This window comes from Mustela lutreola, chromosome 6 (genome assembly GCF_030435805.1).
Source record: "Mustela lutreola isolate mMusLut2 chromosome 6, mMusLut2.pri, whole genome shotgun sequence".
NCBI lineage: Eukaryota > Metazoa > Chordata > Mammalia > Carnivora > Mustelidae > Mustela > Mustela lutreola.
In genome coordinates, this window is record NC_081295.1 from 50,785,659 (window position 1) to 50,857,747 (window position 72,089).

A 72,089-nucleotide genomic window follows, 5' to 3' on the forward strand; every position below is an offset into this window, starting at 1 on the left:
TAAACCTTCATACTACCAGATTTCAATTGATGATTGAAATAATCAATATATGGTTCAGTAGAGCATGGTGAGCTCACTAAACTGTTTCTAAGATGTATTACAAGTAAACTTTATGAAATTTAGAATTGCTGTTTATTTCCACATAATTTGTATAAAAATTAATTGAATAATAAACATAGTTTCTCAGTTAATGGAAATAAACACAAGAAAATCTAAATGTAGAATTATTGATATCCTTGTTAACTGAAAGTTGGTTAAATTATAACAGAAAATTGTGGAGTATTTTGGTGTTGTGTATACTTGTTATGTTTTTAAATTGGTTTGGAGACCAGCAAGAGTAAAAAATATATTTTTGTTTCTCTGGAAATTGGTTATGGAGGCTTGATAACTTGAAAACCTAATGGGCCTCATTCATGGAAATGATCCAATGCTACCCTTAGACAAAGACCTTATTTACTATTTATTGAACAGATAACTTAATCCCTTATAATTTATCTTCTAATACTATGTATTTAGTAGTTAATATATCAAGAACATATTTACTAATTAATACAGCAAATAAGGAATGAAAAAAGGCGAAATTTCTGTTTGTCTACTCTACAGTGTTTTGGCAAATGGCAATTTGGCAAAAGAAGGAAATCTGTGTGATGTCCCAGCTGAAGAATCTGGTCAAGTGTCAAGGGAAAATGAACTTTAAATGGATTAAAGACTTATATATGAGACATGAAACCATAAAACTTTTAGAAGAAAACATAGGGATGATCTTTAATAAATGAGGCAAACATATGCTGTGGGAGAAAGTGTCTTCAATAAATGGTGTTAGGAAAACTGGACAGTTAACATTCAAAAGAATGAAACTGGACCACTTTCTTACACCATACACAAAAATAAACTCAAAATGTTTTAAGGACCTAAATATGTGACCTCAAGCCATAAAAACCATAGAAGACAGCCCAGGCAGTTATTTCTCTGACATTGGCCATAGCAACATTTTTTCTAGATACATTTCCTTAGGCCAGGAAAACAAAAGCAAAAATAAGCTGTTGAGACTACATCGAAATAAAACTTCTGCACCACAAAGAAAATATAAAACAGAACTAAAAGACAAACTATGGAATGGGAGAAATTATTTTCAAGTGACATATCCAATAAAGAGTTAGTCTCCAAAATATATAAAGAACTTATACAACTCAACACCAAAACTCCTTAAATAATCAATTTAAAATGGGCAGAAGGTATGTGGTGTGTGTGTGTGTGTGTGTGTGTGTGTGTGTGTCTAATGGAATATTATTCAGCCATAAAATAGAATGAAATCTTGCCATTTGCAACAATGGGGATGGATCTAGAGAATATAAAACTACGTGAAATAAGTCAGTCGGAGAAACACAAATACCAAATTATTTCACTCATACATGGAATTTAAGAAGCAAAACAAATAAACAAAGAGGAGAAAAGAGAGACAAACCAAGAAATAGACTCTTAACTATAGAGAATAAACTGATGGTTACCAGAGGAGAGGTGTGTGGTGGGGGTAGGTGAAGTAGGTGAAGGGTACTAAGTATACTTATCATGCTGAGCATTGGGTAATATAAGGAATTGCTGATTCACTATATTGTACACCTGAAACTAATACAAAACTGTTAACCACACTGGAATAAAAATTAAAAAAACAACAACAAAACATTGGTAAGCTTTCTTGATACTGATCTTGATAATGATTTCTTGGATATGACACCAAAATCAAACAACAAAAGCAAAAATAGATGTAAGGACTCCATCAAGGTTAAAGCTGCAAAGCAAAGGAAACAACTAAAACCATGAAAAGGCAATTTATAAAATGAAAGAAAACAAATGAAACCTTATATCTGAGAGGGGATTAATTTCCAAAACATGTAAGAAACTATTACAACTCAATAGCAAAAACAAAAACAAAAACCACAGAACACACACACACACACACACACACACCAAAAACAAAACATCCCCCAAAACTCAAAACAAATAACTGGGGCACCTTGGTGACTTGGTTATTTAAGGATCTGCCTTTGGCTCAGGTCATGATCCTAGGGTTCTGGGATTGAGTCCCATGTCATGCTCCCTGTTCAATGGGAAGTCTGCTTCTCTCTCCCTCTAACCTTCCCCCTGCTTGTGCTCTCTCTCTCAAATAAATAAATAAATGAATAAAATCTTTAAAAAGTAAAAAATAGAAAAGAAGAAGAGGACTTGAAGATTATTTATTTATTTATTTGACAGAAATCACAAGTAGACAGAGAGGCAGGCACAGAGAGAGGGGGAGGCAGGCTCCCTGCCGAGCAGAGAACCCAATGCGGGGCTCGATCCAGGACCCTGAGATCATGACCTGAGCCGAAGGCAGAGGGTTTAACCCACTGAGCCACCCAGGTGCCCCAAGAAAAGGACTTGAATAGGTACTTCTCCAAAGAAGACATACAAATGTCCAACAAGATTATGAAAAGATGCTTGTCATTATTAAATGTCAGGAAAAAAGTATTGATGATGTTGTGGAGAAACTGGAACCCTTAAACAGGGTTCCAATGTAAAATAGAGCAGCCACTATGGAAAATAGTACCGTATGATCCACTTCAGGGTAAATCTCCACCTCTGGGTAAATCTCCAAAATAATTGAAATCAGGATCTTAGGTATCTACACACCATGTTTCTTACAGTATTATTCATAATAGCCAAGATAAAAAACCAACTCAAATGTCAATCAACAAGATGCATGAATAAAGAAAATGTTGTATATACATACACTGGAATTTATTCAGCCTTTAAAGAGAAGGAAGTCCTACCATTTACAATAACATTGATGAACCTAGAAGACATACTGCTAAGTGAATCGAATCAGTCACAGAAGGGCAAATACTGCATGGTTCCCCTTAAATGAGGCATCTGCAATGTTCGAACATATAGAAATAAACAATACAGAGGTAGTTACTACAGGATGGAGGGAGAGTATTGGGGAATTGTTCAATGGGTATAATGTTAAAGTTATACAAGATGGGTAAGGCCCAGAGATCGCTGTATAATAGAGTGCCCATAGTTAACACTAAGGTATTGTACACTTAAAATTTTAAAAGGATAGATATATTAAGTGTTTTTACCAAGAGAAAACAAAATGACCCAAGGAAACTTGGAGTTGATGGATATGTTTATTACTTTTATTATGATAATGGTAATATAAGTTCATACATATGCTCAAACCCAACAAGTTGTATACATTAATTATGTGCAATTTTTTGTTTGCCAAGTATACCTCAGTAAAGCTGGGGAATGTAAGTGTGAGGGGTCAAATAGTTGGAGAGAAATTGTTACTTGCCTTGGTATGTGGTTTGATATATTGCATTTTTTGAAAAGTTGTTATACTTCCTGTGTAAGTGCTCAAATTTTAGTTTCAATGGAGCTATATTGTTAAATGATATAACATTCATTTTTACACGTGACTACAGGTAAAAATTATTGGCGATTATTACAAGGTTGAAAAAAATATTCAAAAGTTATCTGGAACCTTTTAGAATTTCATTCTCCAGTTAAATAGAATATGCACTATCTTAAACTGTCCCTGAAGAGGAGAGTCTCTCTCTTCCAATAACTCATGGGATTAATGCAAAGTGCTTCTATCTAAACTTCTGCTATGTATTTTACAGGATTATAATATAGACTGTTGACAAATCAGAAGAGTGCCCCTTTTGTTAATTATATGCAGAGAAGAGTAAGACAAATTATTTAGGAAGAACCTGATCAAAGGAAGTTGTGAATTTAGATTTCAGTTGTATCCATTTGCTGAATACAACTAGAGGAGTAATTTTAACTGGTCATTAGTTTGGGTTGTTCAAGGTCTTCTCTTCAATGAAATGATAAATCTTTAAAATTAATTCTTTCTCTTCTTCACCCACCACCCTGTGCTCATAAAGTGCTTTTTAATAGAAGCTGAATAGGGATAGTTATAAATACTAATTACCATATTAAGTTGTTAAATTTTCACTTCATGTAGAGAGATTTTGTTATTATTGTTAAAGTGTGCTTAGTTATAATTAAAATTAAAATTAAAAATAATTTTCTCATCCTTTGATAAAGCCAGATAATTAAGTTAGAGCTCATTGACTACCTTGATAACTTTTTAAAAAATACTATTATAAAATAGTATTAACTTCTAAGAAAATAATTAGGTCTAAAAGTCTTGCAGAAAAAAAGAAGAGATCTTAGTATTTACAAACTAAAAATAGTATTTACTGTAATACAGTCATTAGAGCATATCAGAATTTGGGTTCTTTTCATTGTGTCAAATAATGATTTATCTTCATTTAAATTTGATGATTTTTTTTTAAAGATTTTATTTATTTATTTGACAGACAGAGATCACAAGTAGTCAGAGAGGCAGGCAGAGAGAGAGGAGGAAGAAGGCTCCCTGCTGAGCAGAGAGCCCAACGCGGGGCTCGATCCCAGAACCCTGGGATCATGACCTGAGCCGAAGGCAGAGGCTTTAACCCACTGAGCCACCCAGGCGTCCCAAAATTTGATGATTTGATGGTAAGTATGGGACACAGTTATTAAAGTCAAGTTTTTAGATGCAAGGCCATATTCATATCTCGTTGATGAAAATTTGCAATATGAAAATTGTTACCAGCTAAGTGAGAATTTTGCATATATTAATTTTGTGTTATACACATATGCTAGAAAAATGGAGGATATATCAGCTTAAATTTATACATCTTGCTTCTGAGAATTTATTGCTTGAATTATTAGCAAGATGAAGCTGATATCCGAAATTTATAAGCCAATGGTTTTGTAGCAGAATTACAGGATGCTAATTAGAATTTGCACTCTGGATTTTAGAGTTTCACTTTGAATTATGTGTTGTTAATACAAATTTTTCATCTCTATTAGATTATTAGCATCAGTAGCTTTATGTTAATAACATAAACATATAAATTGAACTGGTAGTGCATACATATGTTTAATGCTCTTGTGCATGCTCATATATTTTTAATTGAATCATTTTAGTTTTTTAAAAGTCATGTAAGGAAATGCTTGGTCAAGTATAGGGAACAGACTCAAAGACAGGAAGCAAACAGTGGGGATAAGAAGAATTAAAAAGTGTTTGCAGTAAGATACTTCAGGGATGGGAATGATGCTTTGTAATACATCATTGTAAAAAGATCCCAAAGAGAAAAGCACATAATAAGAAATTGAATTTACAAATACCAATTCTCTTAAGATGATTGGGCATATTTCATGCTGCATTTAGGATAAGCACTTGATGGACAACATTTTATGTCTGCAAGTTAAAATTCATATGTTCAGAGAAAAAGCCAACCCAAATTTATGAGGAATTCACTGATGCTTATCCTTAACACCTGTATTTCACAAAGCTGCCATTGCAAAGTATCACAAGCTGGTGGCCTAAAAGAAGAAATTAATTTTCTCCTAATTCTGAAAGCTTAGAAGTCCAAAATCAAGAAGCAGAGTTGGTTTCTTCTAAGGATTCGAGTGAGAATCCATTACATGCCTCTCTCTTAGCTTCCTGTGAGGGCTGGCAAACTTTGGCATTCTTTGACTTGTACGTGAATCACTGTAATCTCCACCTCTGTGTCTACAGGCATGTTCTATGTCTTCATGCAAACTGACTCAACGTGGCTGGAAAAAAAATTCATAAAATCCATGACTATAAAGAGGTTCTTAGTGCTGCCCAGCAATCCTACGCTTTTCCCTACTCAATTCACTTTTCCACTTTTATAGACAATTAGTTTATACTTTCCCTTTCATCAAATCCCCAACCCCACTTCTACCTTCCCACTGTTAGTTAATAGCTTTGTTATTTTACTGAGAAAACAAGATCAGGAAAGAAAAGAAATTCCACCTCCTATCACTAAAACATGCATTTACATACATCTCTCAATGCTCTCAGTGCTCTCAAACTCTGCCTTCAGTCTTTTCAAAATGAATGAGCTATGTTCCATCTAAGGCTCATCCCTTTTCGGTGCCCTGGTGCCCATCTGCTCCAACCTACATTGTCCCTACTGCTATCTCTTTTCTCTTCTCCTGCTTAGTTTCCCACCCTTCCAGATCATTCCCAGTGAAATATTTACAAATCATACTAACAGTCATTTAAAAATCCACGTATCCTCTTTGATCTCATGTCTTAACCCATGTGCTTATCTCATTTCTCAGATTCATTTAAATTGAAACCACTCTGCAGAGTTGTTCATACTCATTGCCTCTACTTCTTCTCCTATTTTCTTTTGAACTTACTCTACTCAGAATATGACCTCAACCATTTCATTGAAACTGCTCTTGTTGAGTTTATCAGTGGCCTCCAACCTTCCAAAAATGGTAATCCTTTCTCAGTACTTTATCCTGGATTATCTATTCAGCAGCATGTGACTCAATCACAACTCCCTACTTGAAACTCTTTCTTCACTGGATTCTAGGACATACATTCTCCTTGTTTGTCTCTTACCTCACTGACTACTTTGTCTCTTACCTCACTGACCACTTTCTTATCTTCCTGACCTCTTAATGTTACAGTATTTTAAACACCAATAATATGCTGATGACTCCAGTGTATTTATCTCTAACCTTGACTTCTTCCTTGAATGTCAGTCAGGCTCATGAAATGCCGATTTGTCATTTCTATGTGAACATTTAAAAATATCTCCTCAAGGGGCACCTGGGTGGCTCAGTGGGTTAGGCTCTGCCTTCAGCTCAGGTCATGATCTCAGGGTCCTGGGATCTAGCCCTGCATCGGGCTCTCTGCTCGGTGGGTAACCTGCTTCCTCCTTTCTCTCTGCCTCTCTGCCTACTTGTGGTCTCTTTCTGTCAAATAAATAAATAAAATCTTAAAAAAAAGTATCTCCTCAAACCTAAATTGAAAAATAATACTTCTGATTCCATTCCCTTTCTCTAAAATACATGTTAGCTCTTCCTATAGTCTATCAGTGTTGCCACATCACAACTTATATTTACTAGATGCCTTTGCCAGAAACCTTGGTATAATCTTTAACTCCCCTCTTTTTCTGGCATTCTTGCAAATGCTTTGTGCTCTACCTTCTATATATATATGAAATCTACTTTATTCCATGCCATCATTAACATTTGCCTGGATTGTTGCAGTAGTTCCCAATGATGTCCTTGTCACCATGCTTGCAAAGGGAGGGAATTTTTCAAAATCATGTCAGATAAAATTTTCCATCTCCTTCTTATTCACTATATTATTCATTATAGATTTATTAAAATCTGAAGTCCTTACTGTGATCTCAAAACTGTACATGATGTGGCCCACTAAAACCTTTCTTAACTCATTCCTACTGTGAAAAGATCAGTCATGTCTCATCTCAGGATCTATGGACTCTCTCTGTTTTCTGTCTGTAATATTGTGGATGTCTGTGTGGCTCATTTCCTCATATCCTTTGTAACTCTACTCTCCATGTTTCCTTACCAAGAATCATTCCTTTACCCTGGTTTAATTCTTTTTATAGGACTTATGAGTAACATATTCTCTATTTAGTTTTTTTGTTCTTGGGTTTCTTATTATGATCTTAGTCTGTTTTGTTCACTGGTGTGGCCCCCAAAGCCTGGAATAGTCCTGGGATATAACAAATGTTCAGTAAGCATATGTTGAATTAATGAAAATTGGTGCCTAGTTGGTCTTTATGACTAAGACACAGTACCTCTTAGAATGGTCTCAGGGACCTACATTATTAACAAGGCCTTCTAGTATGAGAGTTACTGCCCTGATTTTAAAAATTGTTATATGACCCAGCAATTACACTACTGCGTATTTACCCCAAAGATACAGACATAGTGAAATGAAGGGCCACATGCACCCTGTGTTCATAGCAGCAATGTCCACAATAGCCGAACTGTGGAAAGAGCCAAGATGCCCTTCAACAGATGAATGGATAAAGAAAATATGGTCCATACATACAATGGAGTATTATGCCTCCCTCAGAAAGGAGGAATATCCAACTTTTGCATCAGTATGGATGGGACTGGAGGAGATTATGCTAAGTGAAATAAGTTAAACAGAGAAAGTCAATTATCATAAGGTTTTACTTATTTGTGAACATAAGGAATAGCATGGAAGACGTTAGGAAAAGGAAGGTAAAAGTGTAGGGGAAGAAATCAGAGGGGGAGACGAACCATCAGAGACTATGAATTCTGGTAAACAAACTGAGGGTTTTAGAAGGGAGGAGGGTGGGGAGATGGGTGAGCCTTGTGATGGGTATTAAGGAGGGCATGGATTGCATGGAGCACTGGGTGTTATATGCAAACAATGAGTCATGGAACACTACATCAAAAACTAATGATATACTGTATGGGACTAAAATGACAATAAAAAAATAAAAATAGTTATAATATAGAACAGAATCAAAATGACATAATAGATCAGAACTTAAAAAAGAGGACTATTTGAAATATATTTGAATATTTGAAATATATGCCTCAGTGGAATGTGTATTGATTAGATGGTTGAGGTTAAATTGTAAGTGAATTCTTTTTTTTTTTTTTTTTTTAAAGATTTTATTTATCAGAGAGAGAGAGAGAGCAAGCACAGGCAGACAGAATGGCAGGCAGAGGCAGAGGGAGAAGCAGGCTCCCTGCGGAGCAAGGAGCCCGATGTGGGACTCGATCCCAAGACGCTGGGATCATGACCTGAGCCGAAGGCAGCTGCTTAACCAACTGAGCCACCCAGGCGTCCCTGTAAGTGAATTCTTAATTATTATCAGACTTATTAAAATTTTTAGTTTGTAGGAAATAGTTTCCATTCTTGTATTTCACTCAAAATGCCAAAGAAATTTGAGATGTATCTTGCTGAGTATTTACTGTCTTTAGACCAAGTAACTTGGTCTTCTATAAATTTTCTTTTACTGTAGGAAAAACACTGAGTAAAATCCACTGATTAAATATTTCAAAAGAAAATATCAAAATTTAATTTTAAAAATTTATTTGAAATGAATTCTAAGTATTATATATGTTAAAAAATCATTTCATCTGTATATTCTTGACCTTTTAAAAAATTTTATTTATTTATTTTAGAAAGAGAAGAGCAGAGGGTGGGGGCAGAGGGAGAGGGAGAGAGTCCTAAGCAGATTCCATGTTCAGTGTGGAGCCCAATACAGGGCTAGATTCCAGACCCTGAGATCACAACCTGACCCAAAACCACAAGTCAGATGCTTAACTGACTGTGCCACTCAGGTGCCCCCTGACATATCTTAAATTTTTTATGATTCTTGAGTATGATTTTCACAATGTGGTAACATTGCTACATTTAAATATCTCTATTAAATGTCTCTAAGAATTTAAAAAATTTATCCTTATTTTGCTCTATACATAACATATATAAAGACAACAGAATCATTGTCCTGAATTAAGAAAGGTGAAACAAATAACCTATATCTGGAGACCACTCTGAATCTAATGTTCTGTTCCAGCAAATAGTATGTTTTTCAGATTTTTCTTTCACTAATGGATCATCAGGCAGTCTTTTGAAAAATTAATTTGAGTTGTAGTATATAAACAATAGAGCTTCCTGTCAGTCATGAAGACACTCTTCAGAGAGAAATGAGGTATAGTTCTATCTTTTCCTAGCAGTAACAGATGGCAGATGCATTTTGGTTCATATTTTTCCAGACATAATTTCCAAAGCAAGAAGTCTTTATTAAGAATATGTGAATAATATAATTTTAAAATAACCTTGGCCTAGTATCTGAAAATAACATTAAAGTCATTACTCTTTTTGGAGCTGTGCTTTTTAGAAAGGTGATTTTAAAAAATAGACCAATGATTGTCATAATGGTAATTGGCAAGTCCAGGCAAGAGAGGACTAAGTCATGGAGGAAAGCTAGAGAAATCTCAAACATGGCTTTCCTTTCCATCCTTGATATTATCTGAATCATTGTTTTTTAAAAGAAATTTTATCATCATGTCTTTTCCTCTAATACATCCCTATATAGGTGATGGTAATTCATAGTATTTGAGAGGCAAAGCTTGGGAATCAGAGACCTAGGTTTAATCTCTGTTCTACCAATTAGCCCACTAGGTCAAGTGGCCTGCAGAAAGTGTCCCAACTTGTCACATGCAGTTAACACAAATAAAGGATAGAACAATAACAGCATATACTGGGGTAGTAATGTCATGACATAAGGTGGCTTCAGTGTTTCCTTTCTCCCAGGGAGACAAGTATTCAACAACAATACACAGACCAATTCCCTTTGTGAGAAGTACAGATACCAGTAAAGAGTCTCCTATACCCCATGTGAGCACAAAATGAGTTACACCAAAGCCAGCAGGAAAATTTTGGGCAATCAGTTGCCATAATCCCTGCCCTCCATTCAGTGGAGTGTTGTGAGACCACTCTCAGCTTCTGGCATCTCCCTGAAGACTGAAACACGTACCAAAAACTAAGAGTTTTCAGAGGGCTTCTTGAGGGACTAATTTTTATCTTGCCTAAATCTAAGTGCTGACAGGAAAGGGCAAATTGGGGGTCACTGAAAACAAAAGCAAATGTTTGTGCCAGCACATACATACTTGCAGTAGTCCTCCCCAACTCAGCATGGAACCGGTGGAGAAAACCCCCAACTCAGTGCTTCTTTCTGTGAAGAGAAAGAGTTAGATCATGTGTCCAATATTCCAGCTTTTTTGGGAGCTGAATGAAGGACTGATTTCTGCCTCACCTATCTTGAAATACTTTTGGAACCCGACATGACATAGATGCTTGGATGCCGCTGAGAACAAAAGGTAGGGCACTTTTGCACTACTCCAGAGAACTTCTGTGATAGACAAAAGATATACTTTGGTGGCCTCGTCCTCAGGGGAAAAGGAACAGTGATGCATGCATCAAACATTCTGGCTTTGTGAGAGCTTCCTAAGGGACTGGTTTTTGTCCTGTCTGATGTGGAGTACGGATGGGCTACAGATACTCTAGAAATCATTAGCTTACAGAGAAAAAAAGGAGAACAAGACCACTTGAGGCAGCTACAGAGAACCTGCAGTACCACAGACAGACACAGGTGGGAGCAAGAGATTATAAACTCCCCAAATAGAAAGAAAAGGAAAGGGAGGGGAAAGAAGGGGGAGGGGAAAGTGAAGGAAGGAAGGAAGGAAGTCACCAAATTCTGGGATTTGAACTCCCTTTTTTTTTCTTAACAGGCAGTTACAGCTACGAACAGCCCAAAGCTGTTGTTTCACTGTGTTCTACCTTACACATTTTCTCATGAGAAGTCTTGTGCAATTCTTAACTTATTAAAATATTTTTTTAAATTAAAAAAAATTTTTTTTCAAGTTTTTATTTAAATTCCAGCTAACCAACAGTGTAATATTAGTTTCAGGTATAGAATTTAGTGAGTCAACACTTACATACAAGAACCAGTGCTAATCCCCACAAGTGCCTCCTAAATCCCCATCACCTATTTAACCCATCTACCCACCCATCTTTCCCCTGGTAACAATCAGGGGAAATCTGTCTCTTGGTTTTTTCTCTCTCTCTTTTCCTCCGTATGTTCATGTGTTTCATATCTTAAATCCCGCATATGGTTAAAATCAAAGTGTATTTATCTTTCTCTAAGTTATTTCACTTAGTGTAATACTCTCTAGTTCCCTCCATGTTATTGCAAATGGCAAGATTTCATTTTTTTTTTTTTTTATGGAAAGCAAGCAATATTCCATTGTATATTGTATTGTGAAGTTGTATACCACATCTCTATCAATTCATCAGTGGATGGGTATTTGGGCTCTTTCCATAATTTGGCTATTATTGATAATGCTGCTATAAATATCAGGGCCACTTATCTGTCCAAATTAGTATTTTTGTATCCTTTGGGTAAATACTTAGTAGTGCAATTGCTGGATAATAGGGAGGTTATATTTTTTAACTTTTTGAGGAACCCCTGTACTGTTCTCCAGAGTGACTATAGCAGTTTGCATTCCCACCAGTGTAAAAGGTTTCCCCTTTCTCTGCATCCTCACCAACATCTGTTGTTTCCTGTGTTGTTAATTTTAGCCATTCTGACTGCTGTGAAGTGATACCCCATTGTGGTTTTGATTTGTATTTCCCTGGTGATCATTGCTGTTGATCATCTTTTCATGTGTCTTCTGGCCATCTGTATGTCTTCTTTGGAAAAATATCTATTCCCATTTTTTTTTCTGCCCATTTTAAAATTAGATTATTTGTTTTTTGAGTGTTGAGTTTGATAACTTCTTTATAGGTTTTGGATACTAACTCTTTATCAGATATGTCATTTGCAAATATATTTTCCCATTCTGTAGGTTGCATTTAGTTTTGTTGGTTGTTTCCTTCTCTGTTAAGAAGCTTTTTATCTTGGTAAAGTCCCAATAGTTCATTTTAGCTTCTGTTTCCCTTCCTACAATGATGTGTCTAGTAAAAAGTTGCTATGGCATAGGTCAAAGAGGCTGCTATCTGTATTCTCCTCTACGAGATCATTTGATGGTTTCCTGTCTCACATTTATGTCTTTCATCCATTTTGAGTCTATTTTTTTGTATGGTGTAAGAAACTAGTCCCATTTCATTCTCCTGCATGTGGCTGTCCAGATTTCCCAACATCATTTGTTGAAGAGACTGTTTTTTTTTTGTTGTTGTTGTTGTTGTTGTTTGTTTGTATCTTTGTTTTATTTTGTTCCCATTAGATATTTTTTCCTGCTTTGTTGAAGATTAGTTGACCATATAGTTGTGGGTCCAATTCTGGGTTCTCTATTCTGTTCCATTGATCTAAGTGTCTGTTTTTCTGCTGCTTCTGTACTGTTTTGATCACCAGATCAGAGATCAGATATTTTACCTCTTTAGTTAGGTTTATTCTTAGGTATCTTATTATTTTTGGTGCAGTTGTAAGTGGGATCAATTCCCTGATTTTTTTTTTTCTGCTGCTTCATTATTGGTGTATAGAAATGCAAAAGATTTCTGCATGTTTATTTTCTATCTTACAACTTTACTGAATTTGTGTATCAGTTCTAGCAATTTTTGGTAGAGTCTTTTGGGTTTTCTATTTAAAGTATCATGTCATCTGCAAATAGTGACAGATTGACTTATCCTTACTAAATTGTATATATTTTATTTCTTTGTGTTGTCTAATTGCTGTGGCTAGGACTTCCAGTACTACATTAAATAACATTGGTGAGAGTAGACATCCCTGTCTTGTTCCTGACCATTTCCATATTGAGGATGATATTAACTGTGGGGTTTTTGTATATGGCCTTTACTATGTTGAGGTATATTCCAGCTAACCCTAGTTTTTTGAGGGTTTTTATCATAAATGAATGTTGTACTTTGTCAAATACTTTTTTCTGAATCTATTGAAAATATCATATGGTTCTTATCAATTTCTTTACTGGTTGTGGGTCTGTTGAAGTTTTCTATTTATTTCTATTTCAGTTTTGGTAGTTTATATGTTTCTAGAGATTTACCCATTTCTTCCAGGTTGTATAATTTTTTGGCATATAGGATTTTATAATATTCTCTTATAATTATTTGTATTTCTGTGGTGTTATTATTTCTTCTCCCTCATTTGTGATTTTATTTGTCTGTGTCCTTTCTCTATTCTGTTTGATAAGTCTGGCTTGGGACTTATCAGTTTTATTAATCTTTTCAAAGAACCAGCTCCTGATTTCATTGATCTGTTCTATTGTTGTTGTCATTGTTGTTTTAGTTTCTATATAATTTATTTCTGCTCTAATCCTTATTATTTCTCTTCTTCTGCTGGCTTTAGGCATCATTTGTTGTTCTTTTTCTAGGTGTAAGCTTAGGTTGTTTATTTGGGATTTTCCTTGCTTCTTGAGGTAGGCCTATATATATATCCCATCTAGTCCAGTGTATCTTTCAAAGTCATTGTTTCCTTATTGATTTTATGTTTAGGTGATGTCTCCATTAGTGTAAGTGAGACTTTAAGGTCCCCTAATATTATTGTATTATCAATGAGTTCCTTTATATGTTATTAATATATATATATATATATATATATTTATTTATTTATAATTATATATATTATATGTGCTCCCATGTTGGGTGCATAAATATTTACAGTTGTTAGATCTTCTGGTTGAATAATTTCCCTTATGATGCGAGAGAAAAAAGAATATGGAACACACAAGAAGTGTCTTCTCTTTTTACAGTCTTTGGCTTAAAATCTAGTTCTAAGTATTGCTACTCCAGCTTTCTTTTGACATCCATTTGCATGACAAATATTTTCCCATCCCCTCACTTTCTACAAGTGCCTTTAGATCTAAATGAGTCTCTTGTAGCCAGCATATAGCTGGGTCTTGTTTTTTTAATCCATTCTGATACCCAGCATCTTTTAATTGGAAATTTGAGTCCATTACACTCAGAGTAATTATTTAGTGCCATTTTGTTACTTGTTTGTTATTGTTTCTGGAAATTTTCTCTGTTCCCTTCTTGTTTTTGTCACTTTGGGTCTTTCCTTTCCACTTGAAAAGCCTCCTTTAATATTTCTTGAAGGGTTGGTTTAGTGGTCATGAACTTCTTTATTTTTTATTTACCTGGGAATCTCTTTATCTCTCCTATTCTGAGTGATAGCCTTGCTGGATAGAGTACTCTTGGCTGCACATTTTCCCCATTCATCACTATGAATATTTCGTGCCACTCTCTTTTAACTTGTCAAATTTCTGTTGAGAGATCTGCAGCTAGCCTTATGGGGTTTTCCCTTGAAGTTAGGGACTTCTGTTTTGTTTAAGATTTTTTCTTTATCACTATATTTTGATAAAGATATTTGTAGCTTTATCATTAAATTTAATTACAATTTGTCTTGGTGTTGGCCACTTTTGTTGATTTTGATGGGAGTTCTCTGTGTCTCTTGGATCAGGATGTCCATTTCCTTCCCCAGATTAGGGAAGTTTTCAGCTGTTATCTCCTCAAGTAAATTTTCTGCCCCCATTTCTCTCTCTTCTTCTTCTGCAACTCATAATACAAATGTTACTATGTTGGATGGTGTCACTGAGTTGACTAAGTCTGTTGTTGTGTTCCATAATTCTTTTTTCTCTTTTGTTTCATTATTTTCCATTATTTTGTCTTCTATATCACATGTTTGTTCTTCTACTTCTTTCATCCTTGTGTTCATTGCATCAAATCTGCTTTGCATTTCAGTTCTTTTTTTTTTTTCATTTGTGGGGTTTTTTTCACTCTTTTATCTCTGCAGTACGAGCATCCCTGAAGTCTTCTATTCTGTTCTCAAGCCTGCTGAGTGTCCTTTTGATTGTTGCTTTAAATTCACCATCAGCCTTGTTATTTATATCTATTTTGCTATTGCTGATTGTGACCTTGTGCCATTCTTTCATTTGGGATGAATCCCTCCATCTTGGCATTTTGTTTGTCTTTTTCTTCTGTTGTGTAAAATAAGCCTGTTATGTTTCCTGATCGTGAGAGATGTCTCTATGAAGAGTGTCCAGGGCCTGACACTTCAGGTAGTGTCTCTGGTGTGTGCTGCATGTTGTTTTGGCCGCTCTGTTCTTTAAGCCAGTCATCTGCAGGAACTCTCCTTGCCTTCAGTGGGCAATGTTTGATCCTGGACCAGAATGTGGCAAATATTAACTAGGTGTGCTCTTGTCTGCTTGTTAAATGAGACCTGATACTACTTCCAATACAACTGAAGCCCTGCAGAAGTCTCTGTTTGGGGGTCATGGTGTGGGCAGGGGTTTTCTGTTGGTCTTCTAGGAAAGTGTCCATCATGCTGGAACTGAGGAAAATTTGACCAAAAAGGCCAGTCCCACAAGAGCACAGTGGTGTGGGACTTGGTGTAAGCACATTGGGCAGCTAGTGTTCACACTGTGCTGTTTATCATGGGTGGCTCTGTTTTTATGCTGGGGGTGGACAGATAGGCAAATTGCACCAGTCAGCTCCTTTGTCCCAGAGAGGGGTCTCTGTGCTGCTTTCAGGGGAAGCACTCCAAGAAGGGTGAATAGTCTCCCCACTCTGTCCCAGGCATTTTTCAGATTGGTGTTTCCACACTGTCTGAGTTGCTTACCTGCCTTCTTTCTGGGAGCAGCACAGTGCCCTCGAGGTTTTATCCCAGCCAAACCTGCAGACTTTTAAAACCCTAGGCTTTAGGGATGTGGTGGGGGCAGGGGTCTGCACTGTTCTTCTGGGGGAGGATCTGACCATGCTGGTACTGAGGTATGTTTGACTAGAAGGGCAGTTGTACCAGAGTGCAGGGCTGTGGTACTAGGTGTAAGTAGGTTAGGCAGCCATTGTTGGGGGTGAGCTGCTTCCTTTGGGTGTCTGCATTTATTCTGAGGGCTGGCTCTGTATTTATTCAAATGTGGCTCCTTTGTCTCTAGAGAGATGTCTCTGTGCTACCTCTTAAGGTGCTACCTCTCAAGGTCATGGTCCAAGAAGAGGAACATTCTTTTCCCTGTGTGCCCCAGGTGTTCTTCAGATCACTATTTACACACCATCTGCCCCAAAATTGCTTGCCTGCTTTCTCTCTAGAAGCAGGGGTTTGTGCCCTCAGGGCTCTATCCCAGCCAAGTCCACCACTTGTAAAACTCCATTCTTTAAGCCTCCCTAGTTGAAATCCCTCTCATTTTTCCCAGCCAGTGGCTTTGGGGAAGTGTTCTCCTTGTGCATTCCTCTGTGTGCTCCTCTCTCTTTGGACTTTCTCCTTGACCCTGGTTTCCTTCCCCTGTAGCACCCATGATCTTTTCTCTCCCAAACCACATCTTTACACTTCCTACCTTCTTTGATATGGCTTCTTCTCTCCTTTTAGTTGTGGAGTTTAGTCTTCAGGTTGATTTCTGGGGTAATTTGAATGATATGACAGTTATCTAGTTGTGTTCAAGGGATGAGATGAACCTAGAATCCTACTAAACTGTCATCTTAGCTCATCTTAGCCTTTCTTAATTTCATATTTCTGTATATAATAGTTCTTTTCCTTAGCTGCTTCACTGGTTTTCACCAATTTGATAATTATATGTTTCAGTGAGATTTTTTTGGTGTCACTCTGCCTGAGATTCATTGAGATTCTTGAATCTATGAGTGTAGTTTTCATCAAAACTCGAAACTTTTAGCCATTATTTCCTTAAAATTTTTTCTGTCTCCTCAGCTCAGTGAGGTTCTACTCTTTTCAGTTTCTCCTCCTTGCACTTGAGTCCAGACGGTGCCTCAAAGAAAAAAGGTGAGATGGTTATAGGGTATACCTCTTTCCCCTTCTTGTTCATGGATCATTGTTCTATGCTGCCCTTTGTTTAAAGTCAGTTGTTTCATATAGTGTATCCGGTTGTGTAGTTGTTTATGATGGAGAGGTAAGGTAGTCCAGACTCAATTACTGTTATAGCTGGTAAATGCCTTTTATCGATTTTTTTACTGTCTTAGTAATTTTTAATTTTATTTTCTATTTATACTCTGGTGTTTTTGTTCTGTCATTTTTTAAAATTAAAAAAAAAGTGTAAGCTTAAACTCAATTTAGTTAACATATAGTGTATTATTGGTTTCAGGAGTAGAATTTAGTGATTTGTCAGTTGCATATAACACCCAATACTCATTATATCAAGTGACTTCCTTAATGCCCAATTACCCTATTCCCTTCTTACCTCACCTGCAGCAACCCTCAGTTTGTTTCCTAGAGTTAAGAGTCTCTTATGGTTTGTCTCCCTCTCTGATTTCATTTTATTTTATTTTCTGTCCCTTCCCTATAGTCATCTGCATTTGTCTTCCTCTGACTGACTTATTTCACTTAACATAGTACTCTCTATCTCTGTGCTGTTGCAAATAGCAAGATTTCATTCTTTTTGATGGCTAATATTCCATCACATATATACCAATCTTCTTTATTTATTCTTTTGTCTATGGACATTTGTGCTCTTTCCATAATTTAGCTATTGCTGATAATGCTGCTATAAATATAATTTAGCTACTGCTGATAATGCTGCTATAAATAATATGTATATATACCTTCAAAATAGTATTTTTGTATCCTTTGGGAAAATACCTAGTAATAAATACCTAGTAAATACCTAGTTATATTTTTAACTTTTTGAGGACCCTCCATACTGTTCTCCAGAGTGGTTGTACCAGGTTACATTCCCACCAACAGTGTAAAGGAATTTGTGAACACTAAACCAGCCCTGCAAGAAATATTAAAGGGAATTCTTTGGGAAGAGAGAGAGCCCAAAATTAACAAAGACCAGAAAAGAAAGAGATAGTCTACAGGAACAGCAACTTAACAGGTAATACAATGGAACTAAATTAATATGTTTCAATAATTACTCTGAATAGGAATGGACTTACTGCTCCAGGCAAAAGACATAGGGTATCAAAATGGATTAAAAAGACAAGACTCATCAATATGCTGCTTAGAAGAGACTCATTTTAGACTGAAAGACACCCCAGATTGATCATGAGGAGGTGCAGAATCATTTATCAGATTAATGGACATTTTTTTAAAAAAGCTGGAATAGACATTCTTATATCAGACAAACTCAATTTCAAACCAGACTATAAGGTGATGAAGAAGGACACTATATCATAATAAAGGGGTCTATCCAATAAAAAGATCTGTTAATTCTTTCATTTTTACATTTGGCTTATAAGTTGCAGACAACAGTCATGATCACAGAGAATGGAAAATGCCTTTTTTCAAAAAACTGATAATTTATTTGGTATGTTCTATTGTCTGAATGTTTATGTCTCCCCAAAATGTTGAAATCCTAACCCCCAAAGGTGATGGCATTAAGACGTGGGGAGTCTTTGGGAGTTGATTAGGTCGTGAAGGCAGAGCCCTCATGAGTGAGATTAAAGTCCTTACAAATGAAAATCCATAGAGCTCCCTAACCCTTTTGACTAGGTGAGGATACAATGAGAAGTCTGTGACCCTAAAGAGGGCCCTTATTCAACCAGGCTGACACTCTGATCTTGGACTTCCAGCCTCCAGTGCTATGAGAAATAAATTTTTGTTGTTTATAAACCACTCGGTCTGTGGTATTTTGCTATAGCAGCTGGAAGAGACTAAGACACTTAGTCTTACAATACAAACAGATTAATTACTTACTAATATTGACAAAATAATTACCTATTAAGTTCTCTGAATTTGAAGTTTACCTCTTAAGGAAAGGAGGACCTGTGTCTTTCCTAGTTTGAAAGGAACTATTAAGGTGCTATTTTTATTTTCTTAATGTGTATCCAGATTTCCTAAATGTTGAAGATCTGAAAATACTTATGGTGAGTAACTCAGAACACTTTATGACTTATGTTGCTTCTTGTATAATAATGATTGTTAACTGCATTTCAAAAAATTAGAATGATAGTGATTTCTCAGAAAGGAACATGTGTGAACAAGGAGAGCTAGGTGAGTACATTTGGGTTGTGAGGCCAACTTAAAGAGTTTTTTTTTTTTTATTAATTTAATTTTTATTTTTTTATTGTGTTATGTTAGTCACCAGACAGTACATCATTAGTTTTTGATGTACTGTTCCATGATTCATTGTTTGCATATAACACCTGGCGCTCCATGCAATCCATGACCTCCTTAGTACCCATCATAAAAAAGTTGGTTTTGACATAGTTGGTAGGAGCGGTCAGTGGGGTCAGATTGGATTAGCAGGTTGAATTTTCTTTAATATGCAATTGGGAATCATTGAGTGTTAGGGCAGGGGGAATAGTTCAGCATGAAATGAGGGAGAAAGTGTGATATTGAATATTAGCAATTAAAACAATGAGGTCTGACTTCATTGCCTACTTTATGATTGATTTTAGGCACATTTTTGAGAATGCATTTCACTTGGAACTAATGCAACCTATTTCACATTATTGTTATGAGAACTAACTTAACTTACCTGAAAGCCCTTGTAAGTTGAAAATAATATTGCAAATGAGTATGTTTTATGAGTATGTTAGTATAAGTAGCATATCACAAACATTATTTTGAGAAGACCATTTTGATAATGACATGCTATTTGGAATGGGAGAGGCTTAATGGGCCTGGAGATTATAGGCTGTTTTCCTCTTTGTTCTAAGAATTCTTCAAGCCTCTGTCATAGTTAATGTTTAATGAGTAGGAGAGGAATTTCAGATATAGAGTATTCTCTTTAATGTGCATACAAATCACCTGGAAATACAGTTTAAAGTGCAAATTTTGATTAAGAAGTTTGGGGTAGGCCCTGGAATTCTACTTTTTTAACAAGCTCCCAGGTAATACCAGTGCTGTTCCTCCATTGAACATGCTTTATGTACAGAGGAAGTTGTACAGGATGAAGCCCTAGAGGTACAGATTCCAGGTGGCAGATTGCTTTGCATCCCATTTTGGTCAATTCTAGATAGTGTAAAAAAAAAAAAAATCAACTGTCTCTCACTGTGAAGGATTTCCACATTATGCTAATCAAACATTAAAGGTTATATTCTATTCAAAGGGCATCCTTTCTTTCCTTACCTTGAATTATATTTAAAAGTCTTTTCCAATTATTCTATCCTCTTTCTTTAAAAAAAAATTAACTGTAATGGGAAGGAGAGATACCCACAAAACAAAGATAATAACAGAGAGTTAAGAAAAAAAAATCTTCCTCTGAGAGTAGTGTTAAAAATTCTCTTACATAATAAATAAAAATTAAATTTCTTCTACCTCCTAGAAATTTAATTATGGGAATATTGACAAAATAGTTACTAAGTTTTCTGAGTTTGAAGTTTACTTCTTAAAGAAAAAACCTGACTTTTAAAGCCATGACTAACATAATGGACCATAAGAATTGATAATATTATTTCTCTCTGTAGATTTCAGAATTTGCCTTTGAGAGACTATGTCACTGAAAAATGGATTATACTGAGTTTATAAATATGAGTGCTTATCCCTTCTTCTTTTGCTTTGAATGTAAATCATCACAAAGTAAATGGCTTGATTGAATACAGACTAGTTGTAGCTTGAACGGTTCAATATTTAAAAGGATATGTTGAGCTTAGGGTGACCTAAATATGATAGATAAATGGAATAATCATCCACCTAGTATCTCTGAAAAACATTAAAAAGCTTGCTTTGATTTTTATGCAACTAAACTAAAACATTGTCTTTGTATTAAACAGCACTATTTGAGGGAATTAAGGACATGTTCCCATTTTAGTTTCAGTTCACATTGTTTAATTGGAAGTTTCCTTTTCCCTTTAAAATACTTTGTAGAGTATTTCAAAGCTAAAGGTGGCTAGATGAATCTCTTCAGGATAGCTTAGCCTATATTTCCAGAGGCTCCAGACCACAGTAAGGATTTTGTTAGGTTGTTTAAATGAAACAATTGAAACAATTGTTAGGTTGTTTAATTTCAAATAGGTAGATAATCTATGCAGGTGCTAAAAATGTAAAAATATTTAAAAAGATATTAAGTGGAAAATAACTCCTCTTGATCAGGTTACTCTATATCCCAATATCAAAGCAAAAATTGCATCAGATAACATTAAACATGCAGACTTTATTCAATGTTATTGCAACAGGGAAAGATGCTAAAACTCTGAGCTCAACTCTACAAAAAAAAAAAAAAAAAAAAAAAAAAAAAAGGAGGGGAAGGTAAGAAAGAGGGTTTTTAATATCTGGGCTGGGGAAATCACAGGACACCTGTGTTTGCTGACTGACCTTACCCAAGAGAAAATTAAATTTTTTCTTTATGACAGGAGGTAGTTTTATAACTTGGAGCAAATCATCTCCCTGGGTGTTAAGTGTCCTGCCTTTCCATAGAAACTAGGAAATAGGACCTATCTTCCTTGATGGTTACATTTCAAAGAGATGGCTCCCAGGTCCTCAAGAAAAATAGTTCTGGGTTAAAAAACAGGCAAAGGACTTTTGAAAAGATTTAAATCTCAAAGGGATAGAGAAAGAATTTAAAAGTATAAATTTTCTAAAGTAAATGCTTTAAGAAAAAGGTGGTCAGGACTCTAGAATTGGGATTTAGCCTGTCTAAGGTATAGTTAAGCTAAGAGAAAGATAAGGCCTTCTTAGTCACCATATACCCTCCCTGAAGGTAACTGCTGTCAGATTCTTGGATGTTTTTCCAGAGATAACCTATGCCTATTGAATGTAGGTGCATTTTACATTTTTCAATATTCCTTAGCTTGCTTTTTTTCACTTTATAATTTGAAGACCAGTATTACTATAAATGGTATATGGTTAATTATAAATATTATTCTATCTTATAGCTATACCAAATTATTTAAATAGTTCTTAAATGATAGACATTTAGGCTGTTTTTAGGCTTTTGCTATAACCAACGGTGTTGTATATTAGAACATGCTTTGTTTTGCACACAAGAGAATATTTATAGAACAAATTGCTAGAAATGGTATTGCTGAGTCAAAGAGGATGCATTTCAAATTTTGTCAGCTGGTTACCAAATTGTCTTCCCTACATTGTACCAATTTTGGTTTACATCAGCCTTTGCAAACACAGCATGTTATCAAACTTTCTGATTTTTGCCAATGTGATAAGTGAAGAATAGTGACTTTCAAGTTTTAATTTGCATTTTATATTATGAGCACTCATCCTATCAGTGAACAGACACTCAAACTCTACAATGGATTTATTGTTAGTTGCCAGGTAGAAATAGTTTGCTATGATTTAAGTGTCCAAATTATATTATGAAAAATGTCAAAAATTATAAAGGGTTAAAGGACTTTCTCCTTTTACAAAACGTTCAAGAGACAGAAGGTAAGGGACAATCTTGGATAAGGGAAAGCTTCATGCTCTTGTCTTTTCTAGTCTCTAAGCTTCCTATTAGCATGCTTCTGATTCAAGCTATATTGATATTTTCCCTTTCAATGTCCTTTCTGATTCTTGCCTATACAATCAATAAGATCATGAGTTTAAAAAATTTGGGGAAAAAGGGGAGATTTTGAAGAAAATACTTATTGGAAAATCTACCCCTCATTTCTTCTGGATCATCTTGAAGGAATAAATCAAGGAGGTAGGTAAGAAACAGTATCGCTTGTTAAGCAAGGTCATATTGAGTTTATTTCCCTATCCAAATGTTATTTCATTTAATCTCCAATGTACATTTAAGATAGATGAGTCATCTTCATATTACATATATATAACCTGAAGACCAAGGAGGGAAGCAGTTGGGTAAGGTTACTCAGCTAGGGAAGGAAGCTGGAATTGGATCCCTTTTTCATGTCACTGCAAAGTCCTCCTTCTATCATGTGACATATTTTCTCTGTCTATATCATGTTATATAGAAAGGGTTTGTCAGTTTATTATGGCTGCATCCCATCTCAACTCAGAAAGGCCCTTTTGGCTTTCCTATAGTGATACATACATAGATATTCTGAAAATTCAAATGTTGGTATATATGAAAAAGTGAATGGTGTTTTAATGGATTATTTTGAATAGGTAGGAAAAAAAGTTTGTAGATACATGTGACTCACTGACAGAAAAACTATTTTGCTGACATTAAAGTTGCAATTGCTTTTTTGCCCAAATTTCCCAGAGGAATTTTAGTAAAAGATATCCACAAGAGTATATTTGGATTCTGTCCTGGCAAAGCAGCCGTTGATTAATGGGAGTATTTATTTTTTTCCCATAAGACATTTAAGCATTACATGGGGAAGGATGACCCAGCTTCATTTCTCTAGGACATGATTTCTTTAGAATGATAATAAAGGTTGCATGAAATAGGACGGTAAAATTGCATGAATGTGAAAAATGACAAGGTGAAAAAAAAAAAGTTGAAAGACTGAGTTCTTGAGACTTTAACATCCTAACAAACATTTCAGTCATTAAGGGGGATTTGGGAATGGTGAGCTTCCCAATCACATTTGACCTTGAACTTCCTTTCATGAGCATCCTATGGGACTGATGGGCAGGAAGAGTCTACGGAAAACACTGTTATAGAAAGAGCTGTTGGTGAATAAGAATTGCAGATAGCAACATAAGTACAAAGATATGGCCCAGTTTATACTATGACCGTTAGGTTTATTGAACTCTAGAGTGCCTGCAGTTTTTTCAGGTACTTCTGGCCTTATTTATTCCCCCCGGACTTCAACTTACTAAGATCCGCCATTCTACACTTTCTTACTATTGTTGCATGGTCAGTATTCTCTCTATATGCTATAGGATAGTGAGGCTTATGATCATCAATTGTTATATTTATAGGTTGACCCTTGAAACCCTAGTTTGTGGTGTGGACAAAGGAATACATTCCTTCTAAAGGATTGTTATATTTTCACCTGGTAAAGTTACTGAAATGTCACTATGACAAGGACTATTTCATCTTAATACATATGCTTTTTTTCTCAATTCCCATAAAATATTTTATTCTGAAGCACTACAAGTAAATGATAGTTGGTTGGCAGTGCATTTTACAGCACACCACCATAGAATGAACACTTATTCTCCAGTTGCCATGTGTGTTTGCTATGAACTGTTCACAGCTGAGTGCCTCCCTAGAAACTGCCCACAGCAACAGGGAGCAGCCTCTCCCAAGGAAACAACGAGTAATTCAGGATAAAAGACCAGGCTTCTACCTTAATTCTGACTCCAAAAAGCTAGTCTACATCCAAATATCCCTGTGAATTCTGCTGAGTCCTTTACTGCAAATTCATTGTGATTTAACATCTTCCTCTGCTCACTGTGACTTCCTGCATTCTTCTCAAAGGTATTAGTCTCAAGATCCCTGCGCTTTAATCTTCTTGCATACACTTTTACATCTCATTCACTGTTTCCTGATGGATCTGACTTAGTCCACAGTATTTTTGAGAAGAATTTAGGCCTGTGTGGTATCCATAAGCATGGAAAAGAATGGACCTTGTAAAGCTGAGTTTGCATCTACCTGAGTTTACTGAGGCAAATATCTGTAGTTCAAAATATATAACAGTGATTAACATCCATCTAAAGTGTGGCAACCAAAATACTTTTGTAGAGGGAACTTACTCCTTGCTGAAAACAAAGACTTCCTGCTTCTCTGAGTCTTAGGAGAAGCCAGAGAAAATAAAACATTATAATGCACGTAAAATCTTGACCTTTTCTAGGGAACTAAACTTGGTTCATATGGCCAGTCTTTTTGAGCCATTGCCCCCCAAATACCTGGCCTAAATCAGATGTGGAGAGGAAGGAGGTGAAACCAGCTTGACTCTACTAATGTAGCCTATATCTCTAAATAAAAATAGTCGAATTGCTTAGAATCTTCCAAATTCTTTACCCATCAGGCTAAATCAAGAGTCTAATATTCAGAGACTACACTAGTTTTGAGAAACCCTACAGTAATGTAGGGCAGGGCCAAGCTTGAGGAAAGTAGATAATTTTAGTGATAGGGGAGTGAATGAAGAAGAGTACAAGGGAGGTAATGGGATTACTGGGCTTCAGGCAGTGATGGCTGCATCATAGTCACCTCCTCTCCCTCCTCCTCCTCTGCTCTCATTTGTTGGGTATGATTGATTATGTGTCAGACAGTAGGTGTATCTTTGTCTAGTCCTATGAGGTAGGCATTTTAATCCCCATTTTAAAAATGAAAAAACTGATGTTAAGAAAAATCAGGTAAACTGCCCAAAGTTGAGCTAGCTCTAAAACAACATTCTTTCCATTATGTTTATAATGGAGAGTGTGTTTTGTTCTTCTTTGTAGCAAGAGAATAAACTATTATTTGTACTGAGAAAGTTTCAGTTATTTAAACCAACAGATTGTAAATCACTCCCAATGTACCAGTTAGGTTGAATTTTGCCTAATATATTGATGAGTAGAAATAATTTCGTACTTGGAGCCATAAAATAAGAAGTGTTAAAAGGCAATAAAAACTTAAAAAGGAATTCATACACTAATAAGCCATTTTTTTCCCCTTTGGAGTAACTAAACATCTTGGAAAGAAAAATGCAAATGCTCACTAAGTCAATTGACTTGTAAGTAGAGAAAAAAAGGTACCATAATTATACAATTAAATCTATTGAAAATACAATTTGTCAGGTTGATAATGGCAGATTAGGTAAATTAAGTTGGCTACTGTAGTTGTTGAGTTTATTATTGGTAATTCTCTTCAGTTTAAAATAAGTTTGGAAAAACTCAGAATTACTCTGAAAACTCTCCTGTTTCTCTGGGGTCAGAATATAGCAACCTATGGGAATAGAAAGAAAACTCTATTATTATCTCATCTCTGTATCATTTCTAGGACTATCTCAAGAGAGAAAGAGAGAGTTGTACCAAAAGAGAGAGAATGAGGAAAGTAGGAATATAAGGGATTTAACTTCTATTGCCTTGGTATCTACAATGAAACCATTCAGGATTTAAGAAAAAGTTTTAAAAATAATTCATATTCACAAATATCCAGTCTAGGATGAAGTTGGAATTATAAATTAGTTTTTTTACTTTAGGCTGAAATATTTTATAGAAGTAGTTATGTTAAATATTTAATGAAATACTATTTGTGAATTAGATAGTAAACTCAGCAAAATGAAAATCAAGAAAATGAAGACATTTATGATTAAATCACCAGTTTTAAGTGTGAGGTATATATTATACTGTTTTACCTCAACTTTAAAGTGATGAGATAATCTCAAAAATGTAAGCAGATGTAATAATCCAACAGGATTATTAATACTGTTTATGGTATCCATTTTGAAATATGTTGAAGTAAGGGACATCTTGACAATATAACAGAAATCTTAATGAAAACAGACTGGGAAAAAAATCAGCAAAAAATGTTTTAGTGAAACATATTCTTCATTTCCACATTTTAAAATGAATATACACAACAAATAGAATATAAATAAACTCATTTTAGAATAGATGCTTCTGAAAATACTAGTCAAAATTTTGTTTATTGTATTTATTTACTGTTTGTTATATTTTAAATGCACTAATGGTGAGACTAATCAAAAGAAAGCAGTAATAATCCCTTAGTAAAATAAGAAATTTGAGATGTGATTAATTTTAGTTTATCTTTCTTAATATAAATTAACTTAAAGTGAGTCATACTGTGTTATTATGATAAATTATTAAAATTTGAAAAGATTAATGCATACACAGATGAGGAAATACTTTATTTTGTACATTAAAGTTGCAGTGGCATCTTCTTGCTGAATTAAAAACTAAATTTGTTTTTTCCTTTTCTTGTTTTTTTTTTAAAAAGAGATTTTACTTATTTATTTGGCAGAGAGACACAGCAAGAGAGAGAGAGAGAGAGAGAGAGAGAGAGAGAGAACTCAAGCAGGGGGAGTGGGGGAGGGAGAAGCAGGCTTCCTGCTGAGCAGGGAACCTAATGTGGGGCTTGATCCTAGGATCTCAGAATCATGACCTGAGCCAAAGGCAGCCACTTAACTGACTGGGCCACCCAGGTACTTGTAAAAGCTAGGACTGAGTGCCCATTTAAAGTAGTTTATTTTGTTTTGATGGAAAAAGTGTGAAAAAATTGTGCTATCAGATACTTACATTGCAAACATATAGAAGGTATTTTTTTCCTCAGGAATAAGCATTTCATCATGATAAGGTTTATTTTTCTTATTTACTATAGTAACAGTGATTGCCCTACAGCTGACATTTTCTGAAACATGCTTATTTCAGCAGTTCTACCTTGCAAATGAAGCTGTTTGCCAATACGACTAATTATTTGTTGACTAATGGTTCAAAAAAATTAATGCCCTTTTTTTTTTAACTATCCCTCATTCAGTTTCAAACTCCTAAAGCCATAGTTAGTCCATAGATTACTCTCAGATATAAGCACTGAAAGAGACAAGATGGAGAATTCCATGGCATGAAAAACTTGATGAAAAATTAAAATGAACATTAGCTACAACTAATTTTGGTATATTTTCATTTCTTTATTCTTGAATAGTAAAAATCTGTGTCACATTTAAACATTGAGTACTTTTATTATTGTGCTGCATTTTTAAATTTTATTAACTTTAATTTATTATTAATTCATTTGGATAGAATGGCAGAAAAAACAAGAAACACCACTTTTCTTATTTATCAAAATGTATGAGTACTGGCATGTAATTTTATTCCAAAAGAGACAATGGCTCAGAGCATAATATTGGATGTTAGGTATGTAAATACTTAAACAATACAAATATCTTTCTCAAACAACTTTCATTTTTAAAAGATGATAAGTAGCTAATGTTTTTTAAAGAAGTAAATAATAAAAATCTACTTTCATAGCCCATTGCAAAAGCAGGCTGTGAATACTGACTGCAGAAGTTTGTGGTGGCAGGCATGAACTCCTCTCACAAAATCTTTCAAGGGAAGCACGGAGCCTTCAGTGAGAAATGGGCTCTTACATAATGAATAATATGAAAATTTAGACATGTAAAGAATTATGACTATTCTGGGGCGCCTGGGTGACTCAGTGGGTTAAAGCCTGCTCAGCAGGGAGCCTGCTTCCCTTCCTCTCTCTCTGCCTGCCTCTCTGCCTACTTGTGATCTCTCTCTCTCTCTGTCCAATAAATGAATAAAATCTTCAAAAAAAAAAAAAAAGAATTATCACTATTCTAAGTTTTCCTCCTGGAATTTCACATTGTTTCCAGAGCAGCTCCGTGAGATGGTTAAAGCAGCTTCTTTTAAGCCTATTTTGCATAATTTTTCTTCCTTTCTCATCATATTGCCATGTTTATGGCCATAATCTTGGCTCAGGACTATATTACTTAACACACTGGCTATGGGAATGTGCTCCTTTCTGGAACCCCTACCTCTGATCTAACCCCACTGCCAACTGCTATAACATCTTAATCTATGGCACTGGGTATGACATTCCTTTTCTTCCAAAGCATTTACTAATCTCATCCCTATCTGTATTTTTGCAAAGTTCTTTATGTGACTTTACATATACCTGATTTTCTAAGTAGTTTAAAATATACAAAATTCATCAGATCCACTTGGTTGTCTGTAAATGAGGCCAAGAAAAGAAAAATAGGAAAGTAGTAGGGTACTTAAATAAGTAAAACATAATATAATACTTTAAGAAAAAATAAATTATTATGAAACATTTCATATTTATTAAAAAGCTTGTCAGTATACTCCTAGTTAGGGAAATTGAGAAGTAAAATGTTCAATAATGAGGGGCGCCTGTGTGGCTCAGTGGGTTAAAGCCTCTGCTTTCGGCTCAGGTCATGATCCCAGGGTCCTGGGATCAAGCCCCACATCAGGGTCTCTGCTCAGCGGGGAGCCTGCTTCCTCCTCTCTCTCTGCCTGCCTCTCTGCCTACTTGTGATCTCTGTCAAATAAATAAATAAAATATTTTAAAAAAATGTTCAATAATGAAATGATTGTGGCTTTCTAAAATGTTGACTGATAGTTTTTGACCTGCTAATGAAATTGGCATAATATTTTAATGAATTGTAACTGATAAAAGGAGAATAATGATACCCAGAGTTAAACTAAATGGAACAGATTACATGGGAGATAGATTTAAATTTCTCATAAAAGATATCTGATGATAAAATAATTACCAAATGATTATGTAGTAAATTATATTTTTCATCTCTACCAGTGGGAAAACTCTTTTTATTTGCTGATTCACTTTAAACTTTGTTAAATAAACTTTCAGTAAAATTAATCAGACTGTCAAAAACAGATTTCAGAAAAATTTAAAATAATATGATGTAGTAGGAGAACGAAGATGGATTTATTAATCACCCTAATTTACTTTTATGTTCCAACTTCTACCAAGTTAGTTTGGTTACTGACATGATTTTGTAATTTGAATATACAAATTTGATCTGTCAATACTATAGCCAAAAATTTTGCATTTCCAAGGCTCGGGAATCTCTCTCTCTCTCTTTCTTTCTCTCTCATGCTCTCTCTCTCTCTCACACACACACATACGCACATCTTGTACATTATATAAATTTTTACAAAATTTCAAGATCAGGGAAGAGTGGACCTGACCAAGCTTATTGCTAGGCTCAGTGGCTTCGATGATAATGTGTATTCACCAGGATCCTTGCTTACATTCCTCTTTATTTTCCCAACTATAGCCATCCTTCAGACATCCATCACTCAATAAATCCAACTATTCATTTTCTGTTACCAGATTTGTTGGAAAAATCTCTATGCTAAGTCAATAAGCTCCACATGGGCCTTCTGCTTTCTAGCTCCACTAGAGCTCCCACATGCTTCTTCATGGTCTCTTCAACTCTTCCTGTCATGTTCTCTGCAACCAACTTTATAATGGGTTTTCCAAAAACCAACTTTACTGGGTTTTCCAAAAACTTGTTCCTCTTGTCAATGGCATACTTCATCTTCCCAATGCTGCCAAGAAGAAAATATGGCCACCAGACATAACTAGTTCCCACCTTTGCTTCTGCACTTGCATATGACATCATACATTCTGTATCCTTCTACCTGTTAAAAGAAGAGTTGATTGTCCTTTCCTAGTTTAATCCTTCCACCCTTACTCAATGTGGTAAACAGAATAATGGTCCCCTCAAATATCAACATCTTAATCTCTGGCCCTTGTAAATATTTTCCTTTACATGGCAAAAGAGACTTTGCCTACATGATTAAGTATAGGATCTTGAGATAAGGAGATTATCCTGGATTATCTGAGTTGGTCTAATTTCCTCACAAGATCCTTGTAAAAGGGAAATTTGAGGTCAGAGTGAGAGGAGATATGAAGATTTATGGCAGTGGAAGCTGAAATAAGAAAGAGAGAGAGGGAAACTGAGAGAGATTTGAAGATGCCATGGTGCTGGCTTTAAAAATGGAGGATGTGGCTACAAACCAAGAAATGCAGGTAGCCTCTAGAAGCTTGAAAAGGCAAGTAAATGGATTGTTCCTCATAGCCTCTAGAAAGGAGCACAGATCTACTGACATTCTGATTATTTTTTTAGCTCTGTAAAACCCATTTTGGATTTCTGACCTACAGACCTGTCAGATAATTTTTGTTGTAAGCTACGAAACTATTGCATCAGTAGGAAACTAATATACCAGTATCTCTGTCCATCATTTATACAGAAATTTTATCACATTATCTTTTCTGTTTTCTCTACCAAAATTTTGCCTGTTCTTTTAGCTCTTTATTTTCAGTTTGCAAAAAAGAAGTCTTCCATTAGCCTTTTGCTCAAGCTATTACACTTATATGTCTTCTTCCTTTCAGCATAATTCTTATTAAAAAATAGTTTACATCTTCTATGCCTACCCCTCAAACCTTGGTAATCTAGTCTTTGACTTCTGCCCTGCCCTGAATGACTTTTCCAACCTCCATATCAGTTTCTTCTTATTTGACAAATTTAACCAAGCTCTTTTCTCACCTGAGGGATTTGCAGTTTTTGACAGTAATTGCCTATTCTCTCATGGCTTCTAGTTATCATTTTGATTAGTCTATCAGGGATTCTTCACAAGCTTTTCCCCTTCTCTATCCTCTGGCCACTATTTATATGTGGTGAATGACTAAATCTACTCTTTTCTCTTTCATTTCTACTTTCATAACTTTGGGTGATCTGATCTACTTTCATGGTTTTCATTACCAGGTACAAGTGAACAACTTCTAATCAATGAGTCTCAACTTTACTCTTGAATTTCAGATACATTTATCTACTAAACATGTCTGCCTGCCTGTGTTCCAGGCACCCCAAACATTATTTAAAATAGAGAGATTCTTCTTATGTCAGTGTCTCATAGAAGAAACGAGGAATCACCCTTAATTCCTCCATCCTACTGACTCTTGTTTCTACTTGGCTCAGTTGAATTTATTTCATTAATATCAAACACATTAATCTTTGTACCCCACAATGCCTCCACCATTTGAAAGTTCAACTTATCTTTTCCCTAGAAGATTTAAAAGCCTCCTAATTGGTCCTTATAACACAAACTTTCCTCACCTCCAAACCTATTCTTATCCTGCCACCACCATGACATTCTTAAAGCTAAATCTGATTATTCTCTGCCTAGGTTAACAATTTCTTCTATGTTTAAGGTGCTACAGATAAAGTATACATTTCTTAACATTGCCTCTAACTCATTTCAGCAGCACATATACTAAAATTGAAACAATACAGGGAAAATTAGCATGGGCCCTTTGCAAAGATAACATTGCCTTCGAGATCTGTTCCAATCTTCTGGCTAACTTCCCAAACTTTTCCTCTCCACATAAGATACCCTGTGCTCTAAACACAGAGCAGCTCCTTATTCACTAGATCTGCCTGATCCTTTCTTGACTCCATGTCTTCGCATACATCCTTCCTAAAATTTGATTCCTTCTTCTTTATCTGACAAAATCGCCAATTTGTTAAGCTCTTTGAATCTATGTTATAGCACTTGCATTGTGTTGTAATTATTAGTTTTCATATTCTGACTAGTCTTTGAAATTTTTAAGAGCAGGCTCTGTCTTCTTCATATTTATATACGTAGTACTGAGTACTGTGCTTGACACATGGGAAACAATAAGTAAACGTAGCATGGATCAACAACATCATAAATTTGTGTGAACAAAAGGTCATATAATGATTTTCTGAAAAACAACACTCAAAACGTCTTTAAGTAAAACAAGAGGAAGTTGTGAAAGAATTGATTATGAAAGTAAACATATTATGGTTGACATAGCAGTGGAGATAGCAGTTCAAAAATTTGACATTCCTTGAGAGGAATGCCATTGACTTTCCCGTAGGTGTGGTACACAGATGAATAGGATGCCATCTGTGTTCTTAAAAGATTCCAGTCTGTAAGAAAAAACACTCATGTGAACAATTTGATGGAATAAGAGACTACAAAAGTTATGCTTGATGCGTATACTGGATACTAGCATCAGGCAAAGAGAGGGTGGTGAGTTCCTTATGGGGTTAATTAAGGCTTCTTAGAGAAAGTAATTAAATCAAACAAAAAGTGCAACCTTCTTGAGGAAAAAAAGCAAATATTACTACCAGAAATTTTAAAATTTAAAATGAGTGCTGCATGAAGGTGAAGTTTTGGTTTTTGTGTTCTTCTTATAAGTCAATGGAACATGTGTCATATTCATGTCCATTTACACATAGTCAAAAGCTATATTCTGATTGAAAATTTTGTTTATTACAAACTGGTCTGTATCATTGATTTTGTTAAACAGCCATACTGAAATTGTGCCTGGCCAGAGAGAAATTGAAATCTTTTGGTACAAACTCTGATCTATTATGGTGGGAAAAGATAAAAGCATTTAGTTAGGTTAAGTGATAGAGCTCCTGTTGGGCCTGGCATCATATTATAGAAAATTTAGACTTTGTTCATATTCCCATATTCTTTTGGAATGTGATAAAAGGCATTTAGATCTCTCAGGCCACACAGTTTGAAACTGACAGTCACCTCAGAGAAAAAATTCTGAAGAGTCTATGGAGACATTATCAGAAAACATTCAGTCAATTATTATTGTAAATTAAACAATTATCCCTGATAAATATCATGAAAACTTATAATTAATTAAATAATTTTACTTTGTAATTATTGTGTCGCATTGAGGGAATAATGTATTTTCATGCTAACAGTGTATTTTAATATTTGTTGTTGTTGTTGTTCCAATTTTGATACACAGCAAGGCCAAGATGTCTACATGCTTTTGATACTGATTGTTTTTCCCAGGATACATCTGACTAAGGAAAAAAGTAATCATTATACATAATGAAAATTGGATGCTTTTACTTTACTGTATCTGGATAGGACACGTTCCCAAAACCTACTTGTCTTCTTTGTTAAGAGTGTTTTAGCTATTCTTAGGTTTTTGTAAATTCAAATTAATTTTATAATCAGTTGGTGAAATGTCTTTGAAGCTATGTAAGATTTTATTGAAATTGCAATTAATCTGTAGGTTAAGGAGAATTGAAATTTAGTGTCAGCTGATGAATATGGTATACATCTCTATTTGACTCCTATTTGTCTCAATAAGGGCTTAGATTTCTCTATAGAAAGGTATAGAATGTTTGTTAAATTTATTCCTAGGTATATAATTTTATTATTATAATTATTACTACTGTAAGTAATGTTTTGACCTACTTCACTTCTACCTTAGTCACATGATCTTAGTCAAAAGGCCAAAAAGCAATCACTTCTACCTTAGAAAAGGCTGTCTAAAAATTTTCCCAGGATCATTATTTTTAATTGCAAGGGTGACTGGAACTATGTATTTATTGACCAGAGAAAGTATAAATAGACTGTGCTCTATCCATACAATGGAATATGGTACGTATGTTAAACTTGAATGAAAGACAATATATACAATAATACAAGTAAAACTTAGAAAATGGTACTTAAAAAAATTCAGAGGGCTATATGCAACATATAATTTTTATAAGCTCAAAAATAAGCAAATTGAACATATAATGTTTTAGCATTATTCACATATATGGTAAAAGTATCTTAAAAATAATATAATCAACTCAAATTAATTATAACAATTACCTTGGGAATGGTAAAATGAAGAATAGGATTAGGGAAGAATAAAAAAACTTCAAATAAAGAGACAATATTTCAGCTTTTAATTTGGATGATGCTTCATGTGTGTTCATTTTATTATTATGCTTCATTAGTTACATACATTCTTTTGATGCATCAAAGATTAGAGGCTGCTTTTTAAGTAAGAGAAATAAAATAGCTCAATGACTTTTAAAAATGGTTAAAAATTCACCAATAAATAACAGATCACTAAGAATTCCTGTAAATCCTTTTACTACTAACTTGTAATCCTCTTATACAAGGCCTGTGAACAACAAATCCTTGGAAAGAAGCTTTTATAAGCTTCATATGTTGCCTTAGACATAGCAAGAAATATGTTTTCTTAACACATTAAAGTGATTCTGATTGAAAAATATGATAGCCTTTGAAATAAATAAAATACGTCAGTATATCATTAGAATATTGGTATAATGAAATTATTTTCTTCAAGTCCTTATAAGACTATCATCTATTCAACGAAGCCTATACTGACTATCTTATTGCTGCAGATGGCTCTCCCCATACCCTAACCCTGGTCTTTTTCTTTCTTCTCATTTGTAACACTTAACATCTTTGACCATACCATATACTTTACTTATGATATTTATTGTTTAATATCTATTTTCTATCACCAGAAGGCAGTATGGGAGCTAGCTCCCAAGATGTCCCCCTATATACCATTCTCTAAGTGTTTGTGTTTTGATGCAGTACTCATCCACTTTGAATACTGGATGGCCTATGTGGAAAAATAGACTACTGTAAAAGTGGTTTTGTATGACTCTCAAAACTAGGTCATAAAAAAATATTTCAGTTTCTACTTAGCTCTCCCTTGGATCATTTACCTGCGTAAAGTCATCTGTTGTGGCATAAGGACACTCAAGTAGCCTTGTGGAAAGGGACACATTAGAATGAACTGAGGCCCACTGCCAACAATGACAATTTGCCTGTCAAGTGAGTGATCCACCTCAAAAGTAGATTTTCCAACCCCAGTCATGCCTTCAGGTAACTATTCTGGCCACCATTTGACTACAACCTCGTAAGAGACACTTAACCCAAATCACCCAGGTTAGTTGCCTGTGAATTCTTGATTCTCAGAAACTGTGAGAGATAATAAATACTTTTTTTTAAGCCAGGAAATTATGATTTAAAAACAAATCATAAATATGATAAATTAAATCCTTTGCTGAAACCTCAGAAAGATATAAAGCTATAATTCAGAACTATTCATTTAAACAATGGAGCTTTGTTCTCACAGCCTCAGCTTAGCCCAAAGGTAGAAAACATCTTTAAGATGCCTTTGAGGGGGGCTTATCTAATAAAATGAACCCCAATTTGATTCATTAGGGACCAAAGAAATTTTAAGAGAATTGTACAGACTAAAACACTGCTCATTTGACTGGAAAGGGACAGAAACAGTGCAGAATAAGAAGTTGGATCCCCATTTTACATACAGGAAGCAACTAATAAAATTTCTCAGCTGTAAATATAGGTTACTTTGCCTGACAAAGAAAGAAGGACTGGAGGGACAGAACTAAGAACGCAGAGTGTAGAGCAAAGAACAACGACCTGGCCTTTAGTCTTAATGAAAGAACTAGCAACATGTGCCTTGTGGGATTGCAGAATTACTGAGGACAAGTGACTCCTATAAACCTCCCATTGTTTCTCTTTTTCAATAGGAGAGCTTATAGTTTATAGCTTTTTTTTTTTTTTTAAAGATTTTATTTATTTATTTGACAGACAGAGATCACAAGTAGGCAGAGAGGCAGGCAGAGAGAGAGAGGGGATAAAGGAGGCTCCCTGCCGAGCAGAAAGCCCGATGCGGGGCTCGATCCCAGGACCCTGGGATCATGACCCGAGCCGAAGGCAGAGGCTTTAACCCACTGAGCCACCCAGGTGCCCCTAGTTTATAGCTTTTTTTATACCAAGCCAACTGTTGAGCACTGGCCATGTGTCATATATTATCATATTTAATTCTTACAATCCCATAGCTCCATACTAAGAAATGTAGAAAATGAGGAAAATGGGACATGAGGAACTTTGTACTAGTTACTTTCAGAGACAAAATTTGCACTTAACACCATTAGAGTCCAAATACTATGTTCAGTGAATATCATCAGTCCATTATGCTATCCTGCCTTAGATTTCAAGCCTAACATCCTGAATTTGGATGGATGGCCTTTAAATGCAATAAAACCAAGAAAGATTTCTGGGACATACATGATAACTTATAGTCTGAAGATGTCATTGTATTTGGCATGCTCTGAAATTTTGACTTTTTTTTTTTTTTTTAAGTAGGCAGCATGCCCTTTGTGGGACCCAACATGGTACTTAAACTCATGACCCTAAGATCAAGACCTGAGCTGAGATCAAGAGTTGGACACTCAACAAAGAGTCACCCAGGTACCCCTAAATTTTGATTTTTAAATAGAATGCCTTTGTTGAAACTCAGAAAGTTTTACCTGCTAATACTGGTTAATATTTAACCAAAAATATATATTCATTTTCATATTATATGTAGTTGATGATAAAAATAATCCTCATGGGTGCAGCCACTCTGGAAAACAGCATGGAGGTTCCTCAAAATGTTGAAAATAGAACTGCCCTATGACCCAGCAATTGCACTATTGGGTATTTACCCTAAAGATACAAATGTAGTGATCCAAAGGGGCACATGCACCCGAATGTTTATAGCAGCAATGTCCACAATAGCCAAACTATGGAAAGAACCTAGATGTCCATCAACAGATGAATGGATCAAGAAGATGTGGTATATATACACAATGGAATACTATGCAGCCATCAAAAGAAATGAAATCTTGCCATTTGCAACAACATGGATGGAACTAGAGCGTATCATGCTTAGCGAAATAAGTCAAGCAGAGAAAGACAACTATCATATGATCTCCCTGATATGAGGAAGTGGTGATACAACATGGAGGCTTAAGTGGGTAGAAGAAGAATAAATGAAACAAGATGGGATTGGGAGGGAGACAAACCATAAGTGACTCTTAATCTCACAAAACAAACTGAGGGTTGCCGGGGGGAGGGGGTTTGGGAGAAGGGGGTGGGATTATGGACATTGGGGAGGGTATGTGATTTGGTGAGTGCTGTGAAGTGTGTAAACCTGGTGATTCACAGACCTGTACCCCTGGGGATAAAAATATATGTTTATAAAAAATAAAAAATTAAAAAAAATAAAATAATCCTCATGGGTCAATTAACTATCAATTATTTTCTCATTTTATGTATAAACATGGAATAAGAACAGGATATATGTAATAAATCCCACAAGGAAAAAGGAAAGCTTCATGACATGTAGTAGTCACTAGTCTGTAAGCCGTTCTGGAATCCCACTGAACAGACATTTTAAGAACTTTTACCCTGAGGTGGCAGAGGTTCCTTGATTAAGTTTTATGTTCTTCTCTGGAAGAATTCCTTTATCTATTTTTTCTCCCTAGTCTATGGCTCTGCCTTCTGGAATATTTCTTCTTTTCTATTATATTTGGTTCCTCTGAAATAGGAATTGAAAACTATGCTCAATAAAAAGCTTTCACAACTAATTTTTCCCCCATAACTTTGAAGGACCATAGTATTTTAGTGTTTGTTTATTTAAGTCTGGAACAGTCAAGGTATTCTATAGTCCAAGCTTATAAACATTCCTTTGAAAATGCAGTAGACTTTTGATTTATTTGCCTCTAGTAGTTCCATGAGTTATGATTTTGGAGTCTTCTTTACTTGTTGTGTTTTGTTTTCTTTATTCCATGCATCTCCCCCAAATATTGGAAGCTAACTTGAAGTTTTCTAGAACATATATGTCAGTTATACCTATAATCTGATCTTTTTCCTTATTTCTTTTTATTCAGTAGAAAAGGTATACTTGTTTTGGTTTCTCAAAGTCATTTCATTCCATTTACTTACTATTAGAATCTGAAAACTCTGTTTTCCAATCATGCAAACCCAAATTTCTGTTTATAAACTGGCTAATTCTTCCTATTCTAATCACTTTTGTAATATATTATGAAACACAGCCAATACCAATTAATATACATCCTTTCCCTGGAACTATTGTTGGTTTGCAAATTGGCCCCTGGTATGCAGAGGGCAAGATGAGACCAAAGAAAGAAGCAGACCACTACAGATTGGTAAGTGGCAGTTTTAATAAGCAAGGAAACTTGCATACAAAATTACTAGATCTCCTCACCTTCTTGGCAGAATCTTAAACGTTTAAACAGGCCTACATTGGGTTGTCATATACATCATAAAGATGGCTTCAACAACACCTAACTCTCAAGGCTATGTTCTTGGAATAACTCCCACTGTGGCAACAGTGGGCAGAATGTATATTCCAAGGTTAGGGAACAGGGTGAGGAGCCTTAGTTTCTCAGGTATAACTCACAGCTCAACTGGAGATCATGTCCTCTCAATGACCTCCCCTAACAATTGCAAGTTAAGTAATACATGGTCTTCTACTTTATTAGCATTAACAAATACAGAGCCTATACCTAATTACATAATCATATCTCCGTCTTTGCTGCTGATATCAATTTCCTTGCCTTGAGACCATAGGTTAATGTCAAATATTTTAAGCTTTGTTATACTAGAAGCACATTTCCTGCTCTATCGGTTGGATTAAATAATGTTGACTGCCACAGCAGACAAACCCTAGAATCTTGGTGGTTCAACAGAACAATTTTTTTCTTACTCATATTTCTTTCCCAATATGCCAGATGGCAGAGAAGATGGCTTTGCAAGTCATTCCGGGACCCAGGTTGTGTGAGGAACCATGGTTTAGTAGGTAGCTACAGGAAGAGAAGAGAGGTGGAGGGAATGCCCTCACCTTAAGAGCTCTCAGCTGAGAAGTAATGCATCACTTTCATTCATAGTCCACTATATGGACTGTGACTATAACTATGTGACAATAACTAGTCACAAGTCTCCAATCTAAATGCAGGGGAGTCTGGGAAAAATTGAGAAGCACTTAGAATAATAAGAATGTAGATGAGATAAACTTTTAGGTCCTTTTAGCTCCAAATTTTTATGAATCTGTGCTTAAAATCTATTAACAGTTTCTTTATAGATCATATCTTCAGAATATTAGAAGAAACATGATCTGTCCAATAGATTGCCTATTCCATTTTTTAAAATAGATTTTATTTATTTATTTGAGAGAGAGAGGGCAGAGTAAGAGAGAGAGAGATTGAGAGAGAGAGAGAGAGATCAAGAGCAGGGGGAAGGGGCCAAGGGAGAGGGAGAAACAGGCTCCCCACTGAGCAGGGAGCCCCATGCAGGGCTCTGTCCCAGGACCTCAGGATCATGACCTGAGCCAATCTTAACCAACTAAGCCACCCAGGCACCCCTACCTGTTCATTTTAGAACAATAAAAGTCCTTCTCTCTCCATCACTCCCCCGTCCAAAAAGTTCCACACATTTCTGTTACGTTATTTGATCAATCACTCTTTTTATTGGAAAATATTTAGAGAGCACTTTCATGTTGCTTCCATGGACAATAAAGCAGGTTAGAGTAAAAGCAAATGAAACAAAATGGCCCACAATTTTTCCCCACTTAAGAAAAAGCTAAGTGGGGCCTCTGGGTGGCTTAGTGGGTTAAGCCTCTGTCTTTGGCCTAGGTCATGATCTCAGGGTCTTGGGACTGAGCCTCAAAGTGGGCTCTCTGCTTAGCAGGGAGCCTGCTTCTCTCTCTCTCTCTCTCTCTGCCTGCCTCTCTGCATACTTGTGATCTCTTTGTCAAATAAATAAATAAAATCATCAAAAAAAAAAAAAGCTAAGTAACAACTAATATAATAGAGTTTTTATGAATTCAGTAACTAAAATTTCTTCATTCAAACTCTGGGTTGTGTTTATATTTTAATCAAAATTGTTTATTTTGAGGAAACAGTAAGATTGATTATCACTGTTATAACAAAGGCTAATTTAAATCTTTATTTTTATTTTCTAGTGTTATGTTGATATAAAAGAACAGTTTTCTTTTGTCACTTAAAATGTGACATTTTGTATTTTTTTCTACAGAATGGAAAAATACTTTGTATTCTCTAGCTGGTGTCTTTAAATGTATTTAGTTTGTATTTCTTATGGTGGTAAATTTTTTACTTTTGGTTAAGTTTAAAGGTGGGGATAAAAGGGAAAGGAACAGAAACTTGCCTTTATTTATTTATTTTTTTTGTAAGTTTCTTTTTTTTTTTTTTTTATTTTTTATTTTTTATAAACATATATTTTTATCCCCAGGGGTACAGGTCTGTGAATCACCAGGTTTACACACTTCACAGCACTCACCATAGCACATACCCTCCCCAATGTCCATAATCCCAACCCCTTCTCCCAAACCCCCTCCCCCCGGCAACCCTCAGTTTGTTTTGTGAGATTAAGAGTCACTTATGGTTTGTCTCCCTCCCAATCCCATCTTGTTTCATTTATTCTTCTTCTACCCACTTAAGCCTCCATGTTGTATCACCACTTCCTCATATCAGGGAGATCATATGATAGTTGTCTTTCTCTGCTTGACTTATTTCGCTAAGCATGATACGCTCTAGTTCCATCCATGTTGTTGCAAATGGCAAGATTTCATTTCTTTTGATGGCTGCATAGTATTCCATTGTGTATATATACCACATCTTCTTGATCCATTCATCTGTTGATGGACATCTAGGTTCTTTCCATAGTTTGGCTATTGTGGACATTGCTGCTATAAACATTCGGGTGCATGTGCCCCTTTGGATCACTACATTTGTATCTTTAGGGTAAATACCCAATAGTGCAATTGCTGGGTCATAGGGCAGTTCTATTTTCAACATTTTGAGGAACCTCCATGCTGTTTTCCAGAGTGGCTGCACCAGCTTGCATTCCCACCAACAGTGTAGGAGGGTTCCCCTTTCTCCGCATCCTCGCCAGCATCTGTCATTTCCTGACTTGTTGATTTTAGCCATTCTGACTGGTGTGAGGTGATATCTCATTGTGGTTTTGATTTGTATTTTCCTGATGCCAAGTGATATGGAGCACTTTTTCATGTGTCTGTTGGCCATCTGGATGTCTTCTTTGCAGAAATGTCTGTTCATGTCCTCTGCCCATTTCTTGATTGGATTATTTGTTCTTTGGGTGTTGAGTTTGCTAAGTTCTTTATAGATTCTGGACACTAGTCCTTTACCTGATATGTCATTTGCAAATATCTTCTCCCATTCTGTCAGTTGTCTTTTGATTTTGTTAACTGTTTCCTTTGCTGTGCAAAAGCTTTTGATCTTGATGAAATCCCAGTAGTTCATTTTTTCCCTTGCTTCCCTTGCCTTTTGCGTTGTTCCTAGGAAGATGTTGCTGCAGCAGAGGTCGAAGAGGTTGCTGCCCGTGTTCTCCTCAAGGATTTTGATGGATTCCTTTCGTACATTGAGGTCCTTCATCCATTTTGAGTCTATTTTTGTGTGTGGTGTAAGGGAATGGTCCAATTTCATTTTTCTGCATGTGGCTGTCCAATTTTCCCAGCACCATTTATTGAAAAGGCTGTCTTTTTTCCATTGGACATTCTTTCCTGCTTTGTCGAAGATTAGTTGACCATAGATTTGAGGGTCTATTTCTGGGCTCTCTATTCTGTTCCATTGATCTATGTGTCTGTTTTTGTGCCAGTACCATGCTGTCTTGATGATGACAGCTTTGTAATAGAGCCTGAAGTCCGGAATTGTGATGCCACCAACGTTGGCTTTCTTTTTCAATATCCCTTTGGCTATTCGAGGTCTTTTCTGGTTCCATATAAATTTTAGCATTATTTGTTCCATTTCTTTGAAAAAGATGGATGGTACTTTGATAGGAATTGCATTAAATGTGTAGATTGCTTTAGGTAGCATAGACATTTTCACAATATTTATTCTTCCAATCCAGGAGCATGGAACATTTTTCCATTTCTTTGTGTCTTCCTCAATTTCTTTCATGAGTACTTTATAGTTTTCTGAGTATAGATTCTGTGTCTCTTTGGTTAGGTTTATTCCTAGGTATCTTATGGTTTGGGATGCAATTGTAAATGGGATTGACTCCTTAATATCTCTTTCTTCTGTCTTGCTGTTGGTGTAGAGAAATGCAACTGATTTCTGTGCATTGATTTTATATCCTGACACTTTACTGAATTCCTGTACAAGTTCTAGCAGTTTTGGAGTGGAGTCTTTTGTGTTTTCCACATATAGTATCATATCATCTGCGAAGAGTGATAATTTGACTTCTTCTTTGCCGATTTGGATGCCTTTAATTTCCTTTTGTTGTCTGATTGCTGAGGCTAGGACCTCTAGTACGATGTTGAATAGCAGTGGTGATAATGGACATCCCTGCCGTGTTCCTGACCTTAGCGGAAAAGCTTTCAGTTTTTCTCCATTGAGAATGATATTTGCGGTGGGTTTTTCATAGATGGCTTTGATGATATTGAGGTATGTGCCCTCTATCCCTACACTTTGAAGAGTTTTGATCAGGAAGGGATGTTGTACTTTGTCAAATGCTTTTTCAGCATCTATTGAGAGTATCATATGGTTCTTGTTCTTTCTTTTATTGATGTGTTGTATCACATTGACTGATTTGCGGATGTTGAACCAACCTTGCAGCCCTGGAATAAATCCCACTTGGTCGTGGTGAATAATCCTTTTAATGTACTGTTGAATCCTATTGGCTAGTATTTTGTTGAGTATTTTCGCATCTGTGTTCATCAAGGATATCGGTCTATAGCTCTCTTTTTTGGTGGGATCCTTGTCTGGTTTTGGGATCAAGGTGATGCTGGCCTCATAAAATGAGTTTGGAAGTTTTCCTTCCATTTCTATTTTTTGGAACAGTTTCAGGAGAATAGGAATTAGTTCTTCTTTAAATGTTTGGTAGAATTCCCCCGGGAAGCCGTCTGGCCCTGGGCTTTTGTTTGTTTGGAGATTTTTAATGACTGTTTCAATCTCCTTACTGGTTATGGGTCTGTTCAGGCTTTCTATTTCTTCCTGGCTCAGTTGTGGTAGTTTATATGTTTCTAGGAATGCATCCATTTCTGCCAGATTGTCAAATTTATTGCCGTAGAGTTGCTCATAGTATGTTCTTATAGTAGTTTGTATTTCTTTGGTGTTAGTTGTGATCTCTCCTCTTTCATTCATGATTTTATTTATTTGGGTCCTTTCTCTTTTCTTTTTGATAAGTCGGGCCAGGGGTTTATCAATTTTATTAATTCTTTCAAAGAACCAGCTCCTAGTTTCGTTGATTTGTTCTATTGTTTTTTTGGTTTCTATTTCATTGATTACTGCTCTGATCTTTATGATTTCTCTTCTGCTGGGCTTAGGGTTTCTTTCTTGTTCTTTCTCCAGCTCCTTTAGGTGTAGGGTTAGGTTGTGTACCTGAGACCTTTCTTGTTTCTTGAGAAAGGCTTGTACCGCTATATATTTTCCTCTCAGGACTGCCTTTGTTGTGTCCCACAGATTTTGATCCGTTGTATTTTCATTATCATTTGTTTCCATGATTTTTTTCAATTCTTCTTTAATTTCCCGGTTGACCCATTCATTCTTTAGAAGGATACTGTTTAGTCTCCATGTATTTGGGTTCTTTCCAAACTTCCTTTTGTGGTTGAGTTCTAGCTTTAGAGCATTGTGGTCTGAAAATATGCAGGGAATGATCCCAATCTTTTGATACCGGTTGAGTCCTGATTTAGGACCGAGGATGTGATCTATTCTGGAGAATGTTCCATGTGCACTAGAGAAGAATGTGTATTCTGTTGCTTTGGGATGAAATATTCTGAATATATCTGTGATGTCCATCTGTTCCAGTGTGTCGTTTAAGGCCTTTATTTCCTTGCTCATCTTTTGCTTGGATGACCTGTCCATTTCAGTGAGGGGAGTGTTAAAGTCCCCTACTATTATTGTATTATTGTTGATGTGTTTTTTGATTTTGTTATTAATTGGTTTATATAGTTGGCTGCTCCCACATTGGGGGCATAGTTATTTAAAATTGTTAAATCTTCTTGTTGGACAGACCCTTTGAGTATGATATAGTGTCCTTCCTCATCTCTTATTATAGTCTTTGGCTTAAAATCTAATTGATCTGATATAAGGATTGCCACTCCTGCTTTCTTCTGATGTCCATTAGCATGGTAAATTCTTTTCCACCCCTTCACTTTAAATCTGGAGGTGTCTTCGGGCTTAAAATGTGTTTCTTGGAGGCAACATATAGATGGGTTTTGTTTTTTTATCCATTCTGATACCCTGTGTCTTTTGACAGGGGCATTTAGCCCATTCACATTCAGGGTAACTATTGAGAGATATGAATTTAGTGCCATTGTATTGCCTGTAAGGTGACTGTTACTGTATATGGTCTCTGTTCCTTTCTGATCTACCACCTGTAGGCTCTCTCTTTGCTTAGAGGACCCCTTTCAATATTTCCTGTAGAGCTGGTTTGGTATTTGCAAATTCTTTCAGTTGTTGTTTGTCCTGGAAGCTTTTAATCTCTCCTTCTATTTTCAATGATAGCCTAGCTGGATATAGTATTCTTGGCTGCATGTTTTTCTCGTTTAGTGCTCTGAAAATATCATGCCAGCTCTTTCTGGCCTGCCAGGTCTCTGTGGATAAGTCAGCTGCCAATCTAATATTTTTACCATTGTATGTTACAGACTTCTTTTCCCGGGCTGCTTTCAGGATTTTCTCTTTGTCATTGAGACTTGTAAATTTTACTATTAGGTGACGGGGTGTGGGCCTATTCTTATTGATTTTGAGAAACTTGCCTTTAAATATTCATGCAATATCTACGATTTGGGTTCTGAAACCAAGGGAGCAGTTTCCAGGTTGATTGAATGTGTGGTGTGTGTGTGTGTGTGTGTGTGTGCGCGCATATCTGTATGTGTCTGTGTGTATAACTGAAATATTACCTACAGGCAAAAACATTCCATTCTAAATAAATTGGAATAAAGTAAAAATGCAATGATTTCTTCTGGAAATCAGACACAATTATTATTATTAATACTATTGTTTATTTAGGAAAGTATTTTTAAAATATAGAAATTTACAAGTGTATAATTCATAATTTATATAGCAAATTGGAATGATTACTTTATTAAAGGGAAGTCCCAGGACAGTGTGTCAGTGTGTGCTCATCATCTACAGAATGAAGTCCAGCTAACTCAGCAGGACACATTCTGGCTTGCCTACCTCTCCAACTCCATCTTCAGCTCTTGTCATATCCGGCCTTGTGTGCTAGCCTTACTAAAAACTTGCAGTTCCTCGAAAATATCACACTACATAGGAACTCCATAATAATGTCTGCCTGGTATTATTTCAGTCTTCTTTTTTTCTGTCTAAGGAAAACGTTCTTTACATTAAAGACACTTACTCAATTTATTGACATGTATTTATTAATGTGATTACTTGTCTCAAGACCATTTCCCCAAGCAGAATGTGAGCTCTGTTTTGAAGGACCCACTAAATTTGATTTGATCATCACTGTGTCCCTGTGGCATTGTGCTTGTCATATGGTAGGAACTCAGTAATTGTTAAATGATCAAAAGAATAAACTGTATTGTTATCTGTCTTTGAGTATGGAACAATGAAGAGCTAGAAATAAGACTACAATGGGAAAGTATAGTTGCCAATTTCCAAAGGATCTGTTTTTAGTTTTCTAGTTTTTAAATAAATAAGAGAGGCATTACTATTTATTAAGCATTCATTATATGCAAAGTGTTGAATTGTATTTGTACAGATGCATGAGGATTTACTCTCTCTTTTCCTTTGAGGCAATGACAATCCAAATAATGGTCAGGATCAAAAACATGAAAAATACACAAGATAAACATAATTTTCCAAAAACTGATTTTGTTTTACTGCCAAGGACTAAACCAATAAGTCTGAATAGTCATTGTTCTTGGGTTTTTATTTTATTTTTGTCTGCCTGAGGGCATTTTATGTTATCTGTTTGGAATGGTTCACTTTAAAGACTAACCTGGAAATGTAGTTTTATTTCCACTTTATTCAGTGAGTGAGAAATCTAGAACATGTAGCTATGATACAGAAGGGAAGAGCTTCATGGTATATTTACTCCTAATTCCAGATGGGCCTCCTGCCATGTCATATCCTTGTCACATATCTCTTGTCCTTCTTACCTTTTATAGCATGGCAGTTCAATTTCAGTACTCACTGTCACCTTATGGCCATTTTCTGAACCTATTTAGATTTTCTTGGCTAAATATTCCTTTGGTGAATATGAAAAGAATTGTGGGCAAAAAATTGTGGGTAAAGATAAAGAAGAGTTTGACTACTTTTCCCCAAGTAAGCCCATAATTGCAATAGGCAAAATTTGACCGAGAATTTATTGACCCTTTCTACTGCTGGGTAGTATGATCCATTCAGCCACAGCTATTTTTTGAGTACAAAAAAATATTTTCCAGTACCAAATACTGAAACTGTTCTAGGGAATGGGGATGTAGCATGGTACAGACAATAATCCCTACCTTTATGGATCTTATGTTGGAGGATTTTACTTTCTAGTGTCTACTCTAGACACAAGACCAAAACATTGCTGAAAAATTTATTTTTCATGCAAAATCCATTTCTTTTTATGTTTTGAAGCAAATTTCTCTAATAGCCTAGCAAGCATACGAAGGCCTATATAGTGTGATCTCTACTTAACCTCTTTAACCTTGTATTAGTTTTCTGAAAACAATATGGATTTATTATCTCACAGTTCTATAGATCTGAAGTCCATTTTGGCTCAGTTAGTTTTTCTGCTGTGGGTTTCACGAGATGGAAATCAAAGTGTTAGCTTAATATCCTAGGCTCTTATCTGGAGGCTTTGGAAAGAATCTATTTCCAAGCTCATTCACGTTGTTAGTTGAAGTCTGATCCATCATGGTTGTTGTAAATGGCAGGATTTCATTCTCTTTTATGGCTGAGTAATATTCTATTTTATTTACATGTATCTCATAGCTTCTCTGTCAGTTCATCTATCAGTGGACATATGAGGGCTGCTTCCATAGTTTGGCTATTGTAAATAATACTGCAATAAGCATAAGGATGTGTATATTTTTTCAAATTAGTGTTCACATATTCTTTGGATAAATACCCATTAGTAGAATTATTGGATCATATGGTAGATCTGTTTGTAATTTTTTAAAATTTTTATTTATTTTTTTTATTTTTATTTTTTTCAGTGTAACAGTATTCATTGTTTTTGCACCACACCCAGTGCTCCAGAAGTCAAGCAGAGACAGTCAATTATCATATGGTTTCACTTATTTGTGGAGCATAATAAATAGCATGGAGGACAAGGGGAGATGGAGAGGAGAAGAGAGTTGAGGGAAATTGGAAGGGGAGGTGAACCATGAGAAACTATTTTTAATTTTTTAAGGAATCTCTATACTGTTTTCCACAGTGGGTTCTCTGATTTGCATTCCCACTTACCGTGCACAAGGGTTCCCTTTTCTCCACAGCCTCACCAACACTTATTGTTTCTTGTTGTTTTGATTTTAGCCATTCTGACAGGTGTGAGGTGATACCTCATTGTGGTTTTGATATGCATTTGTCTGATGATGAGTGACGTTGAGCATCTTTTCATGTGTCTGTTAGCCATCTGGGTGTCTTCTTTAGAGGAATGTCTATTCATGTCTTCTCCCCATTTTTAATTGTTTGTTCATTTGTTTTTGGTATTGGGTTGTATAAGCTTTTTATTTCAGATACTAACCATTTATTGGATATATCATTTGCAAATTATCTTCTCCCATTCTGTAGGTTGTCTTTTAGTTTTATGCTTCCTTTGCTGTGGAAAAGCTTTTAATTTTGATGCAGTTCCAATAGTTTATTTTTGCTTTTGTTTCCCTTGTGTTAGGGGACATATATCTAGGAAAGCTACTGTTGATGGCAGAGAAATTGCTGCCTGTGATACCTTGGAGGATTATTATGGTTTCAGGTCTCATATTTAGGTCTTTAATACATTTAAAAATTTTTGTATATAGTGTAAGAAAGTGGTCCAGTTTCATTCTTTTGCATGTAGCTGTCTGGTTTTCCCAAAACCATTTGTTGAAGAGACTCTTTTATGATTATATATTCTTGTCTCCTTTGTCATAGATTAATTCACCATAGAAGTGTGGGTTTATTTCTGGAGTCGCTCTTCTGTTTTGTTGATCTACATATCTATTTTTGTGCAAGCACCATACTGTTTTGATTACTATAGCTTTGTAGTCTGTCTTGAAATCTGGGATTATGATATATCCAGTTTTGTTCTTTTTCAAGTTTTGGCTATTCAGGTTCTTTTGTGGTTCCATACAAGTTTTAGGATTATTTATTCTAGTTCTGTGAAAAATGCTGTTGGTATTTAATAGGGATTGCATTAAGTCTCTGGCTTGCTCTGGGTAGTATGAGCATTTTAATATTTGTTCTTCCAACCCATGAACATGGGATATTTTTCCATTTGTGTTATTTTCAATTTCTCTCAGTGTTTTATAGCTTTCAGAGTACAGGCATTTAACTTCCTTACCTAAATTTATTTCTATGTATTTTATTATTTCTGTATTTTATTATTTCTTGATTTCTCTTTTTGCTGATTCATTATTAAGGTATAGAAATGCAAAAGATTTCTGTATGTTGATTTTGTATCCTGAAACCTGACTTATTCCTTTACAGTTCTAGTAGATTTTTTTTCAAATTTTATTTTTTTTCAGTGTTCCAAAATTCATTGTTTGTGCACCACACCCTGTGCTCCATGCAATATGTGCCTTCTATAATACCCACCACCAGGCTCACACAACCTCCCACCCCTATCCCCTCCAAAACCCTCAGTTTGTTTCTCAGAGTCCATAGCCTTTCATGGTTTGTCTCCCCCTCCAATTTCCCCTATCTCACTTCTCCTCTCCATCTCCCAATGTCCTCTGTTATTTCTTATGCCCCACAAGTAAGTGAAACCTTATGATTGCTGACTCTTTCTGCTTGATTTTTGACGGGGTCTTTTGGGTTTTCTATGAATAGTATCATGTCATTTGCAAATAGTGGAGGTTTTTACTTCTTTCTTACCAATTTAAATGCCTTTTATTTTTTTGCTGCTGTTGCCTGATTTTGTAGCTAAGACTTCTAGTACTTTGTTAAATAACAGTGGTGATACAACATGGAGGCTTAAGTGGGTAGAAGAAGAATAAATGAAACAAGATGGGATTGGGAGGGAGACAAACCATAAGTGACTCTTAATCTCACAAAACAAACTGAGGGTTGCCGGGGGGAGGGGGTTTGGGAGAAGGGGGTGGGATTATGGACATTGGGGAGGGTATGTGATTTGGTGAGTGCTGTGAAGTGTGTAAACCTGGTGATTCACAGACCTGTACCCCTGGGGATAAAAATATATGTTTATAAAAAATAAAAAAAATTAAAGTCTAAAAAATAACAGTGGTGAGAGTGGGCATCCTTGTCTTTTTCCTAACTATAGAGGTAAAGCTCTCAGTTTTTACCCACTGAGGATGATATTAGTGGTGGGTTTCTCATATGATCTCATATGATGAGGTATGTTCCATCTAACCCTGCTCTGTTGAGGGTTTTTACCATGAATGGATGTTGTACTTTGTCAAATGCTTTTTCTGCACCTATTGAAATGATCATATGGTTTTTATCCTTCCTCTTATCAATGTGATGCATCATATTGATTGAATTGTGAATATTGAACTACCCTTACATCTCAGGAATAAATTCCACTTGATCGTGGTTGAATGATTTTTTAAATATATTGTTGGATTTGGTTTGCTAATATTTTGTTGAGGATTTTCTATCTATGTTCATCAGAGATATTGGCTTATAGTTTTCATTTTTTTGCAGTGTCTTTATCTAGTTTTCTTATCAAAGTAGTGCTGGCCTCATAGAATGAATTTGGAAGCTTTCCTCCCTCTTCTACCTTTTGGAATAGTTTGAGAGAAATAGTTATTAACTCTTCTTTAAATGTTTCGTAGAATTCATCTGTGAAGCAATCTGGTCTTAGACTTTTGTCTTTTGGGAACTATTTTTTTTTACTGATTCAATTTCATTGCTACTACTTGGTCTATTCAAATTTCCTATTTCTTCCTGATTTGATTTTGGGAGGTTATATGTTTCTACGACTTTATCTATTTCTTTTAGGTTGTCTGATTTTTTGGTATAAATTTTTATAATATTTTCTTAATAATCCTTTGTATCTCTGTGGTGTTAGTTGTTATTTCTCTTCCTTCATTTCTGATTTTGTTTATTTGAGCCCTTTCTTTCTCTTTTTGATGAATCTGCTGAAGTGTTATCAATTGCTGGATAGCATATTCTTGGTTAGAGGGTTTTTATTTTTGAACACTTTGAATATATTATGCCACTTTTTTTTTGGCCTGCAAAGTTTCTGCTGAAAGATCAGCTAGTAGCCATATGAGTTTTTCCTTGTATAAAACTGCTTGCTTTTCTTTTTCTCTTGCTACTTTATCACTACGCTTTGCCATTTAAATTTTTATATGTCTTGGTGTAGACCTCCTTGGGTTAATTTTGTTGGAAGCTCTCTGTGCCTCCCAGATTGGATTTCTGTTTTCCTCTCCAGATTAAGGAGGTTTTCAGCTATTATTTCTTCGGATAAACTTTCTGTCTCCTTTTCTCTCTCTTCTGCTTTTTGGATCCTTATCATGCAAGTGTTATTATGCTTGATGGTGTCGCTCAGTTTCCTAAATTTATTTCTCTTTTTTTCCTCTTTCTCCTGTTCGGCTTGATTGCTTTCTATTTTCAGTTTTCCAGGTAACTGATCCATTCTTCTTCTTCCTCTAGTTTGCTATTTATTCCATCTAGTATATTTTTTCTTTCAGGTTTGAGTTCTTTCATCTATGATTGGTTCTTTTTTTATAGCTTCTGTCTCTTTCTTGAGCATCTCCCTGAATTCCTCCATTTTTTTCTCAACTCCAGTGTGTATCTTAATGACCATTATTTTTAAAATTTCTATTGGGCATATAATTGTCTCCATTTCATTTAGGTCTCTTTATATGATTTTGTCATGTTCTTTCATTTGAGATATATTCCCCCATCTCCTCATTTGTCTAACTCTCTGCATCTGTTTCTATATTTTAGGAAAGTCAGCTAGGTCTCCTGCTCTTGATAGTAGTGGCCTTACAAGAAGAGGTCTTTTAGTGCCCTGCAGTGCAATGTCTTCTATTCACCAGAACCTGGCTCTTTAGAGGTTTCTCCTATATGTGTTGCATGTGCCCTACTCATGAGGCTGAGCCCCATTTACTTTCAGTTCAGTCATCTTCAATGATTCTTTCTGCCGATTAAGGTCAAGTTTTGGTCCCTGTGCTGTTAAGGGGCCAGTCTGGGGCCACGTTGGGCTGAGTGGGATCAGACCCGGTATTTGCCAGAATTGTGGTGACACTGAACTACAGGATGCTCTCCCTGGGTTGTCTCCTTTTTTAAATTTTTTTAAATTTTTATTTTTTAATTTAAAGATTTTATTTATTTACTTGATAGAGAGCACGAGCAGGGGAGTGGGAGAGGAAGAAGCATGCTCCCCACTGAGCAGGTAGCCTGATCCAGGGCTCCATCCCAGAACCCCAAGATCATGACCTGAGCTAAAGGCAGTCCCCTTAACCAACTGAGCCACCCAGGCACCCCTCCCTGGATTGTCTCCTGAGAGGCTTTTGTTGGTGGGTGGGGCCAGTCAGACCAACTGTTTTTCCCTATCCCACTGCTGGGTCACAGTTGAACTGGTGTGTGTGGTTATCATCCCCTTTCTCCAGGGCAGGTGTCACTTTGGAGTGGTGTTGACCCTTGCCAGGGCTATTTGTACATTGCCACCCTTATGGTTGTACTTTGGATGGACTCCAGCTGAGGGGTGAGGTGGAGAGGCTGGTTCATAGGAGAGTATGGGAGTAGGGTTCAAGGTGGTTCCTTCAGGTGTCCATGCATCTAGGTGGGGGGCAGGAGAGGGAAGTGACACCCAACAGTTCTTTTGTTTTTGAAGTCTCCTGAAGATCCCTGCCCTTTCCAGCACATGCTCTGAGATTAGTAAACAAATATTTATATCCTGACATTTTTCATATTGCTGCTATATCTCATCAGAGTTGTTATTATGTTGTCTCTTTAAGAGTGGGGACTCAGTTTCCTATTGCTCTCTGGTTCTGCCAGAGATGGGCTGCTGAGTTTTAAATTTCCCAGTGTTGAGCCTCACTGATTGTAAAAACTCACAAGTGAATCTCCTCTGTGTTGAAAATCAACTATTATGGGGGTTTGTCTTCCCAGTGTGGATCTTCTGTGCCTGGAGTACCTGGTGTGGGATCTGCTCCTCTCCCTTTACCATGCTTGCCTTGTCCCTCCCTCCCATGGATGCCTCACAGGTAATTTTTTGTCTATGCCCGTCCTTCCATTTTTGACATGGGCTCTTCTCCATGTTTAGCTGTGGAGAGTCTTTTCTGCGAGTCTTAGGTCATTTTCTGGGTTATTTACACTGATGTGGGTGTTATCTTGGTGTATTTATGGGACAAAGTGAATTTAGGGTCCTCCTCCTCTGCCATCTTTTCCAGAATTCCATCACTATTGGTTTCCTGCATCAGCCTTTTCAAGGAAGTAATTTTGTACTAAGTGTCTGTGTCTTTAATGCCTACCACAATGTTTAACACCTGTAAAATGGTTCAATAAAAGTGATTCAATAAAAGCATACTGATTGAGTGCAACAAAAAGAACACTTGCTTTTTCATGGAGTAATCAACTGATAAGTCAACTGTCATCAATTTGTTGATTTCTTGTTAATGAATACCATTATAAACACTTTGAATGTATACTTAGAGTTCATAAATTTAAAAACTTTTTTTTTTAAAGATTTTATTTATTTATTTATATGACAGATAGAGATCACAAGTAGGCTGAGAGGCAGGCAGAGAGAGAGGAGGAAGCAGGCTCCCTGCGGAGCAGAGAGCCTGATGTGGGGCTCGATCCCAGGACCCTGGGATCATGACCGGAGCTGAACGCAGAGGTTTAACCCACTGAGCCACCCTGGTGCCCGAGTTCATAAATTTAAACTCAACTTACCTAGAGAATTTATAGGCTTAAGCTTCTACTTTTATTTTTAATTCAACTCTTTGGATTTGGGTATAACATTTCTCTCCATAGAGTGAAAAAGTCCATTTCTTTTCATATTTGCTATACTTGTAGTTATTTTTTTTTCCAAAATTGCATCCTCATTTTCTGACACAAAAGATTTTAGATTGGCTGACTTGTTTTATGTATGTTAAGGTGTCAAGCAACGCATAGTGGATCCATTCAGTAGTAGAGTTCTGTTCAACCAAATTTATATATTTTGTTGTTGTTGGATTACTTCATATACTACATATAGAATAAACATTCTGTCATTCTATATGAGGTTAACCTTAACTAATACTTCTTTATGTTTCAGCTGACACATTAATTATAATTATTAAAAGGCGTAGATGCTGTGAAGTGTGTAAACCTGGTGATTCACAGACCTGTACCCCTGGGGATAAAAATATATGTTTATAAAAAATAAAAAATTAAAATACAGACACAATATTTTTGTGTCTGTATTGTATCTATTTTGTGAAAAGTAGAGAGTCATGTGTTATGAATGCTATGTGTGCTCTGGATTGATAAAATTATATACGGTTTCCCCCACTGTCCAAAAGTTCACTATATTCCACTCTGCTTTTACGAAAGACCTACCTTGGTACCTGTTTTCACTAACTGAAAGAAATCTGAAAAGTATATTCACTTTTATGAAATAATAATTACTTCACTTTACACCATTGTGGCTTATGAGGTTTTCAGAAGAAAGCTCTACTTTTGGATAGCAGAGGAAACCTAAGTAGCATAACTATTTGCTAACTATATAGGATAACAAACTTTACTCTGTGTATTTTCTTAGGTAGTATGATTGTTTCATCTTAATGGATTTTCCTATTCATCCAAAATTCTGCCTTCAGTTCATCCAGATTTAGCAAGAAGAGATTGCCTATACTTTGAATACAGATTCTGAAGGTCCTTAGAGATCACGTAGTCCCTTCATGTTTGGCCGTTATGTACTCATTGTTTCAGGAAAGGCACACAGGAGCAAAAAGGAAAGGGAAGAAAGTATCTTTCAGGCTGTTTCACTAGCTAGTGGAAATGGAAATAATTTAAAGAATAAACAAATAGGAAGTAAGCATAATGACTAAAAGAGAACTTCCTCAGACCTAACCTCGGCAAAATTTCTCTTTCTGCAGAAGGGAGAGCAATCAGGAAGAACAAATTTTGGTGGCCCTGTGGGGAGTTTTCTGGGCTCTGCCACCTGGGTCAAGTTACAAAGAAGGCCAAATGGCAGCTTGGATTTGAGGTTGCGGCTAACAATGAATACGTGATCTCCACTTTTCTTAATAGAGCTCCCAGAAGCTAGCTGTGAGGCATCAACAAAAAAAGACCTGCATCATGAAGACTCCCAGAATTCCACTGACCTGGTCTGGCCTGGCAATGTAGCAGTAATTCTAGTCCAGCCTTAAAGGGCATAGAAGTGGCCAGCAGCCTCTAGACTGGAGATAATATCATAGATATGAACAAGTGAGGTCTTACAGCAAGCTAGGAGGGCTGGCTAAAAGACAAATACATTTAGAAGAGAGTGAGTGTAATTAAAGACAATTTTTGGTCACCTTACATTAAGATTCTATTGTACCCTACTATCTATTGAATGTTGGTATCCCTACTTTGTTTGCATTTTGAGACTTCTATCCCCATGTGGTGGTGTTTGGAAGTGGAGTCTTTGGGAGATGAGTAGGTCATGAAGGCAGAGCACTCATGAATAGGATGAGTGCCTTATGAATGAGATCTAAGAAAGCTTCCATACCCCTTCTGTTATGTCAGAAGACAGCCATGTGTAAACCAGAAAGAAGATTTACACCAGACATAAAATCTGCTGGAAACTTGATCTGGGACTTTCCTGCCTTCAGTCCTGTGGGAAATAAGTTTCTATTATTTGCAAGCCATCCACTCAGGTATTGTGTCATAGTGGCCCAAATGGCCTAAAACATGGCTCTATTTCATGCTTTGCCCCAAATCACATGCACATACAGACACAGACAGACAGACACACACACACACCATACTCCATGACTGGATCTATGTAATACTTTTGAAGTTTAGGTACAACCTGAGGGAAATTGAGAGGGGAATATACAATTATATTAGGACTACATTTCTACTAATCCAGTGAAATGGAAATTAAACTGACTTACAATAAGCAAATACATAAAATTCTATTACTTAGACACATAAACCCAAGGAATTTGATTCTTACCTATTGCATTAAAAAAAAAAAAAATGTTAGGGGCACCTGGGTGGCTCAGTGGGTTAAAGCCTCTGCCTTCATCTTGGGTCATGATCCCAGGGTTCTGGGATTGAGCCCCGCATCAGGCTCTCTGCACAGCGGGGAGCCTGCTCCCCCTTCTCTCTCTGCCTGCTTCTCTGCCTACTTGTGATCTCTGTCTGTCATATAAATAAATAAAAATCTTTAAAAAAAGATGTTACATAATTTGCCATATGTTATGCTGCAAAAAGATGAGAGATTCAGGTAAGAACCTAAATTTCTGACTTTTACTTTAATGCTTTGTCCATGACACATCATAGGTATGGTTTCTAACTGGGAAGGTCAGGCTAGTTTTTAATTATAATACAGCCATCAGACCTCTTGGGTGACTTTATATGTTTCTAGCATTAGGTGCCTGAAAGTTTTTAATCTCAGTTTACTTATCTAACACCGCATAGCAAATCTGAGGAACAGCCCATATGAGGATACATTCAAGAATATAGTCTAAATTTAATATTTACTTTTCTAGAGATAATCAAAGAGGTAAGGTGAATACTTCGGTAAAGCTTCTCTTTATGTATATTTATTTAAAAAGTAGGGTTTTTCTTTATTTATTTCGTTTATTTAAAAAGTAGCTTTTCGTTTTCATTTGTAGTTTGTGGTTTGTTTTTTCAGGATTATTTATTGCTCAGTAGAACATACATGGCTACCAAAGAATTCAATGGGAGGTCTCATTTTATGAACTACCTAGGGAAAGCAGAGTTCCAAGTAACTACTGCAGTGGAGATGTCTCTGATTCCAAATACCCATGTCTTGCTATAACCTTGCCACAATGTTCCCAGAAAGTTAAAATGGAACATATTCCATGTGCTGCAGCTCTGAAGTCATTGCATTGGTTTTAGATCATTTTGATAATTGGAGAAAGGCAGAATGTCAGGAAACATACAATGTTTTCATTTCCATTCAGATACCATGACCAGTAAGGTTCTCCCTATATTGAAATTCTTACCAGAATGGGTTATATTTTGATGTATTTGTTGATAGAAAAGAGTAATTCCCCAGAGACCATGGCAGCAAAATAAAAACTCTAAGCTTCTCAGGATGGCTAATGGGCAATTGTTACCAGAGGTCCCAAAGGAATTTAAGTCATCACTTGTACCCATTCATATGGCATTCAGTCTCTGTTCTTTTAAACTCCAGCGAGCCATTTCCTTAGCTCATATTCCTACATCCCTCTCTTCTAATATATACTTCTTTTGATATCTGACTGAATTAACAGTACAGTGTTATAGGCAATCTCCACACTAGCTTCATTCAAAGGTAAATTTAATCAAATGCTGTGTGCTGTACTTTCTGAGGAAGTGAAGGTAGCAGCTACTTGTCTTCCTGTTGATGTTGTTTTCTGAGTGAAGAGGCAGCTCACATCTGTCAATCCACAGGCCCCTTCCATGTGCTTATCTCTGTTGTGAGTGAGTGGATGTAGGGGGAGGATTTAAGAAGTGAGAGCCCCGATCCTATGTTTCTATGACATTTCCAGTCTCCTTGTAGTCACAGGACAATCACACTTATAGGTATTGTCATCTTGGACACTGTGGACCAGCAGGAAGCTCTGCCTATTTGGAAAGGATTAAAACCAGTTAATGTATCTGTAAATATTAAAAGAAGTGTGTTGAATAGCTCATCATCAGGGAAATACTAATCAGAACCATGATGAGATACCACCTCAAACCTATCAGTATAGCTAAAATTAACAACACAGGAGATGACAAATATTGGTGGGGATATGGAGAAAGGGGAACCCTCTTGCTTGTTGGTGGCAATGCAAACTGGGGAGGCCACTCTGGAAAATAGTTTGGAGTTCCTTCAGAAAGTTAAAAATAGAACTACCCTATGATCCAGCAATTGCACTACGAGGTATTTATTCAAAGGATACATGAATACTAATTCAAAGGGACACATGCACCCAGTATTTATGGCAGCATTATCAACAATAGCTAAATTATGGAAAGAGCACAAATGTCCATTAATAGATGGATGGATAAAGAAGATGCAGTATATGTATATACAATGGAATATTACAGCCATAAAAAGGAATGGAATCTTGACATCTGTAATGATGCGGGTGGAGCTAGAGTGTGTTCTGCCAAGTGAGTAAGTCAGTCAGGGAAAGACAAATACCATATGATTTCACTCACACGTGGAATAAGAATATGAATCCCTGAATTCTGTTGCTGAAACCAACATTACCTTGTATGTAAACTAACAAAAATTTAAATAAAAACTTGAAACAAAAAGTAATAAAATAAATGTGTTGAAATCTTTTCCCACTTTCTCAGAATATTACCTTTTGGATTTATATTACAGTTATATGTTATCCAAGGAAGAAGATCAGTAGTATATTGCCTTTCTTTGTTTTACCACTATGTTAGAAGAGCTATGAAAATGTGAGCTATTATTATTTTGGTATTGTTATTATTAATAACTATCACTTCATACTTGAACGCATTTAGTGGCTTCACATTGAATAGAATAAGGTCTGACTTCGTTCCAGTAGCCCACATGTCCCTCTACGTGATCTGGTTTTGCCTCCTTCTGAAATTGTCCATTGGGCCACCATGTTTCAACTCTTCTCCCCTTTTAGGTTCTGGAACATGCCAAATTGTTTCCCCTCTTAATGCCTTTGTAGCTGCCTGTTCTTCTGCATGGAAAACTTGACTAGTTATTCCTAAATCCTTTCCAGGGATGGTTCTGTCTTTTTCTTCAAATCTTAACCTACAGATAGTAAGTAGCCACACTTACAGTGAGCATAGTATAACATAGTATAACGTCACTATGTTGCACACCTGAAACTAATGTAACATTGTTTGTCAACTGTACTTCATTTGGTAAACACACCCCCCCACACACACACAGACACACACACAGTCTCAGCCTAAATATCTCAGCAGACAGACCTTCACCAAATTATTCAGATTAGAACCTTCATTATTCTCTTAATAGAGCTCTCTGCTTACTTTTATAATGATAATCTGGCATATACTTATGCTAGCCATTTGGTCACTTATGTATTTATAGTATCCTCCTGAACTCAAAGCCCCTCAAAAGCTGGGACTTGATTTTATGCTACAGGTGACCCAGTGCCTAGGATAGTGTCGGATAGTGTCTAACAGATTGTGAGCTGCTAATATTTGTTGAATAACAAAGAAATGAATGGAGAAGAAAAAGAGAGGAAAAAAGAAAGAAGGATGAAGGAGAGAAAGAAGGATGAAAGGGAAAGAAGAAAGGAAGAAGGAAAAAAAAATCCTGCTTCTTTTTCAAGGTATGGCATAAATAAGAGAAATGAGGAAGGAGAGATTTTCAATTCCACGAGGCAGGTTCTTTGCCTTTTTTATACTGATATTTCCAGCACTGTGTCTGGCATTTAGTAGGGCTTGAAAAAGCTTTGTAGGAAATGTGAAAGAATAAATTAATAAATGAATGATGTTGCTATTTAGTCTCTGTCTAGAAGAAATACATTCTGAAAAAAATCAGGCATCTTTTAAGAAGAAACCCCGGAGAATGTACACCATTGTTGGAAGCTGTGAATTTGAAATAACTTCAGTTCCTATGAAAAATAGACAAAGCTACATTATATGTGACTTTGGGGGGCTGTTTCCATCTGAAGTTAGATTTTCATTTCTGATTTAATCTATGTGTGTATAAGCCTGTTATGATTATGCCAAAGTGAAGAAATGCACATTTAAACTGCAACTTTTGGGGGGGAAAAAGTAAAACTTCTGAAAAGATTTTTTTTTTGTCAATTTGAGGGCAATTTCAGCTCTGTATATCTCCAAATAACACTAAAATATGGAAACACTAAAAAAGATGGAAAAATTACTGAGATTGTATTTGAAATGTTAGCTTGGGTTCTGACTTGGTCTCTAGATGATAACTCAACATCAAAAACCAACTGGCATTTAGACAAGACATCCTTAAGTTCTTTTGGTCCCCAGGGTTGCTGTTTCTTCCAGCTGCATGGTATTACCAGCTGCATATAAATTGGTGTCAGTTTGTGAGAGAATTCCTTGAGTTGTTTTGCTTTTTGTATTAGAAAAAGGAACTTTTAAAATATGAATAAAATAACTTCTGAGATATAGCTTGCCGACAAACTGGCATTAGAAATGTTCATGGTACTGGTAAACAGCTCTGGTTATTTTATGGGGGGTCTTCCTTGTCCCTTAGCCTAATACTCTCCTCTCACTACTTGGAGTCTGAGAGAAAGCTCATCCTTTGATATCCCAGTGGCATGAAAACTTCAGCCCTCACATTGTTAGGAAGGCGGCAAGTGAATGCCTTGTCCAAATTCACTCCCCTATGCTAGTAATTTAGGTGGAGAGCACAAAAATGAAATCCACCAGCATCTCCATCTACAGGGAGTTTCAACTGTCCCTGCCCTTCCAGAAGACGATTTTAGATTAGCAACTAAATCTCCTTCACGAATAGTCTAGGCACTTTACAAACTGCTATTTCTTCACTGGTTCTTGGACAAGTGAGACCACACAAGATACCTTTGAATGAGTAGTCTTGGTTTTCTATAGCAAGTTGGATCACTTGGATGTCAGCCCCATTAGTTTTTCAAGCCAGACATTCTGGGGGTTCATTTCTTTGGTATAGATCCGAGGGTTGGGATGCCCAGTATGGGGCACCAAACTCTTGCTCCCCCAGTAGAAGACTGGACTGGTAAAATCCCTCTTTATTGTGTATCAGAGGTGGGAATTTTGGTGTTTTTTCTCCATGTGGTTTTTCTTCTTTATTGGGAGGAGCTATGCATTTAGTTTTCAGATCTTTTTCAGAGGGAAGTGACTCATATGTAGCTGTAGATTTAGTGTGTCTGTGGGAGGAGGTAATTTCAGGATCTTCCTACGCTGCCCTTTTGCAGAAGTCCACAGTGTTAGTTGTTGTTGTTTTTTAAATCCTATGATAACCCACAGCAATGTTTCCTAATCACCTTACAAACTCGGACAAACTTTTATACTCAGATCCTCTACTGTCCAGTCGTCCATTGTCAAATCAAGTTATCTTTTTCTCAGATGTCTGAGAAAATTCTTAGATTTTATATAGGACTATATATATTATTAGCAAGAGGAGATTAACCTAGAAGATGCAGACCTATCTGTTATTAAAGCTTTGCTCCACTGTGGTCAGCAAGAGTGCATACGGGTGGTAAACCAGAGCACTGCGTTAAGAACATCAGGACCAATCTTTGATCTTTGTTTCTCTTCTAAGGAGAGTGACTCTGACGTTGCTGGCACTGAAGGAAGTCAGAAAGGACACATAGACACAGCCAATCAAGCGTCTCCAGAAAAACACTGCATAAACAGAGAGAAATGGTCCACAGTTAGTAAATAACCATGGATGTTTAAGGAAAGATTCTATAGAATAGCAAACTTCATTCAACTGCAAAGAGAAGCACACCGCTTTGACGCTAGTGAACAGATGATTTAGATAAAAGGAGTGACCATTTCAAAAGAGGATAGCTTGTGACAAAATAGGGTCAGGTGTGGCAAGATCAATTGAACAGAAGAATCCAACCCTATTTGAATAAGGCAGGCTATTGGTGATCCTGTACCCTATCTCATATGTTTATTTAGCAGAGGTTTTAAAAACTTGAAGATAAATGCTTTAATGTGGCACTAACACTCCCAGTTTATTATGTCACTTTCTATGATCACATATTCATGCCATTTATACACTTATGGGGCCTGCATAACTCCTGTGTGCATTTGAACTTGTGACCCAAGAAGGTATTTTTATATGTCCCTTGAGAGGAGAAGTGAGATGCTTATATTAAAGCATCATTTATATGCTTTGTAGTTTGTTCTGTGTAATTATGCTTTGCTCATCATATTAATAGTGAACGGTGCATAGTTCTTTTTTAGGTGCATTTTTAAAATAGGTGCTTCTGTTATTTTATAAAGTCTCCAGTTAAAAACCCTTTCAGTTAGTGATTGTTTTATATATGTGTGTGTGTATCTCTCTCTATAGATAGATAGATAGATAGATACACATATAGACATACATTGGGTATACCTTAATGATCATTGCAGTTCAGATGCTTTCAAATAATCCTCAATCATAAAATGCCATCTCAACTATAATTTCTGAAGGCTTCATTAGACTGTGGAAACTAACACCTGTGGCTCTTCTTTTCACCCTTTCTTCCCCATTCTTTTCTGAGTCCAGCTTTTGCCCTGACACCAGTGTGTTTCCTATATTTCATCAGAACTGAAGTCATTTCTGAGCGCCTGGGTGGCTCATTTGGTTAAGCCTCTGCCTTTGGCTCAGGTCATGATCTCAGGGTCCTGGGATGGGCCTCCACCTCTGGCGCTCTGCTCAGCAGTAAGTTTGCTTCTTCCTCTCCCTCTGTTCTCTCTCAAATAAATAAATAAATAGTCTTAAGAAAACAAAACAAGGGGCGCCTGGGTGGCTCAGTGGGTTAAGCCTCTGCCTTAGGCTTAGGTCATGATCTTGGGGTCTTGAGATTGAGCCCCGATTCAGGCTCTCGGCTCAGCGGGGAGCCTGCTTCTTCCTCTCTGTCTGCCTGCCTCTCTGTCTACTCGTGATCTCTCTGTGAAATAAATAAAATTTTTAAAAACAAAACAAAACAAGAACTGAAATAATTTCTCCCTAACTCTAGTTAACATCCTATCCTTCTCAACAGTGCGAACATTCCTTCCCCAAGGAAATATTTTTTCAGGGGCTAACAAATTATTCCAATATTTTGTTCATTAATTATGTCATGGGCCACTGAACATTTTTTGTAAAATGCCTCCTGAAAGGATATTATATATATATATATACACACACACACACACAAACACATCCAGATATATATATATACATAAAGATAAATACATAAATATATGTATACATAAATCTATAGATATAAATATATATAGGTGTATATGAGTACGTGTTTATATTTTCTCCTCCATAAGCACCCTTCATAGAGAAATGTGTTTGATAAGAGTCTACTGTCCAGGTGATTTATCTACCTAACTCTCACCACAATGCTATCAATTATGTATTTTAAGCTTTAAAAATAATATTTATAATTGAGGAACTTGAGGTTGGAACAGGTTCAGTACTTTCCCAGGTCACCTAAGTGGTGACTAGCAGAGCCAGAATGTGAATGCCTAAGTCTATTATGTTTCTATTTCATCATGCTATTTCATGTTAATTACTGCAACACAGGTTAAGATAGATCAGATTTCACTTCTCTTTATAATAGAGAAACAAAACACTCCACTTCATTATATTGTATATGCTTTTTACTATCTAAAGAAAGAAATGCAAACTCTTTGAACATTTTATTTTGTCATTAATACAAACAGAAGAGTAGCAAGATGTTTTGAATGATTTTTGCTTAGTTTTAATAGGTAATGAAATTATAATCCCTATCTGCTGAAGAAGAGAAATGACCTTACATTGAGATGTGCATCAAAAGTAACTTAGAGTAGCAGATCCTTGTCATATCTCTGAGGCTTGTCTTGTCAATCATTAGCTGTCAAGAGTGTTCATCCTGTCACTTTGATTAAAGGTAACAAAACTTGTTTGATGGAAATACTTTCTTTCTCTTGAAGAAAAATGATAAAAATGATTTGTCCCTGTAAACAAGGGAAAAATACTTGTCATCATTTATCTTGGCAAAGTATTGAGGTATCTTAATTGAAAATAACAAAAAGAAGAGGTTTTTTAAAAATATTTATGAATTATGCATGGAGGAGAGAGTCCCTGTGGAATTATTCTTCTGGCTATTCTTTTGGGGACTTGATTTCTTGAATCCAAAAGAAAAGTAAAACTGGCATTAATTTACATTTTTTGCTTATTCTTCAAATATGTTAAAAATTCATAATATTTGTGTACTAATTCTGTTGACTGATATATATGCAACACATAGATTGTAAATTTTGTTGTAAAATAATTTAATAATGTAATTACTTTGTTCCTTATCCTTTATACTAAGAGGGAAAAGAGAAGAGAGTATACAGTCAAGCATTGGAGCTTAATCTTTCCTCTATTCTGTGCTGGAAAAGAACAGATTTCCATGATGTCACTGTAAGTGTTTTCAATCTGTATCTTTGTGTCATGTACAGACAGGGTTATAGATTTATGCTTGCAGCAATTCAGTTTAAAATTTTCCCATTTCAAAACACCAACAGACTGAAAAATAGCAATACACAGCTTTTAAATTACCAACTTGTGCCTGTAAGAATGGAAGAAAATCCTTAGTAAAAAAGAAGTAGGCAACTACAAAATAGTTTAAAAATCACAAGCAAATCCTGGACTGTCTTGGGACCATTTGGCTATACCAGAAACTTAGATCTTTGGGTTTTAAAGTCTTTGAAGAATGGGGCACCTGGGCACCCTCCAGCTCAGGTCTGTTTCTGGTTCCCTGCCCATCCAAGAGTCAGCTTTTCCCTATCCCTCTGCACCCCACCCCTCGCCATGCTTTCTCTCTCTCTCTCTCGCTCTCTCAAATAAACAAAATCTTAAAAAGAAAAAAAAAAGCCTTTGGAGAGTATATGGAAAAATAATCTCTGGCCCAAAGAGAGGAGGGGTAGGAGACCCTTACTTAATGATGCTTGTAGCCAAAGTCTACAACTTAGTGAAACTGAAAAGACAATCACCAAATAACAGGAGATGCTGATGGAACTTGTCTTTGCCAGCAAACCACATACTTTTCCTCATGTAACCAAAACAAAACTTTGTCCTATGTGACCCAGAAAATCCTACTCTGAGAAATAAATTTAGAGTGGCCCTACCTTGGTAAAGGTCTGTTATGCCTGCCCAAGGCCAACTCAAATCTCCATTGGAGAAATCTACACTCAATTCAGTCCTCTCTTAGTTCTAACATACTGAGGTCATACAACTATCAGTTTTATACTTCAGATTACAAACTAGATGAGAAAATAACACACCATAAGCAAGAGTTAGTAGAAACAATAAATAGCAGAACAGGAAAAAATTGGGACTTACCAAATTTAATATATAAAATAACTATGATTAAAAGTTAAACAAATAAAAGAGAGTTGAAAATATGATCAGGGAGGGTGAGGCTAATAAAACCTATCTGGAATTGATTTTCGAGAACAAAGTATGTTCAGAAATAAAAATAATGCAAATTAAAAACTTAGTGGAATTAATAAGCAGTAAATTAGACACAAGTAAGAGAAAACTAGTGAACTGGATCTTAGATGAAGAAATTCTCCAGACACAGAGAAGAGAAATGAAGTGGATTAGTGTAGAGGAAAAGTTAAGACACATAGTGGGCCGAATAAAAAGGCCAATGCTATGTCTTATCTGTTACAGGAGAAGTGGAAAAAGACAATGGTTAAATACATGAATACTGAGTACATTATCCAAAATCAATAGAAGACACAGAATACTCAGATTCAGGAAACCTTATAAAACCTACAGTAAGATAGGGACACCTGGGTGGCTCAGTCGTTAAACATTTGCCTTTGGCTCGGGTCCTGATCTCAGGGTCCTGGGATGGAGCCCCATATGGACTCTCTGCTCCACAGTTAGCCTGCTTTTCCCTCTCCCACTCCCCCTGCTTGTGTTCTCTTTCGCTGTCTCTCTCTGCCAAATAAATAAAATCTTAAAAAACAAACAAACAAAACCCTAGTGATCCAGTTCACTAGTTTTCTCTTACTTGTGTCTAATTTACTGCTTATTAAATTATATTAAATATAAGATAATGGACACCTGGACACATGTTTATGTATATCAAAATCAAAGAGATGTTTCATACAAGTATTTATTTTAAGAAGAAAAGACAAGTCAGTTACAAAGGAACAATAATTAGAATGACATCTGATTTTTAACAGTAAAATATGTCACAAAAAATGGAATAATACAGTCAACTTACTGAGAATAAAAATAAGTTAGTCTTAATCCTATACCTAATTGAACTTTCTATAAAGAAAAATTTTCAACTTTCAATGTTTGTGGGCCCTTCTTCTGGGCTCGCAGGGAAGCTATACTTCAACTTTTGCCAAGATCAGAATGACTTAACCAAACTTCAAAGCATGGGCTCTATTTTTGCCTGGAGCACACATTGTATATCTGCTTCATTAGCAAGTAACCTAAAAGAAACATTTCAAACTAAAGGTAAGAGTAAAAATCTCATTAAGTTCTCATACCTCTGGAGTCTATAACTTTGCACATACTAAAAGTATAAGATAAAGTTTATAATTTTCAGGAATGTCTTACGTTATGAAGATTTGTAACTTTTAACAGAAAAAAACATGTATAACCCTGTATTAAACATTCTTTCTCTGGAGCACTCTTCATTGTGAAAAATATGTATCCTGGCAGCTGTTCTAACCTGAGCTCTTTTCCTTTCTCTTTAAAATTTCAAAAAAGACTTGTTCATTTTGTATCAACAGTTTCACTTAATAATAAGGATGAAATAAATATATTTTCATAAAAATGTGAAGAGTGTTTCTACTAGATTCTTGCTGAAGGAACTTTCAAGAGTGTACTTCAGGAAAAAGAGAAACAAATCTGGAAGTTATCACTGAGAGCAAGATACAACAACAAAAACCCCTGATAAACAATGTTATTTCTAAATAAATATTTTTGTATAAAAAGAATATTGTTATACAACATAGGGGATAAAAAGAAGAGAACTAAATCTTTTGAATAATAAGGAAAATTTGTAATTAAAGTCCTTGTGTTGCCAAGATAAAAAATGAGGTTTTCATTAACTTTGGGCTTTAGGTAAAATATGTACATATTAAAAGTCAAGAAGTTACTGGAAAAAAAAGAAGTAGCATATAGCATTTCTATTATGGAAGTAAAAAAGGGGAGTGGTAAAAGAATTTAAAAATCCAAAATCAACTAAGCATAAAAAAGAGCAAATCTAGAAAGAGAGGATTAAATTAATCAGGAATATAAACCATTTAAATGTGCCTAATATAGCCTCACAATATTAGAAAGCAAAAATTGACAGAACTGCCAAGTTGATAAATCCACTAAGAGTAACAGATTTTTAAAACAAAATTCTCAGTAACAGATAGATTAATAAGGTAGCAATACATAAGGATATAATAGATTTGAACAATTTTTGTTTGCGTTTTTCCCTCAGATAATAACTTATCTTGAATTTCTTTCAGTCTCTACCCAAATTGTACCTCCTGAAAAGTGTTATCCAGCATATTTAGTCTTTTTTCCCTATTCCCATCATTCTTTATTCTCTATCCTAGGTTAATTTGTTTTTATGGCCTTTTTATAAAATGACCATATGCCAGTATTTATTTGTATATGTGTCCTTTTCCCTTTACTCCTTATGTTCCATGTTCAATATACCAGAACACAGCCTGGTACGTTGTAGGTGTTCAATAAATGTTGGTTAAATAAGTGGACTCGGGATTCTGGCAGTTTTGTTCTCTTTATGGGTAAACTCCTACTTGTCTTCTTAGCATTCAACTTTCAGTTTCCTCAAGAAATCTTGCCTTGCTTCCCCAGCCTAGGTTAGATCCCTCTGTTTCATAACTTCTATAACACTTTGTAATGCCCTTTTGTAAATTCACTCAGTCACTCGCTCAAGAATTATTTGAGCGTCAAGTATTTTCCAGTCCCTGCTTTAGACCTTAGAGATACGGTAGTGAACACAACAGACATAATCTCGACTGTTCTGAAGTTTGCATCTAGTGTGGTGGGGTTGGAGAGCAGACAAGAAGGAAAAAGGAAACAGGTAAGTACATAGTACTTCATAGAATTGTAAGTAGTGTGAAGAAAAATGAAGCAGGATTAGAGAGATGAGAGAGCCAAGAAAAGAGTAGATGTGGCGTAGGTGCGGGAAAAGTGACCAGGTCGGAGGAAACAGCAAATGGGAACACCTTGAAGCAATACGTTCTTCAAGTGTTCTAGGAACCGCAATGAGCCCAGTGTGGCCGGAGCAGAACAAACAAGGGAAGGGTTAGTAAGAGATGAAGTATAAGAGAGACTTTTTTGGGGGACTCTTTGACAGGTGATATCATTTTAGTAGATAGAATAATCACTGGGATGGGGGAGGGGAAGGGAAAGGGAAGAAACTCGTAGGTACACCGGATTCTGAAGGTGCAGCCTCAAGAACCGCGGCGAGGTGGAGCCAGGCTGCCCGGGCCACTACAGGATGTTCAGGGCTGGGAGCTGGGAGTCTAAGTGATTCCAGGGAACTCCCCCCCCCCCCTGCACCCCCCTCCAAGGTTTGTGGGCCGAAACCCCCCTCCTTCAAAGCTCAGTCCCAGGGTCCTCGGTGGTGTGCATGTGTTGTGGGTGCACTTAGATGGTCCCAGCTCAGGGACTGGGTACAGCCTAGCCAACTCAGCAGAAGGTCACGTAGCTCCTTTCTATGCTGCTGGCGGGTGGGGGTGGGGGGAGTTGGGGAGGTGTCTGAGCAGGGGTCCTCAAGCAGTCAGGTCGCCACGCCAAAGCTCTGCAGCCAGAAGCTGTAACCGCGTCTCCTGAGGCCCATCTGGGTCACCTGCCGGAAGACCTTGTGGACGTTTTTTGTGGAGCCCGACTGAGCACTCCAGGTAGGCACTGTGCTTAGCTAAGGGCTTACTGAAACTTGCTATTTTAAGGACTCTGGCTTTCACTCTAAGATACTACTACAGGTACAGGAGGGATTTTAGTTTGAATAGGCTCTCTTATATGGGGTAAAGTTAGAGGGGAAATGAGTTGGAAAGTAATTAAAAGAATGCAGATCAGAAATGATGGTGTTTGGGACCTGAGTAGTAGCAGGAAAGGTAGTGGCACGTGGTCAAATCCTGGATGCATTTGGAAGACTTCGCCAGCAAGAGTTGATGAGAGATTGAATACAGGATGTGAGAGAAAAAGCAGTCAGTTATAAATCAGGGATCTGGTGCAAGTATGGGAAAAGATAAAACCTCATTTTACTGAGACTGGGAAGAATATAGAGGAACATAGGGAGGGAGGGGGGCGGTGTCCAGGCAGAATACAGATTTTGGATGTGTTGAAACATTAGAAACCCAAATGAAGAGTTTGAGTTGGAACCTGTATATAAAATTCTGGAACCAAAGGGAAAAGTCCAGGATGGAGATACAAATAGGAGAATTATCAATATATAGGTGGTATTTAAAGCTATCTGCACGAAGGAAAACAAAACAAACCAAACAAACAAACAAACAAACAAAACACCATGAAGTTGGATGACTCAGCTGTGGGTAATTCCAACATTTAAGAACTGAGAGGATGAGGAAACACCAGCCAGGGAGGAAAACCAAAAGAGAGCAGTGATCAGAAGCCAAATAAATGAGTGTTTTAGGAAGATGGGGAAAAACACATTTTAGGGACCATATGAACAAGTTTTTGGAGAAGTTTCACTTTTTTTTTTTTTTTCAGAACTTTCAAAGGTAGCAGAGAAATAACATGATAACTGGAAGGAGATATAATGATCAACCTGCTTGGTACTCCTGTGTTTGTAAGAATGGTAAAGCTCACATGCTGTGGTCACAGTTAATGTCTATCCCGTTGACTGCTTTTTGCCTAGTACAACGATTGACCTAGTACAACGATTAGGTGGGCGATTAGATATTTCTTGAGCAAATAAGTACCATTTCTGCTAAAATTATGATCCAAAAATTGTTATGGTTTAACAATATTTTCAATAGATGTGCTTTTTCTTTTCAATTGGAACAAAAATATGCATTTTAACTTTGGTAGAAAAATGATTACAGATATGATCATACAGCATCTACTCATCCGGTTCCCCAACCGACTTAATTATGCTAAGCACTGCATACCATTTTTATTTCAGAAAAACTGTTCAGGATGACAAGTTAATTTGCTAAAAAATATTAGGTGCAGTTAGCTTTCATTATCTATAACAGAGTTTTTCAAATCATGGAGAAAAGAAAGTAAATATATTTTTCTTCAGAAAGTAGACTTTGACTTAGGTTCAGAGAGCATCGGGAAAACACTAAGTCTATTTTTTTTTCCAATAAACATCTTTATTTTACTTATTTTTTATTGAGTATAATAGACATATAACATTATATTGGTTTCCAGTGTGTAGCATAATGATCTGATACTGTATGTATTAGGAAATGATTTCCACAAGTCTAGTTATAATCCATCACCACACATAGTTACAGAATTTTTTTTTCTTGTGATGAGAACTTTCAAGATTTGCTCTCTTAGAGCTTAGAACTTCAAATATGCAGTCAAGTTTTGTTAACTATTGTTGCCATGCTGTACATTATCTCCTCATGACTTATTTATTTTATAACTGTAAGTTTGTACCCTTTGGCTCCATTCACCCATTTCCCCAACCCCCCACCCCATTCCCTGTATGACAACCATCAGTCTGTTTTCTGTATCTATGAGTTTGATTTTTTTGTAGATTCCACATATAAATGAGATCATATGGTATTTGTCATTCTGTTTTTATTTTACCTCACATAATGTCCTCAGAGTCCATCCATGCTGTCTCAAATGACAAGATTTCATTCTTTTTGTGAGCTGAATAGTATTCTATTATATATATAAAAAAAATGTGGTATCTATAACCATGTGTTCATTAATGGACATTTAGATTGTTTCCATATTGTAAATAAGGCTGCAACAAACATAAGGGTGCATATATCTTTTTGAGATGCTGTTTTCATTTTCCTTGGTTAAATACCCAGAAATGGAATTGCTGGATCATATGGTAGGTTCTATTTTGAATTTTTGTAGAAACTTCTATACTGTTTTCCATGGAGGCTATACTGATTTACATTCCCACCAATAGTGGCATTGTTCTCTTTTTCCCACATCCTTGCTACCACTTGTTATTTCTTGTCTTTTTGATAATAGCCATTCTATTGGGTATGAAGAGATATCTTATTGTGGTTTTGATTTGTATTTACTTGATGATTAATGATATCAAACATCTTTTCACTTGCCTGCGGGGCATTTAGATGTCTTCTTTGGAAGAATGTTCAGTTTCCCTATGTTTTAAATAATATTGTTAATTAATAATAATAATAATAACAATAACGTATATAATTGCATATAGATTACATATATGATACATAATCTATATATTAATATATAACATATAATAAAAACCACATTGAGATACCACCTTACATGAGTTAGAATGGCAAAGATTAACAAGATAGGAAACAACTAATGTTGGAGAGGATGTGGAAAAGGGGGAATCCTCTAACACTATTGGTGGGAATGCAAGTTGGTGTAGCTATTTTGGAAAACAGTGTGGAGGTTCCTCAAAAAATTAAAGCTACTCTATGACCCAGCAATTATACTACTGGGTATTTACCTCAAAGATATAGGTGTAGTGAAATGAAGGGCCATATGCCCCAAAATATTCATAGCAGCAGTGTCTACAATAGCCAAACTGTGGAAGGAGCTGAGATGTCCTTCAACAAATGAATGGATAAAGAAGATGTGGTCCATATACACAATGGAATATTACTCAGCCATCAGAAAGGATGGATACTCAATATTTGCATCAACATGGATGGAACTGGAGGAGATTATGTTATGTTAAGGAGCTTATCATGCTGTTTTGATTACTATAGCTTTGAAATGTAGTTTGAAGTTAGGAGGTGTGGTGCCTCTTACATTGTACTTTTTGGAGTTTGTTTTGACTATTCAGGGTCTTTTGTGGTTTCATACAACTTTTAGGGCTGCTTTTTCTATTTTCTTGAAAAATGCCATTGAATTTTGATGCAGATTGCATTGAACCTGTGGATTTCCTGGGTAGTATGAACTTTTTAATAATATTAATTATTCTAATTCATGAGCATGGACTATTTTTCCATTTATTTGTGTCTTCAGTTTCTTTCACCAATGTCTTACAGTTTTCAGTGTACTGGTCTTTCACTCCTTGGTTAAATTTATTCCTAGAAATTTTCTTCTTTTTGATGAAATTGTAAATGGGTTTTTTTTTTAAATTTCTCTGACAGTTCATTGTTAGTGTGTTGAAGTGCATTAGATTTTGTGTATTAAATTTGTATCCTGCAACTTTACTGACTTTTTTTTTTTTTTTTTTTTTTTTTAGTTTTAACTGTTTTTGGTGGAGTCATTAGGGGTTTCTATCTATAGTTTCTTGTAATCAACAGCTAGTGACAGTTTTATTTCCTTTCCAGTTTGGAAGACTTTAATTGGGGGGGGGGGGTCTAATGCTCTGTCTAGGACTTCCAATGCTATATTGAATAAAAGTAGTGAGAGTGAGCATCTTTGTCTTGTTCCTAATCTTGATGGAAAATTTTTCAGCTTTCACCATTGACTATGATGTTAGCGAAGGGCCTGTCATATATATAGACTTTGTTGTATGGAAGTACATTCTCTTTATACCTGCTTTGTTGAGAGGTTTATTATAAATGGATGCTGAATTTTGTTAAATGCTTTTTCTGCATCTATTGAGATGATATGATTTTTATCCTTTGTTTTGTTAATGCAGTGAAATCACATTGATTTGTACATGTACAACCACCCTTGTATCCC

At 36.0% G+C, this 72,089-nt stretch overlaps 1 long non-coding RNA gene and 1 other non-coding gene across 2 annotated transcripts; both read left to right on the top strand.

The window, feature by feature from the left end:
- Positions 1–4,520: 4,520 nt before the first annotated feature.
- On the top strand, positions 4,521–53,079 carry LOC131833132 (uncharacterized). Its single transcript, XR_009354331.1, has 4 exons — positions 4,521–4,548; positions 36,621–36,728; positions 52,538–52,632; positions 52,819–53,079. It is a non-coding gene; the product is annotated as an uncharacterized LOC131833132 (long non-coding RNA).
- LOC131834963 (U6 spliceosomal RNA) lies at positions 31,890–31,992 on the top strand. The gene has a single exon (XR_009355053.1). It is a non-coding gene; the product is annotated as a U6 spliceosomal RNA (small nuclear RNA).
- Positions 53,080–72,089: the final 19,010 nt, after the last annotated feature.